This window comes from Mirounga angustirostris, unplaced genomic scaffold (assembly GCF_029215605.1).
Source record: "Mirounga angustirostris isolate CCGP_5_RB_7025 unplaced genomic scaffold, mMirAng1.0.hap1 SCAF_5, whole genome shotgun sequence".
Taxonomy (NCBI): domain Eukaryota; kingdom Metazoa; phylum Chordata; class Mammalia; order Carnivora; family Phocidae; genus Mirounga; species Mirounga angustirostris.
This window is the reverse complement of record NW_026991713.1, coordinates 128,591,360-128,662,604: the sequence shown is the minus strand read 5'-3', so window position 1 is coordinate 128,662,604 and position 71,245 is coordinate 128,591,360. Positions and strand designations below refer to the sequence as shown.

General features: G+C 45.5%; 1 protein-coding gene and 1 long non-coding RNA gene across 4 annotated transcripts; one reads left to right on the top strand and one right to left on the bottom strand.

The window, feature by feature from the left end:
* Positions 1–18,427: 18,427 nt before the first annotated feature.
* On the top strand, positions 18,428–65,921 carry PROSER2 (proline and serine rich 2). 3 transcript variants are annotated; one of them, XM_064592078.1, is made up of 4 exons: positions 18,428–18,770; positions 39,563–39,781; positions 60,389–60,629; positions 62,297–65,921. In XM_064592078.1, the coding sequence occupies exons 2-4, from the start codon at positions 39,644–39,646 to the stop codon at positions 63,307–63,309; spliced, it is 1,392 nt and encodes a 463-aa protein (XP_064448148.1). In that variant the 5' UTR covers positions 18,428–18,770; positions 39,563–39,643; the 3' UTR covers positions 63,310–65,921. The 3 variants fall into 3 exon arrangements, with proteins under 3 accessions (XP_064448148.1, XP_064448149.1, XP_045730389.1); XM_064592079.1 differs by having other exon boundaries at positions 18,428–18,794; XM_045874433.3 differs by lacking the exon at positions 18,428–18,770 and adding an exon at positions 19,241–19,391.
* Positions 43,497–67,297, bottom strand: LOC135364503 (uncharacterized). The gene is made up of 3 exons (XR_010411713.1): positions 66,583–67,297; positions 50,345–50,499; positions 43,497–44,864 (listed from the first exon to the last, which is right to left on the bottom strand). It is a non-coding gene; the product is annotated as an uncharacterized LOC135364503 (long non-coding RNA).
* Positions 67,298–71,245: the final 3,948 nt, after the last annotated feature.

Sequence of the window (71,245 nt, the reverse complement as noted above, 5' to 3'; positions counted from 1 at the left end):
ACTCCTACCTCAGGACCTTTGCACATACTGTTCCCCCTGCCTGGAGAGCTCTTCCCAAATCCTTCAATATCTGCAAAGCTCACCTCCTCACCTTCCTTCACATCTCTGCTCAAATGTCATCTCATCAGAGATGCCTTCCCCGCCATGCTGCCTAAAATGACAGCACATTTTTGTCTCTCGCTTAACCTTCTTTACTTTTTTTCCTGGCACATATCATTACCTACTATTACTATATATCCTTTGTTTAAGAAAAAATTTTTTTGTGAGTGGGAATTTTTGTCTTGTTTCCCCACTATATCTCTAGGACCAAGAATGTGTCTGGCATATCATAGACATTCAATAAATATTTTTTGAATGAATGTTATTGGTTATTCTGCCTAAATGGGTGTATAATGGTAATAACTATTTTCTTTTTTTATAATGAAATATCATACATACAAAAGTGCATATAGTGCCTATGTACAATTTATTTTATTTTATTTATTTATATTTTTAAGTAGGCTCACGCCCCACATGGAGCCCAATGCAGGGCTCAAACTCACGACCCTAAGATTAAGACCTGAGCTGAGATCAAGAGTCAGATGCCTGACCAACTGAGCCACCCAGGCACCCCTGCATATGTACAATTTAAAGAATAAGTGGATACCCATGTATTACCAGGAAGTATGTCAACAGTATCTTCTGAAGTATCAAAATAGATTTTATACCAAGTCCAAGTCCAAAATTGTTTCATATTATGAATCCATTAGGACTCTCTTTGATGTAAGTATCAGAAAAGCTAACTCAAACTCGCTTAGACAATAAGGAGATCTGTCATTTAAAGTCTCACCAAAAAAAGAAAGAAAGAGAAAAGAAATATCCAGAGGTAGGGGGAGCTTGGGGCAATGGTTAATCCAGTGCTTAGAAGATGTCACCACAGTATTGTTTCAATCCTTCTCTTCATCCTGCCTTCGTTGGTATCAACCTCATCCTAAAGCTAACTCACTAATGGTGACAAGATGACTGTGGATAGATCCAGGCTATATGGTTTATTCCATGTCCAAGAAAGAGCAGGTATTTTTATCAAGATATCATAAGCTAGAGATGCTGAGAGCACTCTGACTGGACCTTCTTGAGTCCATTGCTCACCTCTGGACCAACCACATGCCTAGGGGAATGCAATGTACTGATTGGCTTAGCTGGTCTTAAGGGCTCCAGCCTTGGAGGCCCTAGTAGAAATCAGGAGCTCCTGGAAAGGCAGTAATGCAAGCTGGGATGGTATTCACGAATATCCACTGTACCACTATTCACCAAAGACCTCCTGACACCTGGAGCTCAGAGTCAATTTTGTCTAGTTGTAGACATATTCTAACAAGCTTGGTGTCTGCTCTCCCAGGCCACAGCAAGTGGGAGGGACTCGAGGTACATAGATGGACAAAAATAGGCAACGGAACCAAGTAGACACAAGATTCCAAAAAGTATGATCATTTAGCCACAAGGGGAAACACACACACACACACACATGCACACACACAGTGGCTCATTGATGACAGAACTGATTTACACCTACAACAGTAATATGATGACCCTATATCCAGTGGACAATGACTAAGAAGAAAAAAGGATGTTTAATGGATTTGGAAGAGATTTTATCAAAACAAGAACTATTACAAAGAGAACACTCAGAGAGATACATTTTAGTTCTCCCAAATGAAGCCAACTAAATGAACTGCTGTTAGCTATAATTATCAAAAATTATAGTGAGATGAGAGCCGTCCTTTCCACGGGTTTCGGGAATTTCTACCTATTCCAGACCTGTTATTAAAAGAAAATCATAACAATTTAATGAGCAAAATGAATGGTTGGTTTTTGTTTTGTCTTGTTTTTTCATAAAAAGCAAGAAACAGTCCTTTTCACACTCAAAACTTTAAAGGAGGTAACTTAAGCTTCAGGTCACTATCTTTCCCACTTCTAGTAAAAAGTATGTTGGAGCTAAGTACTTATCCAACAGTTACTGAGGACCTGAATTTATTGTAGCTCGAATGTCCCTGACACATTTTGAGCAAAGAGGCAGTAGGTTAGCATGGCTCATGGGTTTGCACATGGAGAAATCAAGACACAAACTAATGAAATAACTCACTTCTGGGGCTCTCTGTGTCCACTTCATGGCAGAACTTCCAATGCCGGCCCAACTCTTAGTTATGCTGGGTTGCTGATTTTGTTTTAAGGTACTAAAAATAAAAGAGACAGGAATTGGGACATCTGGGTGGCTCAGTCAGTTAAGCGTCCGACTCTTGATTTTGGCTCAGATCATGATCTCAGGGTCATGAGATTGAGCCCTATTGGGCTCCGCAATGGGTGTAAAGCCTGCTTAAGATTCTCTCTCTCTCTCTCTCCCTCTCTAAAAAAAGAGAGAGAGAGAGAGATGAATCAAGATGTGAGACTAACAAGGAGACAGGACTCTGTGGGGACTCCATATGGGGGATGTTGTTCCATTTGAAATCCAGTGTGGCCTCCCACAGTCCATAATCTTCTTTTTTTCTTTGAATATTGTACTTCTTCACTGAGGCAACCTTAATTAAGAGTAGAAATAGCAGGCTGTTCCCCAAGTGATACAATCTGAGCGCCACTTAGGAAGGGCCTTTACTCTAAATTCTCCACCACCACTGTGATGTTCCACCAGTAGAGATCACTGGCGTTGGGGTGGGGGTTGGGGACAGGGTATGGTTCCACCTTCAGGGGTCCCCGAATAAATGGTATATATTCCTGAGAGCCATGATAAGACCTTGGGCAGGGAGAAACAAGCTGGGCTGTAAGAAAGAGAAGGGTGTGTAGAACCCAAGTAGAGAAAGCAGAGACTGGTTTGTTATTTCTACCCTCATCCAGCCTTACTTACAATTACCCGTCATTCCCCACCCTTCTGAGTCTTTCTCCCTAATCTGGAACGCTCCACTTAAGCTGTCACTCCAGAGCAATCCTTCAGTCTCTGATCCTTCCCTCCCTTTCCGGGGTCTTGTTCCTGCTCCCATGACAGCACGCCTCGTCAGCCCTGTGTGGGTCTGCCTGGGGACCACAACAAAGTCCCCCACACTGGGAAGCTGAAATCACGAGCATTTATTCTCTCACTGTTCTGGAGGCTGCAAGTCTGAGATCAAGGTGCAGCTGGCATTGGTTTCTTCTGATGCTGCTCTCCTCGGCTCTCCTCGGCCACTTTCACCCTGTGTCTCTCCACGTGGTGTCTCTGTGTCTGGGTCCTGATCTCTTCTAGTAAGGACAGCAGTGACAATGGATTAGGGTCCATCCTAATGACCTCATTTTTTTTTAAAGATTTTATTAATTTATTTGACAGAGTGAGAGAGAGAGCATAAGCAAGCAGAGTGCTCCCCCACAGAGCAAGGAGCTGGATGTGGGACTCGAACCCAGGACCCTGGGATCATGACCTGAGGCGAAGGCAGACGCTTAAGCGACTGAGCCACCCAAGCGCCCCCCTAATGACCTCTTTTTAAATTAATTACCCCGCTAAAGGCCATCTCCAAATTCAGGCACATTCTGAGGTACTGGGGACAAGAGCTTCACACAGGAATTTGGGGGAATGCAAATCAGCCCACAACGATACCTGACTTCAAAGAGTCCCCTCAAAATCCCTCAGCTCCTTGCCTGAAACACTGCCCCCGAATCCGTTTCAAATTTATCATAACAGGTTTCTTTGAAGCAGGATTTTCTAGTCTGACGCCCCTCCCCCACCCCCCACTGAAAACATTAGGCAGGACACGGTGTGTTTAAATTTAGAGGCCAACCCCAAAGGCAACTTGTGGGTCTGTCCGTCTGTTTGTTTTGTCAGAATTACAACTGGGTTCTGTGTGTACACCGGATTGCCCCCACGGGACAACTCTGTCTGGACCTGGCCTCATTGCTGATAGGCACACTAGGATTTCTGAGAAGCCGTAGACCCAGGCGGGGAGCTGCCTCCCACCAGCACCAGCCAAACCAGGGCAGCTAGCTGGAAACGAAAGCATTCCAGAATTAAGGGGAAAAACTGCACCACTGCTGAAAGAAAAACAAAGGCTCTTGTTTCCTCCCCAGCTTGCATCCTGGGGATTACAGGGGTCTCAAACTGGCAGCATCACAGCCCAGATCTTTGATCGAGCCTGTCCCTCCGGCTCTGGTTCAGGTTTCATCACCTGGGTTGCATACCTTTCCAAAAGAATGGCCTTTCGTCAGGTTTGCCCTGAGTGGCCGAGCACAGACCAGAGGTATCTGCGGAATGGCATCAGTCTGAGGCTCCCTTTCTCAGCTATGTGACTACACCCTGATTCGGATAAACAGCCTCTCATTGCCCCCCTCACCCCACCCCAGGCCTCAGCCCTCCACCCTGGCCACTGGGCTGGGTTCAGAGTCCAGACCTCCTGTTTAAACTGGAGCAGTCCCACACAACGACCCTGAGTCAGGGCCTCACACAACAGTTCCCAGGCAGCCTCCAGACTTCACACAACCTTAACTAACCCAAGAAAGAAGCCTTCCCTGTGAAAGAAAGGAGTAAAATCTCTTTTCTGGAAACCCTGAAAAGTAGGCAAGAGGCTCTTCTATTGGAGCTGGAGGAAGTGTGACTCCGCAGTGGCCCGCCTCCCCGAGCCTGGTGCCATCCTGGGATCTGGGCCCCTGCTGAGCACTGGTGGATCTCAACGGGGACTCGTCATCCGGACCCCGAAGCCTGTCCCTCAGTCGTGACTGCTCTGGAGACTGTGACCTTTCCCGCACTCGGCGCCCGGGGTTTGGGGATTTATCTGCTCTAAGAATACCGGCTGGGCACCTGGCTTGCAGCCAGTCACCCACTGGTCATATTGCATTCTCTGAGGGTGCTAAGGCTCTGGCCCATTCCGAGCTCCTGGGGGCCCTTTTAAGGTGGCAATACACATCAATGACTCAGAATCCAGCGCAACTTGCTAGACTCTCCCCTTGTGTCCTTTCCTCCGGCGCCCATCAGACTTGCTTGCTGCCTCTGATTCCAATCACCATCCTGCTCCCTTGCCCACCAGCCTTCTGCCCCCAGTGCTTGGCCCCCTAGCCTCTTCCTTACCCGCTTCCACTTGGTTTCACCTCTTCCAAATCAGTTTCATTTTTGAAACTTGAGCTTCAACCTGAATTCATTCCTTGTGGCAGGTGCGAAGGGGAATGAATGTTCGGCCCTGGCTACAGAGAGCTGGGAGATCCGTGGGGGTGCTCAGAAACAGCCCCCCCACCGGGCAGAACATCCCAGGCACTATGAGAAGAGAAAGAAGGAGAAAGGAGGAGGTCGAGCTGTTTTGGGGGGACAGTCAGGAAATCTCCACGGAGGAGGCGGCACTTAAGCTGAGGTCTTGAATAGGCCAGGATTGGGGCAATCCCTACAAAGCGGGGAAGCGGGGGCAGCACAGAAAGCGAGAGATTTGAGGGAAGAGGGGATTTGGGGGTCCGACAGAGGAATGTCGCGCTGACGAGGCTGGCTGAACCCGGTGAGCCAGTGAGTGTGTGAGTAGAACCCACGATGACGAGTATTTACCAGGCAGCAATAACACCTCACCTTAGGCTTCCTTCCAACTCGACTGCTTATCAACAACAAAGGAACTGAGTCATTCTTACAACTGCAAGATCCCCAAGTTCTTTTATGTCAAGCTTCTGGGTCCTGTTCCATTCACGAAAACCAAAAAAAATAGAATTCAGTGGCCTCCTATTCATCCCGAGGCTCCCACGAGAAAAGTTAGAAGCTAACTTGTGCCAAGTTAGCAAAGCTCGGGGACAGGGGTGGGTGGCCTTCCTGCCCTTCTCCTGCCCCTCTGAAAGCCGAGGGACCTCGGGCCTTCCCACCTCAACCTCTTTCCTCATCGTTCTGACTCCGAGGTGAAGTGGGTCATCACTTCACAGTCTTGAAGCAGGTGCCAAGAAGGCTCTTGCCCCAGAGGACAGTTTCTGCTGCTCCTGCAAGGCGAGCCCTGGAGACGTGGAAAGCCCTGGAGGTGGCCCACAGCGCTGTCAGGGGATAGCGATCAGACCCCAGGAGGGTGGTCACCCGCAGGCTGGTGCTGAAATGTCACACGGCCTTGGCACACGCCGATCCTCCTGTTTCAGTTGCTAGATACTTTTTCACTGACTTAAACATACCCAGCTGATGCCACCCTACGGGTATCTCTTCGCTGGGCAAGAGGACAAAGGCTATGCATTTTTAATATACATTTAAATGTCCTTTCTTCCAGCCCCAATCTTTGGGGCTTTTATGGCTTATTATCTGAAATCTATTTTGCCAAAAATCATAGCGTTTCATCTTACTGCCTTGTTTTAGTAACACATTGCCTTTATAGAAACTCTGTCCGGCAGCATCCCTGAATTGGAAAAGGGTTTTTTGTTTGTTTGTTTTTTTGAAGAAGGCTACAGACTGGGGATCAGGAACCATGTCCTTCTCCTGGTTCTCTTGGAGCTTCAGTTTCTCTGTCATCTAGTTAATGAATTAGTGTCTGAAAAACATTTTAAGACTGAATCATGAAAACCACTATAGGTCCAGAGCTATAAAAGTAGCTCATCTTAAGCAATAAAAGTATTCTTGTGTGTAACCCAGATTATCTTTTTTTTTTTTTTTTTTTAAGAATTTACTTATTGGGCACCTGGGTGGCTCAGATGGTTAAGCGTCTGCCTTCGGCTCAGGTCATGATCCCAGGGTCCTGGGATCGAATCCCACATCGGGCTCCCTGCTCCTTGGGAGCCTGCTTCTCCCTCTGCCTCTCTCTCTCTCTCTCTGTCTCTCATGAATAAATAAATAAAATCTTAAAAAAAAAGAATTTACTTATTTATCAGAGAGAGAGAGAGAGAGAGGGCACATGAGCGGGAGAGGGGCAGAGGGAGAGAGAGAGTGGAAGCAGACTCCCTGCCGAGCACAGAGCCCGACATGAGACTCAATCCCAGGACCCTGACATCATGACCTGAGCCAGAACTAAGAGTGGGAGTCTTAACTGACTGAACCACACAGGCGCCCCTATAACCTGGATATTCTTAATGCACCAAAGGCCCTCATGACTTAAAGATACCTTTTTTTTTAGAGGAGGGAAGGACAGACGGAGAGGAAGAGAGAGAATCCTAAGCAGGCTTCCCACTGAGCAAAGAGCTGGACATGGGGCTCAGTCTCACGACCCTGAGATCATGATCTGAGCCGAAATCAAGAGTAGGATGCTTAATGGACTGAGCCACCCAGGCACCCCTAAAGAAACCTTTTAGTAAATGCACTTATGAAATGAAAAATTAGGGCACCTGGGTGGCTCAGTTGGTTAAGCGACTGCCTTCGGCTCAGGTCATGATCCTGGAGTCCCGGGATCGAGTCCCGCATCGGGCTCCCTGCTCAGCAGGGAGTCTGCTTCTCCCTCTGACCCTCCCCCCCTCTCATGTGCTCTCTCTCTCTCTCAAATAAATAAATAAAATCTTTTAAAAAAAAAGAAATAAAAAAAAAGAAATGAAAAATTATTTGGTCCTCTTAGAAATGTTTCAAACATTTCTTAACGCAATTTTTTTTAACAGAGTAGAAGTTAAAATGGCTTATTCCTTATCATGTCATCACACTTATTAAATTAGATGACTCCTTCCTTACTAGTATACCCTATTTAGCTCTGGAGTCAGACCTGAATTGCTTAAACTATTCAATTTATGAATCTAACCAGGCCTGTTCCTCTTCGGAGCTCATAAGCGCTTCTTCCCAGGAGAGGAAGGGGAAGAGAAAGTCAATGAAAATTAAATGACTTAATTTTGCTCTTTCTAGTTAACTTGGGAAATGAGCTGATGAAAGACAAAACTCAAATCTATTGTGGAGTTGTGTGTACAGGAGGGTCCCCTTATCCATAGGAACATGTTCCAAGACCCCCCAGTGGATGCCTGAAATCAGGGGTAGTACCAAACCTTATATATACTATGTTTTTTCCGTTTTCCTCCTTTGTCCTCTTGCCCATAACTATGATAGAGTTTAATTTATAAATTAGGCAGGTAAGAGATTAACAACAATAACTAACAATTAAATGGAACAATTACAATGACATGCTGTAAAAAAAGTTCTGTTAATGTGATGCCCCTCTCTCCCGCAAAATATCTTCTTGTGCTGTATTCACCCTTCTTCTTGTGATGGAGCGAGATGATAAAATGCCTCCGTGATGCGATGAAGTAGGTGAATGATGTAGGCATTGTGACAAAGCAAGAAGCTACTAGAGACCTTCTGACCATAGGTCAGAAGGAGGATCATCTGCTTTTGGACCACCTTGAATGCGCATAAAGGAGAGGGGAGAACTGCTATATATCTATTAGCCCTTCGATCCTCAAAATGTTGCTTGGAAATGGTCATATTTAAATACCCCATTGAGAACAATTATTCTGCCACCATAATACATGTTTTGCAAGGATGGTCCATCTATTCTTCCTGGGAGAGCCAGAGACAGAAGCGAATGCTGTTCTCTAGACAGATCTTCTCCTCATCACCTGCACTCTCTTTTTGTCACACCTGCCAGTCTGGCAAAGGGCTTCCATGTAAAACCGAAGCAACATGTGAAGATGGGCAAGATGATGAAGTCTATGCAACATGAATCCTGTAGCATTATCTCTTTGCAGCTTCTGGGGTTTTGTTTGAATGCAGGGCTTCAGTCTGTCCTGGGAAGACATGCTTTCCATATGTTAGCTTTACTCATGGAATTATTCTGCTTTAGATTTACTTGATATGTGGAAGTAAAGAATCTTTTCTTTTTATATATATATTTTTAAGATTTTATTTATTTATTTATTTGACAGAGAGAGAGAGACAGTGAGAGAGGGAACACAGCAGAGGGAGTGGGAGAGGGAGAAGCAGGCTTCCCGCAGAGTAGGGAGCCTGATGCGGGGCTCGATCCCAGGACCCTGGGATCACGACCCGAGCTGAAGGCAGACGCTTAACGACTGAGCCACCCAGGCGCCCCGCAAAGAATCTTTTCATAATTATGTAATGGTACTTTGTATGTGGCATTGAGCAATTCTTTATGGAATCCTTAAAGAAAATGCTGAATCTTTCCATCAAAATCTTAGTGGATTTTTATGCAGTTCTCACCCTTTCCTTAGCTGGGAAATGTGGCTTCTGTTTTTTGTTGTCCCTCTTAGTACCTCCTCAGCTGACTCCACTCAGATGAATATTGAATAAGGTAAGATTTCCCAATTTCTAATGCTTATTACTATTCCTTAAACTCTCATAAAGGTCACACTTTTCCCCAATACTAATTTGAAACCTTGAAAATAGTCAACAGCAGGAGCACAAATCCCTCAACTGGATTTATAGAGAGAAAATACATCCACCAGGACCACTCTTCCTTTTGGGAAGAACTCACGAAGGCAGCTCCCATGAAAAGCAGAGTGCAACAGAATTCTCACTGGGACACTTACTACGTGAGGGAGTTTGAGTAAGCCACCGAACCCTGTTGAGCCTCAGGTTCCTTATCTGTAAAATGGGAAGACTGATACCTTCTAAGACTGTTATGAGAATTAAATGTGTGTGAATGAGTTTTGTAAACTATGAAATGTGATATTAAGATATACAGCATCATTATTACTTATGCCACTGGAATGTGAGAAAGAGGGTCTTCAGGACTTTTAAAGAGCTTCAGAAAGAAGATTAGGTCCGAGAGAGAAGATTAGGAGCCCAAGAAGGAAGCTAAAAGGTCAGCTAGAACAACACACACAGCTGGTCCCATGCATGCTCTAGCCTCTATGAAGAACAGGCACCTGACGCCACAGGGCGACATCCTGTTTGTGAACATTATATAATCCAAGAATCTCCATTTCTTTTTTTTTTAAAGATTTTATTTATTTATTCATGAGAGACAGAGAGAGAGAGGCAGAGGGAGAAGCAGGCTCCCAAGAAGCAGAGAGCCCAATGCGGGACTCGATCCCAGGACCCTGGGATCATGACCTGAGCCGAAGGCAGATGCTTAACCATCTGAGCCACCCAGGCGCCCGAATCTCCATTTCTTAAGGTCACTGTTTTACTTAATATCAAAATTAATGACTTAGGTTGCCATAATGGCAGAGTCTAGGATACCTTCCTCTATTTCTCTAAACATATTAGGTGGCATGGGGCTTTGCTTTCTTATCCACATCTCTGCTGTCCTCTGACTCCAAACCATTACACCCGGCTCCATTTTACTTCTCTTTGCTTTCCTGAAAATCATGAGCTATGACCCTTTTCATTCCCCCAAAGAACCACTGGTGTTAGGAGGTTTGGGGGTAGCAGAGGGAATGCCACGCAATTAGCAAACATGTCAAACTTCACTGTCCCACATTGCTCTCCCAAAGTCCCATCGTTCCCACATACAGAACGTTCTATGTCTGTGTCTCTCCACAGGCCCTGGTCTTCCATCATGTCATTAGCCAGCTCTCCCTGCTTCCCACCCCTCTTGACCCTTCCATTTCCTCCTTTAGGATCCTGATTTCCTTGAGATGCCAGTGAATTACTCCTTTTTTCATATCATGCAGAATGATTTAGCTGTGTGTGTGTGTGCGTCTATACTTCTCCCATCTCAAGCAGTCTAAGGAGGGAGGTTGGCCTTTCACAACCAAGATAGGGTGTTGGATGGTGAATGAATTTAATGAATGAGATGCCTGGCACACAGTTTAAAACAAGGTTCCCAACTGAAACCAGGGTAGACACTCAGCTTGTTAAGTGGAACAAATAATGCCCAGAGAGGGAGGTTTTTCAGGTCATCGCTATAGAAGTAATATGTGAGGTCAGGCTGATGAATGTCTTTGCCCAAGGAAGGCAGTGTGGACTCTGCTGAAGACTCAACTTTGGGAAAAATACTTCGATTTAAGGGATGATTCCAACTGTCAGAGATTGAAAGCCAGGGTGGGAACCAAGAGAACACAGCTTAAGAATAGTTGTGGGATTAGAACGCAGATGGTAAAGGTTTAAGAAATGAATGGGACATGAAATGATGAAGGCCACACATATGTGTATCCTGTTACATTCTTATGTGAATCATTTTCAAAGTTAGTACATATTTTTAAAAAAAGCCAAGGGGCGCCTGGGTGGCTCAGTCGTTAAGTGTCTGCCTTTGGCTCAGGTCATGATCCCGGGGTCCTGGGATCAAGCCCAGCATCGGGCTCCCTGCACTGCAGGAAGCCTGCTTCTCCCTCTCCCACTCCCCCTGCTTGTGTTCCCTCTCTTGCTGTGTCTCTGTCTGTCAACTAAATAAAGTAATTAATTAATTTAAAAAAAAAATAAAAAAATTTTTAAAAGCCAAGGGGGAGAAGATATTTTTCACCTATTTCTTTGTTCCTATGACTGGTTTATTCAGGAGTCTCAACGTGTTGGGGCATAAGCATGAATCAATTTTATTGCTGTCAGTATCTGCCCCCAGCTGTTCTCTGTGAAATTCCCATTTCCCACAGACCAGCAGTACATCAGGGATCAGACTGGCTGGTTTAATAACCTCCCTAACAGTTTCGTTATTAAACCAGTCTCATTTTTGTTTTTAACATTCAGTTCTAATTATTACAAACAACAACAAACATAAAACAACAAGGGCTGGTGACGATGTGAAGAAACTGGAACTCTCAAACACACGGCTGGTGGGAATGGACCATGGCACAGCCCCTGTGGAAAGCAATATGGCGGTTCCTCAAAACGTCAAACATGGAATCACCGACCGTATGAGTCAGCAATTCCACTTCTGGGTAAATACACAAAACCAATCAAAGCAGATGCTTGAACAGAGATTTGTGCACCCGTGATCACTGCAGCCTTATTCACAATAGCCCAAAGGTGGAAGCAACACAAGTGTCTATAGACAGAAGAACAAATAAACAAAATGTGGTCTGTCCATACAATGGAATATTATTCAACCTTAAGAAGGAAGGAATTTTTAATATATGTTTCAACATGAATGAACTTGAAAATATTACGCTAAGCAAAAGAAGCCAGACAAAAAAGACAAATGTTGTATGATTCCATATATCTGAAGTACCTAGACCAGGCAAATTTATAGAGACAGAAAGAATGGTGGTTGCCAGAGGCTGGGAGAGGGCAGAATAGGGAGTTAGTGTATAATGGGGACAAAGTTTCAGCTTGGGAAGATGAAAAAGTCCTGGAGATAGATAGTGGTGATGGTTGTACAACACTGGGAATGTACTTAATGCCGATAAATTGTACTTTTAACAATGACTGAAGTGATACATTTAAAAATAAAATGATACATTTTATGTTATGTATATTTTACCACAATAAAAAAATTTAGTCCTAGGCACTTAAAAACTTCCATCTCAAACTCAGTTGCCTGGCTCATTGGCCCCCTGGCAGGCAGCTTACCCCGTTGTCTGCCTCTCAGATTATTTCTGCGTTCCTTCAGGTAGAGCCCCAGAAACTGAAAGGTCCCCTTCCATACAGTTTGAGGGTCTTGGAGATCTGGGGTAGGTGGAGCTGCCCCATCTTACTTTCAGGCTTACTGTGCTTCCCAGTCCTTCAAACCCCGGTACAGTGACCACTCCTGTGAAATATCCTGCCTGGAAGCAGGCACAAGCCTTCCAAGTGTGTGTCCAAATCTCAGCGGGAAAGAGATCCTGTGCCATGCTCCTCAAATGCTTGCTATGACCTCACCCCACTCAGCTCCTTGTGGCCTGAGGGTAATGTGGGGTCTACACCTTAGCAAGAGTCCATATCCCCATCTTGCTGAACTCCAATCTTTTTTTTTTTTTGAGAGAGAGAGAGTGAGAATCTTAAGCAGGCTCCATGCTCAGTATGGAGCCCGACGGAGGGCTCAGTCTCACGACCCTGATATCATAACCTGAGCTGAAACCAGAAGTTAGACGCTTTACCGACTGAGCCACGCAGGCGCCCCTTGAACTCCAATCTTAATGAGTGATTGTCTTAGGACTCTCCCCCATGCTTGGCTGTGGGAATTAGAGGAACCCCTTCTCCTTTGTACTAGGGAGAATTCTAAGATGCCTCCCCAAGACTCCAGCTTCCTGGTGTCCCATCCTTGTATAATCCTCTCCCCTTAAGGATCAGTGGAACCCGTGAACATGATGGAAAGTCACCTCTGTGATTACGTTACATTATGTGGCAAAAGGGATTCTACAGATGTGAGGTCCCTAATTAGTTGACCTGGAGATAATTAGAAGAGAGATTACCTTGGGTGGATACAAAAGGAATATATCTCCCCTCCCCTCCCCGACAGAGGGCAGAGAACAACCTCCCACCATGAATACTAACTGCACCCCCACAAAGCTTAGGATCCTCAAGCCTCTTCTTAGTTTGGAAGTGGGGGTGTTGGTGGTGGGGCCAGTTTGGATTTGTTGACTGTCAGTAAATCCTGAGGAGATAATTCCTGGTTAGTTCCTGGGGATGTCTTCAATTTGGAATGCACGAGGTGGTGAGTATTGTTACCCCTCAGTGGCAATTTGAGGACAACAGGAAACACATCCCACATTTTATTACTCACGGTGAATGGTAGCGTGTGGTGCGATTTCCCTTTTCTTTTCCTGTTGTGATTCTCCATAGGAAGAATTTTTGTTTTTTGTGTTTTTTTTAGTCCTATTTAAAAATCTGGAAATTAAAATAAAATATTTTAAGCTTATCAAAGAGTGACCGGTAAGGTTTCCCCCATCCTCCCCCATCCTCCCTCCACCAATACTGCAACTTGGAAATGCAATAGGGACACAGTGCCTGAGAGCCTGAAAACGCCCAGGTCTGTAAAGCTGGTGGCCAGACCAGGACTCCGCAGCCCCACTAAGTGGTCACATATCCTGCTGGGTGATTCCTTCAGCTTCACCCTGACTGCAACACGAGGAAAGAGCTCTCTCACAATTCAGGGAATTCACATCCTCAAGTTCAGGGTCAGATCAAGGAGGAAGTTCTACGTGAGTCACAGTGGAATTGTATTTAAAAAAGTCAGCCCTCAAACTTAGAAATCTGGTACAATGAAATATTTGACCTGAAATGGGCTTACGAAAGTTCAACGTAGCTGACAGGGAACAAAATCTACCTGCACAGTACTCCACCCACCATACTCATCTGTCTTTTCAAAGGTGGTACCTGCTCTGTCTGGGACACAAACTGGACTGAGTCTCGCTAAGTCCTGCTCTTACCTGACCCTCACCTGAGGCTGGTGTTGGCCCGTATTCAAATCTACTGACACCAAAAGGACTTAGGAGGAAGCGGATAGTTAGTGAAGGTTTGGTGGGAAGAGGGTGAGGGTTACCAGACAGCCTGCACTGGAAACCTCCTAAGACTCTCCTTGAAAAGTCCTTCCCTCAGCAGCTGCCCTACCCCCGGTCTCCTCAGACTCAAGCCATTTCCAAACCCTGTCGGCTTTGCGTCCTCCACCTGTAAACTGAAAACGAGCTGGGCCCAGATCAGCAGCAGCAAAACAAGCTGTCCTCAGTCAAATTTTAACCACCAATTATGCCTCAGGCTTATCTCTGGGGGGAAATGTAGTTCAGCTCAAAAAAATTGTTTTTATTTACAGAATCACCTGTGGATTAACAGACTGTTAGTGATTAACCATTTTATCACCTGAGTCTTGTCTGTGTCTCTCCAAGCCCCCCTAGACTATAAATTCCTTGTAGGCAGGGGGTTTATCTATGCTGTTCACTGTTGTATCTCCTAGGCCTTACCACTGTGCGCTTGCCACAGAAGAGACTGCAAAGAATTTTCAGATGAAGGATGAATGGGCGCCATACATCCTCTTTCCCTGCTCGGACCTCATTCACAGGCAGGTCCTAATGCTTGCCTGAGCAGCACTGTTGTTCACCAGGGATCTTCTGGAGACTTGCTTGTCTTTCAGAATGCTTACCATTAAATCGTAGGAATAACTTGTTTACTGTTTTCTTCCATAATTGTTTCTTCCACATGTTTCTCCTTCAAAATACTGCCCTGGAATACAGACATCATCTATTTGCTTTCGGGAAGTATGAAACCATTTCCACTACATTTTTTTCTAGCCTTCCTCTAAATGTGTCACCCAAAAGACCTCCGGGTCATAAATTTTCATCTGCAGAAGTAGAATAATTATTTCTTATTTTTTAAATTATTTTTTTAATTGAGAAACTTCACTAGGAAATCATTCTTGAAGTGCATCAATGTTTTTCTTTTCCTCCTATTGTCTATCAACTATTTATTGAATGTTTGACAGAAGCCAGGCTCAATGCTATGCACATTGGCATTTACTGTCTCATAAAGAAATATAATATTTACTAGTTTTTGTTGATGTATAAAGTAATATAGAGTCACAACAGAAAATTTGGAACATATACAATACCAAAAAAAAAAAAAATCGCATAATCAGAGCCAGAAACACTAATTGCCATCAATTCGACAGGTTTCCTTGTAATTTTTCCATACATACATGCATTTTCCATGTATGTGGAAATATATTTCCATGAAATAATAATTTATATACAATTTTGTAATGTTCCTTTTACCCCCCCAACCATATATTTAGATATTTTCTTAAGACCACTAAAAATTCCTCATTTCAAAAAGCTGCATGATAGTTTATTTCTCCCTAATTTTGGATGTTTTGGTTGTTTCTAATTTTCTGACATTTTAAAAAGGAGATAGTATATATCTTCATGCACAAATCTTTGTGCTTGTTTCTATTTCTTTTTTTTTTAAAGATTTTATTTATTTATTTGACAGAGAGAGACACAGCGAGAGAGGGAACACAAGCAGGGGGAGGGGGAGAGGGAGAAGCAGGCTTCCCGCGGAGCAGGGAGCCCGATGCAGGGCTCGATCCCAGGACCCTGAGATCATGACCTGAGCCGTCAGACGCTTAACGACTGAGCCACCCAGGCGCCCCGTGCTTGTTTCTATTTCTATAGAATCCTCAGATACGGAATTACAGGATCAAAGTTTATAAGCATTTTTAAAGCTGGGAAATATTTTTATAAAATTGCTTTCCAGTAAAGTTTTGTCAATTTATGCTCCCACTGATAGTATATAAAATTTCCCATTTCATTGCATTCCTGTCAGTATTGAATATTAGAATTTAAGAAAATATTCTCTAATAGGTATATTAGGCATTATTTTAAATTTTTACTTTTTCAATTACTAGGTAGTTCAAACACTTTAAAATATAACACACAGGGAAAGAGCTAATTACTAACCATTTTTTTGAGGTAATTTTCCCATTGAGTTATCAAAGTTTTCTTATCAACTATGGGTGTTTTTGTATTGAGGATAAAATTAACTGTCAGATTTGTTATGCACAGTTCTATAGAATCTTTTTTTCTTTTCAAATTTTGTTCACAATATTTCTAGTTGTCAGGATTTAAAATTTTTATGTAATCGAGTCTAATGGTCTTTTCATCTATGATTTTTCCATTTCTTTTCTTCCCTCATCTTGATGTACCATAAATATTTCCTTAAATTTTCTCCTAGTTTTAAAAATCTTTAATGTATCTGAAATTTGTTTTAGCACATAATGAAAGGTAAGAGCTTTACATCGAGTATTTTTTTCAAATTACTAGTTTTCTCAAGCCTATTGAGAATACGCCCCCTTTTCATTTATTTTAGATTACTCTCATCACATCTTAAAGTCTACATTATGTCAATACTATCTTTTTCTGGATTATCGATTCCATTCTATTATCTCTATCACTCAATATCTGTTACTATTCTATCGTGATACTTTTAAATTATTATAGTCTTGTACTATGTTTCAATTGAAAACAGTGCAATTTGTCATATTTTTCTCCATTTTCACAATTTTCTTAACTCTTCTCATCTGCCATTTTTTCAGATAAACGTTAAAATAATTTTTAGTTTCCCAGGGTAGATGTTAGTAGCCTCATTGTACAGATGAGGAACTGAGTCTGAAAAAGGATAAACAGCTCAAAATCGCACATCTGAGTGGGAGAGACATAAAATAAAATCATTTCTTTTGACATCTCTTTCAGCTCTACAATGTTATAATTTTTAGTAAAGGAAACATGAAAATTACTAACCCTTCTTCTTTCCTATGTGCCTCCTCTAGTGGCCAAAACAGATATTGCAGTTTCTCGAGCCAATGATCTACAGTAATTATTTTTATAAAACATACACCTACTTTTAGCTTAAAATTTTTTAGTTTATTTTTAATTTACACAAAGTTCATGATATTGTCTGATATTTGGGGGTCATGTATTTCCAGGATTTTCTTAACAAAGAGCAGCCTCGGAAGACATTGATTAAAAACTCAAGTGAATATAAAGTAAAATTTTGTAAATTCCATGGGTTTTAAAGGAATAAAATGGCAGATACAAAGACCCTCCAGATGTTTCTTTGTTCCTTTTTTCTCCCTTGATGTCATGTAAGTACTTTCATGAATAACTATTTTTCAGTTACCCCTCTAAGCCATTTCTTGTTTTCTTACTTTCCGTCCTGTTGTTCTAGTCCCTTTGTGTTATTCGGTGGCACAAAGGTCTCTCGACAGGGGTGCAGTGGGGACTGGAAGCCAGCCTGTGTTCAGGTAGTCACTGTGGGGCCCTGGCTAGGTCCGCACCAGCCCAGAGGAAGGTCCACCTGTTTGTAATTCCCACAAAGCTCTGGGGTGTGCTAGGCAGGGGCTGCCTCATGGCCCCACAGCCACCCGGTTGAAACCTGTCTCACTTATTTCCCTCGTCATTCTGTCTCTTCTTTTGGTGGTGGTGGTGGTGTTCGGGATTTTTTTGATTTTTTTTTTTTTTGCCTTTTCTCCTTCTTCCTTCCCAATCCCACCATCCTTCAATTTCTTCCTTCTTATCTCTTCTTCACCTGTAAGAAAAGATACTGAGTAAAATTTAATTTTTACACAAAAGATAATGTGTAAATCAGAAATTTTAAGTAAACTTTAAAGATTAAGCCAAACATATGTTTATACATCATGAAAACCCAACCAAGCAAATAGCACAATAATAAAAAGAAAAAAAAATTCTGGGAAGCACTTGACAAAATGTCTTTTTCTTTATCTGAAATCCTTGTCTATTTTACCTCTCACCAGCAGGTGTTTAATAGTCTCTGACTTTTAGTAAGCCCTTTCATGCTAAATGAATTAGTATTTAACACAATATGGGACACAATTTGGGAAAAAAAAAAACCATAAACAGCAGAAAGCTTAGGCCCATTCTTCATCAGGGATTAAGGACTGACAATATTGATTCTCTCCTGGATTTGGTTCAGAAAGAGGGGGGTAATAGCACTTGCCTAGTTAACTAGCATGTTGGGTAGATTAAAGTGCTTTGTAAACATTAATTAAAGATGCAGGGAGTTAGATGAGGCCAGTGTGTTATTAGTGAAAAAAGGTCTCTCTCCTTTAATCAGGTGTGTCTTCCTGGGGAGGGCAAAGAAATGAGCTAAGGACTAAGGTATTGGGGCTCAGCCCTGAGCGCCGCCCGTGACTCAGCCCTGCCGTGCCGCCAACCACTTCCTTCCTCAGTTTTCTGTACAATGGGGATACACCACACACAGCATTTTGGAATATAGGTTTTGTAGTGTCTGCCAGCGGAGTCCCCAACAAGCCCTGCAATTACTAAAGCCCCGTAACTCCTGCTTTCTGCCTCCCTCCGGAGCTGTGCCGCCCGGTGGAAACACTGGTCCCATTAGCTCCCAACAGCTTGAGGAGAACCTTCCACAACCAGCTGTCAACCTCGGTCGGTATTTCCGCGGCGACGGAGAGAAGGAGAAAAGAGCACCCAGCAATGGGGTCAGAAGCTCCGGGAGGAGGCTCGGCGCCTCTGAACCACAGTTTTCCCTCGGTGTAAAACGGGGCCCAGAATCAGAGGCTTGTTCTAAGGGTTACGTGAAATAATGGGTACGTTCGTTGTCTTTTCCGAAGGTAATAAAAATTCTATACTTGGGAGTTACTACCACGAAATAGAACATAAGCTCTCAAAGCTGACGACGGAGCAGCGGGGGAAACAGGTCTCCTTCGGAGCTCCAGACGCAGACCCCTGCTGCTCTTCGCGGCGGGTGTAACTCGGGGAGGTCCCCAATTCAGACCGCGCGCGGAGACCGAGGACCCCGCCGCCCCTCGAGAGGCGGCCTCCGGGCAGCAGCGGCGTGCGCGGGCGCCTGTCCCTTTAAATGCCCAGCCCGCGCGCTGTGTGTTTGGGGGGCGCGGGGAGCGCGCGGCAGGGCGGTGCCGCGCGCAGAAGCGGGCGCGCGGCGTGTGGGGCGGAGGGTGGGGGCGGAGCGCGCGGCGGCGGTGCGAGCGCCGGGCAGGCGTGGGAGCGCGCGGCGGGGAGCGCGCGGCGGGGAGCGCGCGGCGGGGAGCGCGCGGCGGGGAGCGCGCGGCGGGGAGCGCGCGGCGGGGCGGCCTGGGACTGTCGGTGAGAGGCGCGCGCGCTGGCTGACGGGCGCGCAGGCGGCGGGAGGGCTCTGGGTCCCAGTCCGGGTGGGCACCTGCGGTCCCCCGCGCGGGGGCTCCTTCCAGGTGAGTTTGGACTTTGCGATCCCCGGCTGGGTCAGGGCGGCGGGCGGGCGCCCCGGCAGCCGGTGCCTTCGCCAGGCACGTCGGTGAGCGGGGCGGCGTTTGGAGTCTGTAGAGGGAGGCTTGGGCTCGGGTGGGTTTCGGATAGACAGGGGTGACCCGCTTTTCTGGTGGCCCGGCTGTCTGCACTTCCCACGCTTCCCTGCCGGCGCCCCGGTTGCGTGGATCTCTTCTTGCGCGCTACTCTCCTCCACATCGCTTGCCCAGCCTCCTGGAAGTTGGGAAAGACGCATAATCCGAGGGACCGTCGTCGACCCGGTGGCCCCATCTACGGGGAAAGCAGTGCCTCCTTTGGGATTGCAGGGGTTCGTGTGCGCCCCAGGTCGGAGGAGGTGCGGAGAACGCGGCGCTTTTCGGCTCCGAGGTTGTCCTGTTGGGGGGCGCGAGGTGGTCCGAGGCACGTGTTTAACTTGGGGCGCAGAGCGGTTACGGGTTGACCCTCACACCCTTCCGCGGTCCCCACGGCCCCTCCCCGGAGTCGTTGGAGACTCGTAGCCGGACTCGCCGCCGCGGCCCTCGAACTCCCGGGAGCTCTGCCCCTCGCGTTGTGGACAGGAGGTGGGAGCCTCTCATATTGACAGGAGGTAGCCAAAGCCACCTGTGAAACTTGGGTGCAAAGTGACCACTAGATTTGGGTCCCCACCCCCGCTCTTCCAACCCCCGATCGCCAGCAGGTAGCTGAATCAAGTGGGAATGCGTAGGATCCGCAGTGAATCGGGCCGGGAGGGATTTAAAAAAGAAGAAAACGGGACCCGATGTGATGCAGTTTAACAAAAGGCAATACAATAAACTCCAGTATTTCTCCAAGGCTTTGAAAGTTTCCCAGTATTGTTTTACGGAGTCTAAATTTAAGCATCTAATTTTTTTTTTTTTTTTTTTTTAAACCGCAGGAACTAACCTCAGAAAATTCTTAACTCTTTGCCAGGCAGGATAGTTGATACAGAGCAGAAAACTTACAGTGAGTAAAGAAAAGGAGTGTTTTTTTGTGCCTTACCCCCACCCCGGCCACCCTCCCAAACAGTAAAACAAACGTTCAGGTCTGTTGCAGGGAGACTGTAGGAAGAAAAGTTCCTTCTGGCTCCAATTTTAATGGAGAACTTTTTTTTAAAATCTGTATTTTTGAAAGAAACAGAAATACCAAGCCAGGTGTAAGTGTAAACTTGAGAAAGATGCTCACAGGAGAAATGTTTATTAAAGATGCTTTTCTACTTTATTTTTTTTTTAAAGCACTGCATACATAGGGCTCGAGCATGTACTAAAAAGTTAGCCCTCAGAGTTCCACGCCTGAATGTTACAGATTGTTTTTCTAGGTGGAGGAGGTATTTTCGTTGGTGAGGCCAATGTGGAAATACAAACAAATGCCCTGTTTACTTGGGATTGGGTGGGAAGGACGGAAGTTGTCTAAAATCTCTCTTGCCAAACTTGACAGTGTATGTATGGAATCCTGTATATTTTCTTGCCCAGACCAGTAATAGTCACTTTTAACGACTGGATAGGTTCTTTGGTAACAGCATTTCAGATGAGCTTTTCTTTGAAAATTTTGGATGCTGATACTCTAAAAGCAACACATTTTCTCCATTACTAAAAATCAGGAAGCCAAAAATTAGAGTAACATTGGCTAGTAGTAATTTAGAGAAGGCTGGAAAGATGAGAGGTGCTTTTAAGGAGATTTGAGTGTGTCAGGCACGATGACGTCTTTAAGTGTGGGCACCGAGTGCTCTTTAATTCATTCAGCGATATTTGAAGACTGACCACCTACACTGTGCTGAGTACTGAGTTCGTCTTTGGGCACACAAGCATATCTAGGTAACAGCCATATGGCCCAAACTGATTAAAATCAGATCAAGTAAGCCTTCATCAGGAGCTGAAGATACACCTGGCCCCGGTTCCAAAGTTCTCAGACACCTAAGGAGTCTATAGTTGGCATCCTGCGTTGATTCTAAAGATCATCTCAAATAACTAACTGCATGAGGTGTAGTGGAGCCTTGAAGCCTGAAGGGAGAGAGGTGAAAGGTTTGGGTGGAGCAGAGCTAAGAGCAGGGGAGCCTCTGGAACAAAAGTTCAAGGGCATCTTATCTACATGTTTGTGGGACAGCCGCCAGGGACACGGAGGCCATTCGGGGGTAGGTGCCAGGGAATCCTAGGAGCATCCCAGAACTTGAGCTCTCTGCTTTGCCGAAGGGCAGCATTGCGTTTCAGTTTCCATTGGTGGGAGTGCTGCTTCATAGCTGCCTGTGTGCTCTAGGGAAGGATGTGTCCTGCCACCCTGGCTCTGACACACGGCAGCACGTCCGTCCCTCTTGAATCTTTGAGTGCGTCTGCTGGCCATTGCAGAGAAGCCTCTGTCCACACTGACACAGCAGGCTCAGTATCGTGGTATCACTGGTAGTAGCCTCCGTCTGTGGAAAGCCACAGTGATGCCCTTGTCCCCCTTCTAGGCTCACAGCATTAATACTGAAACCTATTTTAAGAAAGTAGGTGCTGGGTTTATAATCCATGCAGTCAAGCTTGGTGGCAAAGGAATGTGTAGGGCAGAACATTCCACCTTGTTGGAGAGAGACGCGATAGTGCTTTATGAATGCAGATCTTCAGACTGGATATTTCCAAAGATCCTAGCACTGCAAAGACTTGAATCTCCTTATTTTTTTAAAATTGTAGTTAAATATATATAACATCAAATTTATCATTTTAAAGTGTACAAATCAGTAGCATTAAGTACATTCACATTCTATGTGCTTGAGAGTGTTTTCTTTAATTTTTTTTCTGTAGAGGTCTGCAGATATCCATTAAATGAAACGTATTAATTGAATTCTTCCTCACTAACTTTGTGCCTACTTAACATGTCAATAATTGAGAGAGGTACAGATCGTCCCCCACTTAATGATTTTTAGACTTTACAATGGTGCGAAAGTGGTATGCATTTAGTAGAAACCGTACTTGGGATTTTGAAGTTGGATCTTGTCCCGGGCTAGCGACGTGCGGTCAGTCCTCTCTCGGATGCTGGGCGGTGAGCCGCAGATCCCAGGCAGCCAGCAATCACGAGGGCGGACGACCCATCCCGACAACCATTCTGCACCCATCACTGTTCTGTTCTTCAGGTGTAGCATTCAGTACATTACATGGGATAATCAACACTTTATTATCAAATAGTTTTTGTATTAGAGGATTTTGCCCAACTGTAGGCTAATATGAGTGTTCTGAGTACATTTAAAGTAGGCTAGGCTAAGCTATGATGATCAATAGGTTATGTGTATGAAATGCACTTTCAACCTAATATGGATTTATCGGGATATAACCCTATCATAAGTCAAGGAAGATCTGTACATTGAAAGATAACACTGAAATGGGGGATTTGTCACTATCTCCCTGTATTTTGAGCTAGAAAATATTCTGAGACTTTGTGCATACAACTTTATATGTGAAAATCTAACAATGTGCATCTGTAAGTTTATATTGGTAGATACACAGTGTCTAATAGGAATTGAGCTTTTATTATTACATAGTTACTTTCATCACTAATGAGGATTTTTGCCTTAAAATCTATTGTGCCTGATGTAATATAGCCAGAAGTGACCCTCTCATTGTTGCTGTTGTGAATATTGGCTTGATGTTATCTTTTCCCATCATTATTTTCTTTTAAATGTCTTTCTTGAGGTATAGTCAGTAAACTGCACATATTTAAAGTTTAAAAAGGGAAAAAAGTACATTCACAATGTTGTGCAACCATCACCATTATCTAATTCCAGAACTTTTTCATCACCCTGAAGGGTTTCCCATTCCCATTAAGGAGTCACTCCCCATTTCTCCCACTCTAGCCTCTGGCAACCACTAGTCTGCTTTCTTTCTCTATGGATTTCCCTGTTCTGGATATTTCCATGTAAATGGAATCATATAGCATGTGGTCCTTTGTGGCTGGCTTCTTTCACTTAGCAATGCTTTCAAGATTCATCCATGTGAGAGCATGCATCAGTACTTCATCCCTTTTTTATTATTTATTTATTTTTAAAGATTTTATTTATTTGAGACAGAAAGAGAGAGCGAGAGAGTGCACAAACAGGGGGGAGGGGCAGAGGCAGAGGGAGAAGCAGACTCCCCACTGAGCAGAGAGCCTGACCCAGGAAACACTTGTTTTAAATGTTTTGGGGTCTGTACCTAAGAGGGGAATTCCTGAGTAATATGGTAATGCTGTGTGTAACCTGTCAAGGAATCACCAGACCATTTCCCCAGCAGCTGCACCATTTTACAGTCTCACCAGCGATGTATGAGGGTTCCGGTTTCTCCACATCCCGCCAACACTTGTTTGTGTGTGCGTGTGTTGAAATTACCATCCTGGTGGGCATGAAGTAGTGTCTCACTGTGGTTTTGATTTGCGTTTCCCTAATGACTAATAGTGTTGAACATCTTTTCATGTGCTTGTTAGCCACTTAGAGGCCTTCTTTGGAGAAATAACGATTCAAGGACTTGATTCTCTTTTGTATTTGCTTTTATATTGCCAAAATCTTGCATGTGCGTAAGTGTAATTTTTATAGGGCTTGGTTTGTCTATTATATTCCTTCTCAAACCTTCATTCTGTTGTTTTGGGGGTTTTCCCCCTGCTTTCTTTTTCAAGCTTCTGCTGTTCCTCCTAGGAGACTGTCTGAAGAGTGCTTTGAAATATTTCATATTCTGCCTAATTTAGTTATTGTTCCAAAGGCCTGGGTTGGTTCCTTTGTTCATTCAGCAGTATTTGTAGACTGGCTGCTGGCGTTGTATTGTGCACTGAGCTAGTCACTGGGTATACAAACATACCAGTCCTCATATGCTTCTCTTTTGGATGTCTGCAGATACGTTTTATTTTTCTTAATTAACAGATTAGTAGAGCCTGGCATAGGGAAAAAGAGCAGCACTCAACTCGAGGTGGTGAGGGAGTCCGTCTCACATTCTGTAGGGTTCACCACCTCCTGTTTCTGGAACTTGGGCTCCTGGTCTGTGAAATTTGGGGTAGGAATAAATGACTTCTCCAGCCCCGAAGACCTTGAAACCGATGATTATAAGTTAAGGATTCATGACAGTTTTCTTTTGCACACCTAATTCTGTAAGTGTACTGAAAATAGTTTATGTTGCCCAGTTTACTTAAAGGAACTCTCTTGTGTGGAAAAAAAATAATGCTTGTGTTCCTTTCCACTAGACGACACAGGTGAATTTGGTCGATTGCTTTCTTCCAAAATGGTGCACTTGGTATTTTTCTGTAAAGATTCAGAGGGTTTGAAGAGGTTTAGTGAGCATTTAAGTTCCTACCATGGTAGGCACAAATGGGAATGTGGACATGGATAAGGGGTGGACCTTGCCTTTGAGAAATTCATGATCTAATAAAGGAGATAGGATAAATGTCCAAAGGAGTCAATAGCAGCGACCCTCTGCTCTCTTTTGGGAGCAGAGGACAGAGATATTCTTTCCTTCAGGGCATCAGAACACCTCTTGGAGAATGTGACATTGAAGCTGGGCCAACAAGGGGATGATACTGGAAAATCAGAGTGGTGGAATGGTGGCTTTGATTATAATGCTGAGGAGGTTAGCCTTGTATCTGGGGGCATTAACCATGAAAGACAGCAGGTCTTATCTTCCGGCTTTACTGTGGAGTCAACTTTTGTATACCCAGGGAGTAACTTGACATTGAACAGGATGTTCAGGGTTGAGGAATGGAGGATAGAAATATGAGATAAGATGGTACAAACAGGGGGTTGGCACTGAAAATGTCAAATCTTGAATAGATGTTTTGGTGCAAGAAGAGTTTAAAAAAGCATTATTCCTGAGTGGAGAACTAAGAGTGGAGAACTCTTTCTGACTTGCCAAATTGACTTAGGGCTTCGGACCTCAGTTTCCTCACCTGGTAAACTGCCCTCCACACACACTAGATAACCAATGACTTTGGTGACTGAGGTCCTGCTAATGCAGGCAACTTCACTTTATGAATCAGATGTCTTTACAGTGTATCTGAGGTACATATGTTGTGTAGTAGACTTTTTTCCCTGCAGACTCCTATTGTGATTTTATTGATTTTTTTTTTTAATTTTATTTTTTCAGGGGGGCGGGGGGAGGGACAGAAGGAGAGAGAGAATCTCTGGCAGACTCCATGCCTGACTCTCAATCTCAGGACCCTAAGATCATGACCTGACCTGAAATCAAGAGTTGATTGCTTAACAGACTGAGCCTCCCAGACGCCCCTCCCATTGTGATTTTAGAGGTGTCTTCTGAGGAAAAACATTTTTTTTAAAGATTTTATTTATTCGTTTGACAGAGAGAGAGAAAGCACAAGCAGGCGGAGTAGCAGACAGAAGCTGAGAGAGAAGCAGGCTCCCCGCTGAGCGAGGAGCCTGACGTGGGACTCGATCACAGGACCCTGGGATCATGACTTGAGCCAAAGGCAGACGCTTAACCGACCGAGCCACCCAGGCATCCCAGGAAAAACACTTTTGTATCGACATGTAGTAAATCATACTTAAGCCACAATTTCATTTTAGGGAATATACTTTTTTTTTTGCCATGACTAGTTATCAATTCTATTCCAAGAACATTAGGTTAACCATATAAAATTACCAATATTCAGCTACTTTCGGCCTATGCATATGGCAACTTCATAGGATTCAATCTAATAACTGTGGCCCAGGTCTTAGACCCTTCCCTTTTCAACCGTTTTAAGAATGTAGTCAGTGAACTGGAAAATTCACAGAAAAACACAGTGTATTTAAATATTGTGTTTCTTAGCTAATTCCCATTTTTTCAGGATGAAAGTTCTTACAGACGGTGTTCCCAGAAGGTGTCTAGGAAGAGTCTGGAGAGAAGAAGAGAGCCTTTGTAAATACATCCACAGCAGCAGGGCTAGCAAAGAAGTCTTGGAAGATGAGGTTAAAGGTCCAATGCAGTGGGTTGACCCAGCGGGATGTCTTGCGTGAGCTTTGCTCCCCGCCTGGCTTGGATTTAAATCTATTCAACTTGAGATAAGATATGTCAATCAGATCTCTACTTCCAATCTAACCAGGTGTTATAAATACCAATACTAGATGAACATACTCTACCTTGGCTTTATTTTTGTTGTGAGGATGAAAGAAACATTTAGCTAAGAATTTTGAGCTTCTCAGAAAGAAACAGTATTATACAATAATAAGGCATAATTATTAGTTCTAAGTAAAAAGTATGACATTTTATTTCACCCTTGTAGCATGTAGTGGGTGCTCTGGTAATATTTGCTGAATAAATTCAGAGAAAGCACACAAACTTATTTAACAAAAGTAAAAGTTAAATGGGGATTTTCTTCTTTAAAAAAAAAAATTTCCTTAAGAATCCAGAAATATGCAATAGGCATATAGAATGTCAATTTTTTTGATTAGCTAAGAATTAAATTTGAAGTGTCCATCTTTGTATACATTTGTATACAAATGAAATTTGTAATTCATCAGGTAGAACTAGACTTTGCTCTTGTCGATGTTTTTTTGTTTGCTTCCTTGTGTTGCAAGGGTCATTCCTTTTTGTTATAAGGAACTCATCTGAAATCTAGTCAAGGTTGTTTTCAGGTGAGGTTTCACTTCAGGAAAATCTAATTTCCACATCTTCTGTTCAGTGATAGGAAACGGATAACAGGAGGCATCTTCCCTTAGGGCCTGTTAACCCATCCTAGCTAGGTGAGGCCTCAACCCTGAACTTGTTTGCTTCAGTGTAGACACATTAATTACTCTCAGGTGCTGCCAGGCCCTCAGTAAATTACCACCTCCTATAAACAGCTGCAACTATTCACAGTTGAGACAGTCTGAAATCTTGCTTTTCAACATCGTTCAGAAAGAGCTTTTCAAAAGAAAAAAGGTCTAAATGAAAGCATGATAATTGTTCCGGAGAAGTAGAATTACTAGCCTTTAAAATGTGTAATTGTATTTAATACACTTGAGTGCCAGTTAGAGTTTAAGGTCCTAAATTCTTACAGCAGACATTTCAGTACTAAGGGAAAAAACCCAACTCAGAGAAAAAGCAAAAAATCACGTGTAAGGAATTGTAAACTGTTGGCTGCATTAACATTTTAAAATTTCAGGGGCGCCTGGGTGGCTCAATCGTTAAGCGTCTGCCTTCAGCTCAGGTCCTGATACCCAGGGTCCTGGGATCGAGTCCCGCATCGGGCTCCCTGCTCAGTAGGAAGTCTGCTTCTCCCTCTCCCTCTGCTCCTCCCCCTGCTCATGCTTTCTCTCTCTCTCTCTCTCTCTCTAAAATAAATAAATAAAATATTTTTTAAAAAAATTTTTAATTCCAGAACAAAACTAAATCTAACTCCTAGCACCAACCAACTTCTATCTGAGGAGGACTTTCCTCTGATCTTCAGGGCTGGGATCCAGTCGGAGTTTGCCAGTTGGCTCAGTCAATATTTTTTGGAAGCGTTCTTCTCTTTCCAAGGTTTTTGTTTTCTTGACACTGAAAAAGAGCTCGTGCTAAAGAATAGTAACTACATATTTATTTTACTTCAGCTGTTTATTTGTTAGAGGCTTATTTTTTAAGTTAATCTTGGGTATGGGTTACACACAGTTGTACCCATGGCTGCATTTATACTGATATTATTACATGTTAGTGTTGGAAAGCATACTGGTTTGGTGCGTCTGATGTATTTATTGGCACTGACTTTTTAACAGATCATTATTAGTGAAGCTAAGTGAAGCATCTCCTCTATGACTGTATTTAAAGTTACTTCCCTTGTATTCCCAGTTTGCCCTTGATTGAAATAGGTTGAATGAGAGTAATTTCATCTAAATCTGACTGCTTTGGTCTATCAGTATGATGGAGGGATAAAGGATGGTCGCCCCAATGAAGTTACCATGTTTGAAAGGACTCCTAAGTGTTGAAGCCTTTTGTTTAGATCGAAGGTCTGTTTTAAGGATACTCTAATTTAAATAATAATAGTAAGATGATTTTAAAATATGAATGTTGTGAAGTACTGAATAGTAAGTCTCTATTTTGTGACAAATGTTTTCCAAAGTCCTGTGGCTCTATTAAAAAATGAAAGAGAGCTCTTTGCCCAAAGGGAGCTTTCTGTCTAATTGAAGAAAAAAGGATTCTGTGCAGAGTGAAACCTGGAGTGATCGTTTACATCAGAGTGACGAAGATGCTGTGATGTCATCAACAAGGGGTGAAATAGACACAGTAGGTAGGCAAGGAGCCAGAGGAGAGGTCAGCGATGAGCAGCGTCAGGAAGCAAGGTTTGAGAAGGTTTGGTGGAGTTTCTGAGCGAAGCTTTGGAGGCGAGCAACATGAGAGGCTGTCAAAACCTGGCTCACGATGGAGCAGAACATTAAGCAGACGAGGCTGGATAAGAGGGTTTCTATTGTGGAAAACAGGGTGGAAGAGATACATGTAGGCAGGGTTCTAGAGACACTTCAATGCTCTGTGTTCTTACAGATAGGACCCTTGGCAGGACAGGCCAGGGAGACAGGGACTGTGCCCGAGCTGCCAGGCCTGTGATAGCAGCAGTCATCCAGGATTTTTTTTTAATTTTTAAAATATTTTATTTATTTGAGAGAGACAGAGTGAGAGAGAGCACAAGCAGGGAAAGCGGCAGGGCAGAGGCAGAGGAAGAAGCAGACTCCCTGCCGAGCAGGGAGCCCCATGCGGGGCTCCATCCCAGGACCACCAGATCGCGACCGGAGCTGAAGGCAGTCGCCCAACTGACTGAGCCACCCAGATGCTCTAGTCATCCAGGATTTTAGAAAGGTTCTTTCTGTCCTTGCGGTTCACCAGTGGATGCTGCACTGAGCATTGGTTTTATTTTTAGTAAGGTTTTTGAGAGTAGAAAACTCGGAAGACAACGTGCAGGACCACCAGCTACACTTCGCTCTCTCCCAGATCCGTGGTGCGCGTGACATCACGGGGTGTGAAGTGCGAGCGGGATCCCGGAGCTGTTCTCCTAACTATCACGTGTGCTGGGACACCTGCCGTGAAATCATTTTTTACGGACTTCAGTTTGGTAAATTATTTTTAGGGGAGAAACGAAGTGGTGCGTTTAGTCTAAGAATTTTGTTAAAGCCCTAATTAAGTTGAATGACAGAAAAGAGAGTATCAGCATTCCGTTTCCTTCTCACGTATGGATTGGGTTAATACAAAACAATGGAAGGGGCGCCCGGCTGGCTCAGTCGGTGGAACATGGGACTCTTGATCTTGGGGTTGTGAGTTTGAGCCCCACGTGGGGGGTAGAGGTGGCTTAAAAATAAAATCTTAAAGAAAATTGTCGGTACCATTCATAGCTCCATCTTCTAGTTAATTTCTTGTTATAAATAACTCATTTTTCACACACACTCTTGACATAAAAATAGGAATTAAGACAGTAGGACTCCTGCTTTTTTGGTCGAGGAAATCAAGGCAAAGTGCCTGTCACATTCGTTGGTGTTCACATGAATGAATGTTGTCAGGAGCTACTAGAATTAAGGCTAACAATGGCTATTTTGTGTTTACTGCTAATTTCATCTAGGAGTGTGTACATTCCAGTAAAAATGGCTGTTCTCTTTATTTTCACCCACTGCTTAACCATATGAAAAAGCCCATTCATGATAATGAGCTGTGGTGACTCAGAAACCATTCCCACTGTGAAACGGCTTCGTTTTTAATGTTCTTGAAGGTAAAAAAAAAAACACACAAAAAAACAAAAAACCAAGAACCCATACCTTTGAACGCGGCTTGGCTGTTAAATCATCATATGGGGATTTCTCAGGCTATAGCTTTAAAGATCATTCCTTTCCTAGGATTGTTTTTCTATGTTTGGGAACAAGTCTTCACAGAATTCCTGTGCACGGAAGCAGGAGAGACTCAGGATCCTGCCCCAGTTACTCATGGGTGCGCACGCCGACCCTCCTGCACCGCCTGACGTGGGAAAGGGGCCGTTTCTAAGATGATTTCTACCACTTTCCCAGCTCGGCTCTGCTTCTGCTGACTGGATCTTAACACTGTCGGTTAACGGCGGTATCTAGACAAAATGTGAGGGTCTATAAACCACAGGTCCAGGGGTTCAGAATCCTTGGACCCAACCTGGATCTTTCTTAAAGAGTTTACCTTGGCAAGGAGCGGGAGCAGTTCTCTTTTTAAAGTGTTCTATAGGCACGCTAAGCAAAAATTAGTTCCACATCACTCGGTTAAGGTGGATAATTTTTCCATTTATGTTCAGAACGATCAAAGGCAATAATCACCCTTGTGATTTTGTTTAGCCTGTCTGTAGGGCATCTAAGCCATGTAAGGTATGATTCCCTTCCCCCCGACCTAGTAGGTACAAAGGTACAACAACTATTCGTAGTTGAAGGTGAAGGAACTTAATATATTTGTTCTAGCTTAAATTCTTCAGCAAACTGGGTCAGATCAATTTTCCCTGGTTAATTTCAGGCTAAACCGCCATCCAAGAAAAGTTTATCTTTGTGGTTTCTCCTTCCCTTGAAAGCGCTTCCCCCCGGCATTGCCCTGGGGTTTCTAGATTACATATGTCTTCTACTCTTCCCTCATTAAGTCCGAACTCCATCTGTCTGGCATCATCTCCTTCAATGCTGGACCTTACAGACACTTCCCAGGTGATAAAATGATCTGGTAAATCGTTACTCTTCAAACCTCTAGGCCATCTTCCTTTTCTGTTTCTCCGGCAGTGGGAGGTAGGTGCATGAAGGAAACCAGAAGGTATTGCCCAGCAGATGGGGCCATGTTGTACCTGCCCATCCCTGCCACTGGCTTGTGTTCTGGGTATGGATATAAAACACAGTGTTGTGTGTGTGTTGTATTGATATAAATGGAATTGTGCTAACAACCTGATTATAACTTTTCACTCAAAACATCTTAGGACCTATCAATGCCATTGTCCAATTGATTGCTTCGGACTGAGGCATGGTGTTCCATAGTAAAAGCGTTTACCCGGTTTTGATTTATTCTGGGAGTTCCTAGTGGGCGATGAATCTAGATTCCCACCAGCTCTACTCTGCTGCAAGCGAAGTTCCCCTGGATTCCTGGAGAATTCCCACGGAGTAGACTGAGCAGTGGGATTTTTGGATCGCGGGGCATAGTTTCACAAATTAAACACTGCCCTATTGCTCCATGGAGAGCTTGGATGAATTTCACACTCCCAACAGTGAGTGGTACATGAAGGTTCCTGTTTCCCCACATTCCTGCTGGTGTTGGTTATTTTTCAGTTGTCTAATTTTTGCCAATCCAGTAGGTATAGGCTGATGTCTTACAGTAGTTCTAGGTTTGTATTTCTTTTGTTTCCCAGTCTCACATACCTCTTAGTCACTTGGGTTTCCTCTCTGTGAACTGCTTAATCATATTCCTTGTATATGGTTTTTTTCTGATAAGTTTCCTGTCTTGTTCCTGTTGTTTTACAAGAATTTTTTGTATATTCTAGCGATCAGTTCCTTTTAGGAGACCTTGAATGTTTTCAGCTGGCCTGCCTCTTTTCTGTTAATGTGGCCTACAGTGCCTTCCATTTTTATGTAGATTCACTGCAATTTTCACCTTAGGATTTGTGGTTTTTTGAGTCCTACTGAACAGAAATATCAATGGAGCAGAATAGGAAATTCAGAAATAGAACCTGCCACATAAACATTTAGCATAAAATAACATTTGGTACTTCAAAACAGTGGAGAAGATGAGTTTTTCAATACTTGGCATTTGAGTAACTGCATAGCCCTTTTGGCTTGGGGGTGGGGAAATAGATCTCTCCTTCACACTTTGCACTAAGATAAATTCAAGTTAGATCAGATATTTAAATATGAAAAGTGAAACCATAAAAATGCTAAGTAGAAAATATGGGAAGTATTTCATTTATATCCTTAGAATAAGGAAAGGCCGTTTTTTGGGTTTTTTTTTTTTTTTGACTCTGAGATCAAGACCTGAGCTGAGACCAAGCACCAGACACTTAACCGACTCAGCCACACAGGTGCCCCAGGAAAGGCCTTTCTAAGTTTACAAAACCCATAAGGTATAAACCAAAAGATTGATGAAGCCAACTATTTAAAAATAAAAAATTCTTGGGGCGCCTGGGTGGCTCAGTCGTTAAGCGTCTGCCTTTGGCTCAGGACACGATCCCAGGATCCTGGGATCGAGACTCACATCGGGCTCCCTGTTCGGCGGGGAGTCTGTTTCTCCCTCTCCCACTCCCCCTGCTTGTGTTCCCTCTCTCACTGTGTCTCTCTGTCAAATAAATAAATAAAAATCTTAAAAATAAATAAAAAATTCTCCAAGTCAGTGTACAAATTAAGAAAACATTTTTGCAATTTATACCAAACAATTTATGGGCTTTCTAGTCTGTCCCACGGGTGTATTTGCTGATCTAGTGACAGTACCTGTGTCTGAATTACTATTACTTTATAATGACTCTGGAAGCTTGATGAAGCCAGTTCCTCCAGATTCTTTAGGAGTTTCCTGGTTGTTCTTAGCTCTTTGCTCTTCCCAGTGCATTTTTTCTCCTTTTTTTAAACCCCTAATAAGTTTAAAAACCAGCCTACTGGATTTCTCCGAAAACAACCCTATTGTGATTTCAATTGCTCTGTTGGCTGCATTGTCCAACAGAATTTTCTAGGATGATGGAAAACTTCCACTAATTAATGCTTAAAATATGGCCAGTGCAGCTGAGGAACTGTATCTTTTAATTTAATTTTAATTAGTTTAAATTTAAGTAACCACACATGGCTAGAGTTTATTGGGCAACCCACATCTATTGCTTCAGAGCAATTCAATTTTAGGAGACTATCTCCTCTTAATGATATTGACTCTTATAGTCCTGAATATGGTATCTCTTTATTGACTTTCAATAGCATTTTATTATTTTTTCCGAAAAAGTTTGCACATTTTTTGTGCAAATCTAAGTAATATAATACATATAATACATTTATGCATATATGTGTTATGCTTTTATTTTTTTATTTTATGCTATTTAAAATGGTTTTTTTTTAGTTACTGCTTGTGGCTGGCATATAGAAAATGATGTTTTGTATATTGATTTATATCCAGTGACTTTGTAGAAAACACTAGTTGATTCTAGTAATTTGTGAGATTTTTGGTGTTTTTCTACAATGACCATAATTATCTATAAATACTGACATTTTTGTTTCTTCCTTTTCAATCCTTACACATTTTTTTCTTGTCTTATATGTGGGGTAGGACTTAAATACAATATAGTATAGAGGACAGCAGGGGTGGTAATGGGAATGGTTTTAATGTTTTGTCACTAAGTGTGATGTTTGCTATAATTTTTTATGGATATCTTTTATTGGATTAAAAGAAGTTCTCCCCTCATACTTTGTGAAGTTTATAAAAAATTGTGCCTAATATTAAATTCATCCAGTGCTTCAGATATTAAATCTTCTGTTGACTCTATCCACTTGTGTTTTTAAATTGCTATTAACTTTTTTTTAAAGTTCAATTTGGTTCTTTTTCAAATTACCCTGGTCATTTTTTATGATGAGAAATTTTCCTTCTGCGAGGAAAAGAGTTGTTAGAGGTATTTTTCATACAGCATTCAGCATCTGAAACCATCTCAATAGACCAGCCAGGCTATCTTATCCACCAGACTCTGGAAATGAGGGTTTCTTCAAGGGGCTGTTACCTTCTCTTTTCCCCTTAGCTAATCAGTAGGCTTCTCCTACTCTTACAAACAAAACAAAATAGGTAAACAAAACCAGTGACTCAAAATACCTTTCTCCAACCCAGTTGTCCCTGTAGCTACTGCCTTTTTTTTTTTTTTTTTGTCTTTCCCGTCACATCTCAAGGTTTTTTTTGTAAGTTTTTATTTTATTTCATTTTTTTTTTTTAAATAGGCTCCATGCCCAGTGTGGAGCCCAACATGGGGCTTGAACTCAGGACCCTAAGATCAAGACCTGAGCTGAGATCAAGAATCAGCCACTTAACTGAGCCACCCAGGGCCCCTTAAGTTTTTATTTTAATTCCAGATAGTTAACGTAGTTATATGAGTTTCAGGTGTACAATTCGGTGATTCAACACTTCCATATATCATCTGGTACTCATCACAACAAGTGCCCTCCTTCATCCCCATCACCTCGTTCACCCATCTCCCCCAGACAGCACACCCCCAATGACTCGATGCACACCCCACTTCTCCTGTCCATGCCTTGGCCCACTCTGGGGGGCTTTGGATCATCTCTCTCCTGCTTGCTCTTTATAAGGTTAGTGAGTTCAGTGGGCAGTTTTTAGTCCTTACTCTGTTGCACCTTTTGGCAGCCAGGGTCCCCCTCTCTTCTGTTCTTGAAATACACTCCTGCCCTGCCTGTTAGTCATGAAAATTTCATAGTCCTTTCTATCTCTCACGTTTTTCTCTTCCAACTTTAGGGCCACAGTAGTTTCCAAGTCTTTATCATTTCTTATGTGAACTGGTAAAATAACTTGATAACTGCTTTGATTGCCCCCGAAATAGATTATTTATTGGATGGTGAGTATGTGCAGCATTTGAAAGACAGAAAAGATCATTTGGTGAAAGCGTCATCTCCACCCTTGCCTCCTGGCCATCCCTTTCTCCCTCCCTGCAGACAGCCAGATAGATACTATCTATCCTTCCAGAGAGTGTCTCTGCACACAAGAGCATAAACATATATATTTTCTCATTGATTTCCCTATTCAAGTGGAAGTATACGCAAGACTGTTCTTTCCTTTGCTCTTTCCACACACAAAATGTGTCCTGGAAACCACTCAGCTGCCCCATTTTTTTTCCCCAAAGATTTTATTTATTTATCTGAAAGAGAGAGAGAAGCAGATTCCCTACTGAGCAGGGAGCCCGACAGATGTGGAGCTCGAACCCAGGACCCTGAGATCATGACCTGAGCCGAAGGCAGACGCTTAACCGACTGAGCCACCTGGGCGCCCCTGCCCCATTTCTTTTTTTTTAAACAGTGTGTGGTGCTCAGTTATCATCATTACTTTATTCTCTCTGTTTGGAATGCCCATCACTGTGTGTTTAACTGACAGTCTCCTATATCTTAAACATCTCTTAGGGCTTGGCCCAGTTGTCACAGTTCTGTGAAGTCTCTGCACCCTGCAGGGGGTATTGGCACCCCTTGCTCTGTGCCTCCATGTTCCCCGAAATGGCGCTGAGCATAGCCTACACTTCCGTCTTCCGCTGGAGTTGGTGCCGTATGGCAGAATTATTTGTTACTTTTATTTTATTTTATTTTATTTTAGATTTTATTTATTTGAGAGAGAGAGACAGAGATAGCGAGATAGAGAGCACAAGTGGGGAGGAGAGGGAGAAGCGGGCTCCCCACAGAGCAGGGAGCCCGATGCGGGACTCGATCCCAGAACCCTGGGATCATGACCCGAGCCGAAGGCAGATGCTCAACTGACTGAGCCACCCAGGCGCCCTATTTGTTACTTTTAAAAAATACACATGCTGTGCTCGATTCGGCAGCACATATAATAAAAAATACACATGCTCAGGCTTTATCCCCGTACACGCATTCAGTAGGCCTGATACCCTATTGAATTAAACCAGTGCCTACATCGAGTTCCTCTGTGAAAGAAGTGATTCTTACTCATGGGTTATTGCCTGGTACCTGGAGTCTGCTCAGTGTGAGGTAGGAAGACAGCAAATATCTGGAGAATATGCTGGGGCTAGAAGGCAAGATAGGCCTCAAATTGAAGCATGTATTGATTGGTAGGAACTGAGACGGAGTGGGGTGATGGTGAAGGAGGGTTCATGCTTGATGCATCTAGGTCATTCTAGATCTTTCTGGAATGTAGGGGAAGATGAAGGAAAGGAGCTGCCTTCCTCGGTTGGCTGCAGTGCACTCACCTGAGGGGGTTCACTTGCCTAACTCCCACAGCCCCACCAGACCCACCGAGCCCTGCAGCCCGGATAGCTACTGTCTTTCCTACCTGCCATGCTTGGCAGATGTAGATTTACTAAGACTGTAGATCAGTTGTGGCCTTGTCCTCATTCTCTCTGCTCAATTGATAAACTAGACCTTTCCAAACAAGGATGTTACTAGTAAATAATGAGAAATAAACACAGGAAGTACAAGAAAATAAACAGAAAGTGAGCACTGTTGGGGCACCTGGGTGGCTCAGTCAGTTAAGCGTCTGACTCTTGATTTCAGCTCAGGTCATGATCTCAGGGTCCTGACATTGAGCCCCACATTGGGTTCTGCTCTGATCACGGGACCTGCTTGAGATTCTCTCTCTCTCTCCCTCTGCTCCTCCCCCTGCTTGCTCTCTCTCTCTCTCTCTCTCTCTTGCAAAATAAATAAATAAATAAATAAAATTTTAAAAATTAAAGAATAAAAAAAGAAAGTGAGCACCGTGGCTCAAATTTCTGCACCTGTGGTGTCGGACTTGCTGGGGCTTCTCAGCGAGACTGGTTCTGCTCCTCTGGTGGAAGTCAGCTTCTTCACCTACGGGCCTGTCTTAGTCTCACTTGTTATAAACTATACTGTAAACCCAAAGAGTGAACCCATGGTTGGACAAGGAGACTAAATATTTTAGGATGGTAATGACCATCCCGGACTCATAGGACTGGGGGAGTCACTCCTGTCAAACCTGTCTGCCCTATTCCCTTTCCAGGGCGGACCAGAGAAGAAGGCTGCTTCCTTGCCCTTCCTCTTCAGAAAAGTTTGCTCTCTCCGTGGACCACCATGGAATTCTGTATTTTTAGTTCCCAGGGAACTAGGACTAGGGAGCCCCTCATTCTTGATGTCTTAAGAGATCACAGAAGAATGGCACCTCGAACCTGTGAAGGATATCAGACCAAGGTTTTCACTTTCTCCCCGACAACCTCTGCCTTCTGGAGAATTCTAGTTCGCTTCCTCGTATTCTTTCAAGATAGTAATTTGTAAAAGTCTAAATGTTACAGTTTTATGGTGTCAGAATAGCTTTTAAAATTGTAGTAACACAAGTAAAAGGTGTGTTCTCGAATGATGTGGGAGGTTACCGCCCTCCGGCCATACCGCAGGCACCCCTCAGAGTGCTGTTCTTACTGCACAGACTTGTTGCAAAATTCCAGACCCTTTGCCACAGACAAGGCATGTCCACTGGGTTCCTTCCTCGTGTGAGGCTAATGAGCATCTCACTTCCCCATCTTTCACCTCCTTGTTGTGTGGGGGGAAGACTTACTGCCCCGCATCACCCTCCTTTCCCTGGAGCAGTGACTTACTGAGTTCAGGAATGAATTAGAGTCCATGGGTCTTCTCTGCGTCTCCTGCCCACCTCATCCAGGCCCCAGCTACTCGCTGTCCCAGGGATGGGGCATATTATTGGCTACGTAGATGGTTTAGATACAGTCTATGCATTGTTTAGGCTTGCTTACTATTAAATTTTAAAACCTTTAACATTTTGCGGGGGGTGCCTGAGTGGCTCAGTTGGTTAAGCAACCAACTCTTGATTTCGGCTCAGGTCGTGATCCCACGGTCCTGGGGTCGAGGCCCACTCAGCAAGGAGTCTGCTTATCTCCCTCTCCCTCTCCCTCCGTTTGTGTGCACACTCTCTCTCTCTCAAATAAAGAAATATTAAAAAAAAAAAAAACTTTAACATTTTCTTTTTTTTTTTTTTTTAAAGATTTTATTTATTTATTTATTTGAGACAGAGCGAATGAGAGAGACAGCACATGAGAGGGGGGAGGGTCAGAGGCAGAAGCAGGCTCCCTGCCGAGCAGGGAGCCCGATGCGGGACTCGATCCAGGGACTCCAGGATCATGACCTGAGCCGAAGGCAGTCACTTAACCAACTGAGCCACCCAGGCGCCCACTTTAACATTTTCTTAAGCCTTTTTTTTAACCATTTGGAATAATGGCAACTTCCAAAAAGCATATATATGCTCAGAATCTTCTGTTCCCTAGTCTTGCTCTTAAATTGCCAGTTAACTGGGGCTGATTCACCTGAAAAATGAAGAGAAACCAGGCGAGGAATAGTTTCCTGTTTAAGCTATTCTCACACCTTCAGGATTTCCCTAAGAAGATCTCACGGTAATTTTAGAAGTTTTAAATGACAAAGTCCACCCAGAAGTGTTCCGTACTGATTGGGTTTTCTCCACAGATGGTCATGTTTGTATTAAAAATTAATACACACACACAGTTGTGCCCCTGGTTATCTGAGCTCACATGCCCCTCAGTATTCTTAAAGGTGCTCAGAAAGCCACCTGGCAGTATTTTCAGTTTAGGAATGAATGACGTGGGCTTGTATCTCTCCACTTGCCCTAAGCCTCCACAAGAGGCTTATTCCCTTATTCCCTATTAATCTTGTTTGGTCTTCTAGAAGGTTTTGTTGAATTCCATTGTCCATTGTTCAGAGACTGAGCTGAATTTCCTGCTAAAAGAGTCAGAGTATGAAACCAAGGGGCTGGTAGGGGAAATTTTGCTGTCTTTGTTCCTGAAAGTAAAAATATGAACTTCCTTGTAGTAGTAACTTATGGTACCTTAATATCTTCTGTAGAAATTGCAAGAGCATCTCAGCCTCCAGAGAACCTAGAATCTCAGATGTCAAGCAGACTCATTCGCTAAATTTACCAGCTCTTGTCCCTTCACTCAACTCTGAACTGCAGTGAAGCTGGAAAAGGAGCCATAATTTTGTGGTGTCTGAGATAGAAGAGACTAGAATCAATAAAGAACACAGGGAAAACCTGAATCCACGTGGGAAAGAGCAGGAGAGTACAGGTCCTCGGTGCAAAGGAGGGAGCCAGACCATTATCCTATCAGGTTTTCAGCAACAAAGTAATTGTTAGTCTGCTCATCTTTTCCTTAAAAATGATTCACATCGGGCACCTGGGTGGCTCAGTTGGTTAAGCCACTGCCTTCGGCTCAGGTCATGATCCTGGAGTCCCCGGATCGAGTCCCGCATCGGGCTCCCTGCTCGGCGGGGAGTCTGCTTCTCCCTCTGACCCTCCCCCCTCTCATATGCTCTCTCTCTCTCTCATTCTCTCTCTCATAAATAAATAAAATCTTTAAAAAAATGATTCACATCTTCATGATGGAAAGGGATATAAAGGAGAAATGAAAATGAACAAACACGTTGACTTAGGGGCTCCTAATTCCGTCTTGATGGTCGAGGCTGCAAATTGAGATGACTCTGACCCAGGCCGAGCCTTCCGTTTTAGGGGATAAGGCATTAACCCTGTCCCCCTGTGCTTGGTTTCTCCAGAGGCAGTTGCTCCTTGAGAATGGGACCCTGGCCCCTTCCCCACCTCCTGTGACCGGGCCAGCAGCCACCGTGTCTCCGGGAATGCCTGTGAACCGCCAGCAGTCAGACTCGTCGGAGATGGACTCAGATGTGTCCCCCAGCTGCGGGCTCAGTGACCTGAGCAGAGGGGGCAGCTTGGACAGCCGAAGCAGCAGCTCCCGCTCTAGGAGTTTGACTTTGGTGAGTGACTGTTTTCTTTAAAGCTCCAGCTGCCTGGTTTTGTGCCAACCGCCTCCCCTTTGAGGAATATCTTACCCTCCTGGGTTCACGAGCTCGACGTCTCCGCATACTTACTTTGTGAAGTGGCATTTCATTTGTAATCATCTTAAGATTTGCACGGATGCAGAGTGTTCCGCTCAGCAGTGAAGCACCTCTCACGCTGTGGCTGGTAACCCGGCTGCTGAGACCCCGAGAGGACTGTGCCCAAAGGCCGAAACCCGCCCAGCAAGGGCCCGCTGCCTTTCAGCTCAAAGGGCTGAAAGGAGGGGCACCTGGGTGGCTCAGTCGATTTGAGCATCAGACTCTTGGTTTCGACTCAGGTCAAGATCTCAGGGTCATGAGATCGAGCCCAGCATCAGGCTCCATGCTCAGTGCAGAGTCTGCCCCAGATTCTCTTTCCCCTTCCCTCTGCCCCTCCCCCCTGCCCATGCTCTCTCTCTTTCTAAATAAGTAAATAAATCATTTTGGTTTTTTTATAAAAGGGGTTGAGGGGCACCGGGGTGGCTCAGTCGGTTAAGCGTCTGCCTTCAGCTCAGGTCATGATCTCAGGGTCCTGGGATTGAGCCCCGGGGTCGAGCTCCCTGCTCAGCGAGGAGCCTGCTTCTCCCTCTCCTCCCCGATTTCTCTCTTGTATCTCTGTCTCTCTCTCAAATAAATAAATAAAAATATTTTTAAAAAGCTGGGGGGGGTGTTGAAAGGAGAGAAGCATCTCACAGGCAAAAACAAATTCACTTTGAAACAGATTTTTACCTCCTTTGCAAATATAAGTGCTTTTGTATCTCTTTCTCTCAGCATCCAGGCCCTTATACAGCATCAAAAAGCTTTGGCAACATTTACAAAAAGGGTCTTTAGCTTTAAAGGTGATCCTTCTGCACCCCTTACCCGTCAAGATACTCATCTTTCAGGAGAGAGACGCTTTATATTCGCAGAGGGAAGGACAGGAGGGAGATAGCATTAGAACCACTGAGAACGGTCTCCGTTGTTCATCTCAGTCCCTTGGAATGGGGGCAGAATTTCCTTCAGACATACTGAATCCTAAAATTAACCCCAATTGTGCTGAATATAAGACAAGTATATATGGCATAGAGAGCAGTTAATAGTAATGATAGAGCTTTGTAGACTCCTACTTTGCATCTTTTCTTTCTTTTTTTTTTTTTTTTAAGATTTTTATTTATTTGACAGAGAGAGAGAGTTAGTGAGAGCAGAAACAAGCAGGGGGAGTGGGAGAGGGAGAAGCAGGCCTCCCGCTGAGCAGAGAGCCTGATGCGGGGCTTGATCCCAGGACCCTGGGATCATGACCTGAGCCGAAGGCAGACGCTTAACGGCTGAGCCACCCAGGCGCCCTATTTTTTTTAAGATTTTATTTATTTGACAGAGAGAGACACAGTGAGAGAGGAGCACAGGCAGGGGGAGTGGAGGGGTGGAGAGGCAGGCTTCCCGCCGAGCGGGGAGCCCGATGCGGGGCTCGATCCCAGGACCCTGGGATCATGACCTGAGCCGAAGGCAGATGCTTAACGGCTGAGCCACCCAGGCGCCCCTTTGCATCTTTTCTTAAATCATCATGGTAATATGAAATAAATACTATCTTACTTGATTCGCCAAGAGAAACATATATTACAAATTACTCCCTGAATATCTGGGAATGTAAAAATCCTTAATAATGGGGAATTTGGGCCTGCTTTTTAAATTTAAGTATATACAAAGGACATATTAAAAGACTATGTAGAAAAGACCGATGAGCTTGCCAGCAATTAGCAGAGTATGTGCTCCAGAGTATGAGTTAGGAAGCAGCCCACTCGATGTAGGCGGTGTTTCTAAAACTTGGGGTGGTGACTTAGGTCCTGTAGTCAACGAGACCACCCGTGCCAGGGGTGATGGAATACAACGGAGAGTGTTCTCAGGCACCGCGCTATCTAAGGAAATGGGCGTAGCATGTGAGCAGTCAGGGTATTTGAATTATTTTCTTGTTGAACTGGAGGCAAGTCTCTTAGCCTGCTTCGCAGCATGGCCCCTATTGATGCAGGATAAAATAACCCCTTCTCGGGGCGCCTGGGTGGCTCAGTCGTTAAGCGTCTGCCTTCGGCTCAGGTCATGATCCCAGGGTCCTGGGATCGAGCCCCGCATCGGGCTCCCTGCTCGGCGGGAAGCCTGCTTCTCCCTCTCCCACTCCCCCTGCTTGTGTTCCCTCTCTCACTGTGTCTCTCTCCATCAAATAAATAAATAAATAAAATCTTAAAAAAAAAAATCCTTTCGGGTGCCTGGGTGGCTCAGTTGGTTAAGCGGCTGCCTTCGGCTCAGGTCATGATCCCAGGGTCCTGGGATCGAGCCCCACATCGGGCTCCCTGCTCAGTGGGAAGCCTGCTTCTCCCTCTCCCACTACCCCTGCTTGTGTTCCTGCTCTCGCTATATCTCTCTGTCAAATTAATAAATAAAATCTTAATAAATAAATAAATAAATAACTCCTTCTCTCTGTCTTCCGCTGGGAGAGACCACAATCCCAAGCATGCCAAGTGGCTTTGAGGTGGGGGAAGGAAATTTGCTGTTTTTGAATGTCTGTTCTAGTCACATAGGGTCCATTCTTCATTCCAGCCAGTTAATGCCTACTTCCACCAAATCTCAAGTGTGGCTCAAACTCCACGCTCCAGAGACAAATAGGACTTGACGGATCTCTACGAATTTGTCCAGTGAGGAGCAGAATCCACTGTGCTCCCCACCACCTTCTGTCTCTTTGGTGTGTGTGATTTATACATTTGCTCGATCCCTTGTTCTGGGAGTCAGGGACACTGCAGAGGCGCTGACATTCTAGTGACTGTGGCCCAGCATGACACGAGGGGCTATTGCAGATGTGCTCCCCAGGTGGCAGATTCTGAGATGATGCAGGTTAGGATGACAGAGTGCAAGGGGCTTCTTAGGGGTGCTCCTGGGATCAGCACCTGGAAGGAAGAGGAAGCAGCAGGGGTCGGGGAGAAGCTCTTCCCCAGGAAGCTGGGAGCTGGGACGGTCCTTCAGTTGTCCCACATCGGGTTGAGCTTGGAGCCTTAGTACCCACTTGGTGATCAGCCACTGGATGCAGGACACCCCTGGAAGGATGTGTGACCTTGACAAGAGGATTTCTTTCAGCTCAAGACAATCCCCGAAGAGGACTAACAGCTTCGGGCCACCTCCCAGCAACACTGCCAAAAGGTGGGGGAACAGGTCCTTCACCAGCCGGTGATCTGGAGGGGGTGCATCATACTGACCATCACGAAGGTTTAGGGGAAATGGAAAAGGAGGCTTGTAGAGGGGATCACAGCCACCAGAATATCCACAAGGTATCTTTCCTGGAAGAAGTAAGTCTGTAAAGTGAACTCGGGGAGTTTACAAGACGCTGCCATAGAAAATAGAATTTTGCATAGAATGTATGTCTAGGCAGATGGGACATTAATGTCTGTCATCTGGCAGATATGGAGAATATGCATCATGTCGACGCTTTGTCGGATGTCATACACAAGAATTCATCTCCAGGGACAAAAGCTCTTGTTTGAAGGGAGGTCTATTAAGTATCAGTTCCAGAGTCAGAAAGAGAAGTGACTTATTTTAAAACTTTTAATCAAAGGGGTGCCTGGGTGGCTCAGTCGGTTAAGTGGCCACCTTCTGCTCAGGTCATGATCTCAGAGTCCTGGGATCGAGTCCCGAGTTGGGCTCCCTGCTCGGCGGGGAGTCTGCTTCTCTCTCTCCCTCTGCCCCTCCCTCTGCTCGTGCTCCCTCTCAAATAAATAAATACAATCTTAAAAAGACCTTTTTATCATGGACATTTTTTAATAATATATTGGAAATATTAGGTTCAAAGGTGGGAGAGACTACAAATCTCTTACATTTATAAATATCAGAAGGTCAAGGTGGGTAGAGTGAGAACAACATTAACTGCCTTTGGGGAAGGATTTCTGAGCCGTCAGTATTGGTCTGCATAGGTTTTGCGGTAGGGCTGAATAGGTATCAGCAGAACATTCCCCGATATACTTATGATTTCTCTCAAATCCAAAAAAAACCCCACCTTATGCATGTTTAAAGTTCCTTTCTTTTTTACTAACCAGTCTGTATCCTAAAAATCAGCTCAGAATAGTAACAAACACAGCGTATTAGTGACAGGCTCGAGTTCACATTCAAATTCGTCTCCTTTGGAACCTGGGAAGGGTTAGTCAGTCACTGTGTTCCTTAGTTACTTTCTTCCTGAGTTACAAACGGGGGTGATGGGAAAATAATTCTTTCCCCAGGGTGACTGGAAGGACGTGCCGGCCAGCACGCAGTCCAGGCTTACTGACAACAGCCTCTTGGCGAGTGCCCTCTGAGCTTCCAGGTTGCGTGTGATTCCGCTTTAGCCCGCCCCAGCTTCTTGTTGGATCCGTGCTCTCCGGGTCGTATCTCTGACTCGTCAGTAGTCTTCTGAGTTTTTCCTTTGACCACTAATGATGAGACGGAAAGGGAGAGCGCCCCCCCGACCCCCCGCCCAGCATCTCACACCCTTCCTAATTCTCGCAGTCTCCCTCCGGGGCATCACTTTGGGGTGAACGTCCAGAACACCTATCCTCCTCTGGTTCTTTCCTCTCCGGTACCGTCCCACAGTGGGACTGCAATGTGTCTGACTCTTCTCTGTGCCCTGGAGCGCCGAGCATTGTACCCAGTGCAGCATAACTGTGGCAAAGTCATTGCAGATTCGACTTTCAGGAAGTGTACGATGAACGTATATTCTCAGGATGCGTGTGTGGATGTGTGTGACCCCGTAATCCTGCCACGTACCCCACTTGGCTCCCTGTTTCTCTCGCTGTCTATAGGAGGACACGTCGCTGTCCTGTTCCAGCACCTTCTGCGCAGACCTCTGCTTGTTTTCAAGCATTTTCCTTTCTGGAAGATCATTGAGCCAACTTGAACTGCCTCCCGTGTCATCTGGCAGTTGTGTATTCTCCTTAGAGAGGAGCGGCACATTGAGAAAATTTGGCATTTTGATTAGGACTTGACTTTCATGAAGCACTGTCTTGGCAGCCGGCCCCTTTCACCAGTGAACTAGCTACACCATTAAAAAAAAAAATTGTGTGTGAACTTTCAGGGAGTCTAAATGTGGAGAGGAGCTCTATATGTTTTGATTCCGAGTCATCAGGTCTTTTTATGACTCATCTTTTCGGAACGAGATTCAACCCTAGTAGTTTGCCACTCATTGCCCTGTCACCCCCGACCTCGTGGAAGACTAGTCAGGGACCGTTCTTTTAGGCCTCTGCATTGTTTGGTGTTCTATCTAAAGGCTCTTTAGATAAGAGATAACCTACTTAGGGAGACATTTCTTTTAAGCCAGGGTTATTTTTACAAGAAGATAAAACATGAATGCCTGATTTAAATGAGAATATCCTACTAAAGTTTTCCAACACTAGTTGAAGGGTTGCCTGGGGTATAACAGATGTTTACGCTATGAAAACTTTTCTCCCGAGCCAGTGCTAGTAGCTAAAAATGAAAATAGCTGCTTCCAGTAGGCTTGTTCTGGCTGCCCACATGGCCCCCATGATGACCGGGACCATTCCAAGAGGGCAAAGGATGCAGTCTTTTTCACCGAGAGGCTGGTTGTATTTGTATATGTACTTTGTTTTTCTTGTAAGGAAGTCTGCCTCTGAACACTTTAATGAAAGGCAGAGCTAGAACGAGAACAGATTGGCCAAATCACGAAATGCTTGAGTAAGAGGATATATTTTGAACGTGTTTTTTTTTTTTCCCTTTGGAACTTAAGAAGAATGGCTGCAATGCAAAACAAGGCAGCACATCTTGGCCAAGTTGGGAGGGTGGTTTTGGAACTTACCGCCTTCGTCGGTGATAATGGATTCAGGAGAAAAGTTTCTAGAAGAATTTGGAGACATTCATAAATGATAGCTGTCTAAGGGGACGAAAGAAGCTTTGGGTGTAGGGGTCCCTATATTCTTAACCCCTGCAGGCTGGGATCTGGAGCACGCATCTCACAAAATGCCCAGGGACGCACAGCTGCCTCCTGCCCACATGCTTGGGTGCTGTTTCTGCAGGTGGCCCTGCAGCCTGCAGGCCTCCTGGGGCTTCCTCTAGAAGAGAATTTGACTGCCTGCTTGAAAAGAGTGGGAAACTATTTTTTTTTTAAGATTTTATTTATTTGAGAGAGAGAATGAGAGAGAGAGAGAGAGAGAGAGCACACATGAGAGGGGGGAGGGTCAGAGGGAGAAGCAGACTCCCTGACGAGCAGGGAGCCCGATGCGGGACTCGATCCTGGGACTCCAGGATCGTGACCTGAGCTGAAGGCAGTCGCTTAACCGACTGAGCCACCCAGTACCCACGGCTCTGAAGGGACTTGGTAATGCACACGCTTCTTTGAGGGCAGATTAGAAGCACCCCGAATCCCCAGGCATACCTCCTGTTCATTTTTATCTCTAACTTGGTCCAAAGCAATGATCCAGATTCATTACCGAGAGTTTGGAGATCTACTCTTCAGTGAACTGTCCTGCAACCCTCCCTTCTCCCCAAGCTAACAAACGTCATAGCCCTGCAGCCACATAACAAGCCTGTGATCAGACAGCAGTTGCCGGCTCCTGATTACCCCCTTCCTTCTCCAAAGCCTTTGATTGCCTTTTGGCCTCACTCATTTGTCATGGAATAAGAAGGTAGAGCAAGCAGTGGTGAACACTGAGTGGCTAGGTTAGGTGAAGTCCCGGTCATACACAGCAAACGGACACAGAAGGGGCTGGGTGATTCCATGGAGAGGAAACAGAACCGAGGATGGAAAAGAGAAGCAGGGGCACCTGGGTGGTTTTTCCTTTGACCACTAATGATGAGACGGAAAGGGAGAGCGCCCCCCCCACCCCCCGCCCAGCATCTCACACCCTTCCTGTGAAGGGGGGGGGGGGGGTCTCTGCTCAGCGGGGAGCCTGCTTCTCCCTCCGCCCTTCCCCCTGCTCATGTGCACTCTCTCTCAAATAAGTAAATAAAATCTTAAAAAAAGGAAGGAAAGAAAGAAAGAAAGAAGAAAAGAAAGGAGAAGCAGACTGGTCACCAGTGATCCCTGTCTTCCTTTCCATTTCCTTACCCTCCCTAAGCCCACAACTTGCTGGTCAAAGCAGCCATTTTATGACAGAGCTCAAATAGCTTTTAAAGAAGTTGGATTCAGTAAACCCTTAATAAACGCCTGCTACACACCAGAACTGGTAGATGACGAGTACAACGCGGTGTTCCTCTTTCCAGAGCTCGCAATTCGGCGGCACGCGTGAAGCTCTGGGTCAGCGCAATGGGCTCACAGGGGTCTGGGAGGGCGCTGGACGGCAGGCGCACAAGGCGGCTCCGTCTTAGGCCTTCTTCACATTACCGCCAGGGGACGGAAGTTGCAGGCAGCCCCAGAGCCCAGTGGTGATCCTTCGAAGCCATGATTCTTTTTTTTTTTTTTTTTAAGATTTTATTTATTTGACACAGAGAGAGACACAGCGAGAGAGGGAACACAAGCAGGGGGAGTGGGAGAGGGAGAAGCAGGCTTCCCGTTGAGCAGGGAGCCCAATGCGGGGCTCGATCCCAGGACCCTGGGATCATGACCTGAGCCAAAGGCAGATGCTTAACGACTGAGCCACCCAGGCGTCCCTGGAGCCATGATTCTTTAGATCTGTCATCAAAACTGGGCGCACATCTCGTCCCTCACTGTTTGTGTTGCTTTCCGGCCAGAAGTACAGGGTTCAGTTAGCCCTGGTGAAAACTCACCGCAGTGACCGGTTAGAGAGAACCATAATGAAGCCCCTACCCGGGTCTGTGGGGAGCGCCATGGGCGCTTATGGAGTGCCAAGGTCAGCACAGCCCGGAGAGGCCTGTCAGGAACTGCATGGAGGCCCATGGTGACATGCTTCTCTGGGCCCCTGTTCGGCTTCAGCTGCGGGGCTGAGGGCATCTCTCATCAGCTTAGGTCAGTGAAGCCTTGCTCAAGTGTCTGGAAGGTCATTTTGGTGTGTGGAAAAAGCCAATGTGAGGGGTGCCTGGGTGGCTCGGTGGGTTAAGCGTCTGCCTTTGGCTCAGGTCATGATCTCAGGGTCCTGGGATTCCAGTCCCGTGGGGAATCCTTGCTCAGCGGGGAGCCTGCTTCTCCCTCTATTCCCCCCACCCCACCTTGTGCTCTCTCTCTCTCTCTCACTCTCTCTCTGACAAATAAATAAAATCTTTAAAAAAAAAAAAAAAAGCAAATATGAACATCAAATCACACTCTACCAAAACAAATACTCTAGGCTCCCCACCTAAGAGACTGGCAGTTGAGAGATCTTGGTTCATCTCAAGAATATTTTTAGCCATCATAATCTTGTTTATGATTTTTTTTTTTTTTTGGTCTGGAATAGAGATGAATTCTACAAGTTCTTTTTTCTCTCTCACAAGGAGTTGCCACATTGTCTTAATCTGCAGTTAAGCCAAATTTCTTTGTTTTTTAAATTTTATTTAAGAGAGAGAGAGAGCACTTGGGCGCACAAGCAGGGGGAGGAACAGAGGGAGAGAGACAAGCAGACCTCCTGCTGAGCATAGAGCCTGACGTGGGGCTCAATCCCACAACCCTGAGATCATGACCTGAACCAAAACCAAGATTTAGTCACTCAACGGACTGAGCCACCCAGGCACCCCAAGCCCAATTTCTTTGTTTAAATGAAAAACAAAACAAGGGGTGCCACATTGGGCTCCATGCTGAGCATGGAACCTGCTTGAGATTCTCCCTCTCCCTCTGCCCCTCTCCCCACCCCTACCTGCATTCTCTTTCTCTCTAAAATAATAAACAAATCTAAAAAAAAATAAAACAAAAGAAAAAAGCTTCAGAACTTAATTCAGCATTTTTTTTTAGGTAGCTGTTTAGTATGAGTGTTCTGGGCTTCCTCCATTTTTCGTGTAGCCAAATGTTTTTTTCCTCTCTATATTTTCTCTTGAAATGAAACTCCTGTCCCAAATCTGTACTCCCGTAGGCATATCTAGGACTGTTGACTTTCAGAACTGTTGGTAACATTTGCTATAAAAGTCTGTCATCCAGGGGTGCCTGAATGGCTCAGTGGGTGGAGCACCGACTCTTGATTTGGGCTCAGGTCATGGTCTCGGGGTCGTGAGTTCAAGCCCCATGTCGAGCTCCAAGCTCAACACAGAGTCTGCTTGAGATTTTCTCTCTTCCTCTCCCTCTGCCCCTCCCCCTGCTCATGCTCTCTTTCTCTCTCAAATAAATAAATAAAATCTTTTTAAAAATTTAAAAATAAAATCTTAAAAGTCTGTCATCCAGCTTATCTGGTTGTTCCTCTCAGAGCTCCACTGGGACTAGGTAGACATTTCTTCTGTCATCTTCATGTAGGAGTGGACAGACATCCGCAAGACCAGGACTTTGTCCTCCTCATGGGACACATGTATAGCATCCAGTACAATTACTTTAGTAGACTTAGCGTTTTGAATTTTCTGGTTTGAATATAATAGAAATTATTTCTTCACAATTATAATGTACATATTAGGGTAGAAATATATGTACTCTCATTCTTTTTTTTTTTTTAAAGATTTTATTTATTTATTTGTCAGAGAGACAGAACACAAGCAGGGGGAGAGGCAGGCAGAGGGAGAAGCAGGCTCCCCACCAAGCAGGGAGCCCTATGTGGGACTCGATCCCAGGACCCTGGGATCATGACCTGAGCCAAAGGCAGCTGCTTAACCGACTGAGCTACCCAGGCATCCCAGTACTCTCACATTCTTAAACAAAATGGTGTTTCCCTTGGAGACTTACAGACATTACCTGAAGTCAGCATGCGGGGTAGAATGGGGGGGGAGGTATGGTTTTCTAGAGAGTTCTTATAGATCTGGAGATTGATAGCCCAAATTGGTACATTAAAAACACCACTCATAGAAAGGGAATTTAAGGGGCGCCTGGGTAGCTCAGTCGTTGGCGTCTGGCTTCGGCTTGGGTCGTGATCCTGGGGTCCTGGGATTGAGCACCGCATTAGGCTCCCTGCTCAGCAGGGGGCCGGCTTCTCCCTCCCCCACCCCCCCTGCTTGTGTTCCTTCTCTCGCTTTGTCTCTCTCTGTCAAATAAATAAATAAAATCTTTTTTTTTTTAAAAGGGAATTTAAAAAAATTTTTTGGCTGTCAGCCTATTTCCTTCCAAATACTAACACAATTCTTCAATTCCCTTCTTCATTTCCTATCTACTTAGTTCTTTGGGACTAAGTTAGCAAATGCCGCTTCCAAAAGGCCCATCGGCAAAGCAGGGACCACCGCTGCCAGGGCTCCCTCCCTCCTCCACGGGGGCCACGAGGCCCCTGCCTTCCTTGTTGTTGTTTTCACTCTCTGACCGCTCTATTGAGGTATCATGCACATACCAGACAGTTCACCCGTTTAAAGTATGCCCGTTGGTGGTTTCTAGTAGATTCCCAGAGTTTGGCAACCATCATCACAATCACATTTAGAACATATTCTCCACCCCCAGAGAAACCCCTGCACCCAGTAGCAGTCATTCCCTATTTCCCCCAACTCCCTCAGCGCTGAGCAAACACTCACCTACTTTCTGGCTCTATCGACTTGCCTATTCTCAGTCTCCTGCTTTTCATGCTCTGCCTCTTCACCAAGGCCCGTGCCTTCCTCTTGCCTTCCTCTTGCCTTCCTCTTGTCTTCCTCTTGTCTGAGGAGGCTGCAGCACCAGCATCTCCGGGGAACTGGAGGAGTAGGTAGGAACCCTCTCGCACAAGGGCACGCACCCCTTTTCTGGCCCTGAATACCCTGCTCCCTTGCCCTTGGCACTGCGGCTTTTCTTGGTTTCTGCCTTCATTCCTCTCCCAGGTGTAGGCAGAGGGGGGTTCATGTGGAGGGCAGCTTCTTGTTTGGGGAATTAGGCAGCAGACGGAGCCCACAGCTCTTTTTGGCTCTGCCCCTTAGGTCAGCACTCCAGGCCAGGCAGAGCACAGACCCAGTGCGTGTAGATACACGCCAGCCTCACGGCCTGTATGTGCTCCGGCCTCTAACTCCAGGGAGAGACCTCAGATGGGTTGGGGCTGCAAGAATCTGAGTCTTCCAGGACCCAGGCCTCTGATCTTGAATAAGTATGTGATTAGAAACAGAAATGAATCTGATAAAACAAAAAAGCAAGAACAGACTAGTCGTAGTCTTGGCCACTCTACTGAGTAGTCATATGACCCTGGGGGTCATTTCACTGGCCCTGAGCCCAGCGTTCACATCTTCCAGTGATGGAGCGGGGCTGACTGATCTGTGTGTTGTGTCTTTCAGCCTATGGGTCCTACAGCCTGCCCAAGAACACAGAATGGTTGTGTAGGAGCTGCCCTTTCTAAGCCCATTTTCCAAATGCCATCTTACGTTGGGATTTCTTGCTCAGAGGTTGGATTAGATCTGTGGGGCTTATATACACTGTTCATAGTTTCTGCCCCTCACTCAGTGTGGGAAGTTGGCATGTGTCTTAAGCTGAAGGTGTGTTGCAGGCCAGTTGCCCATTTAATTCTGCTGTCTGTACACCTAACCAAAATAGATTATCTAAAAATCTTGTGCATAGCCCTATTGAAACACTGAGTTGGGGAAGGCAAAGTAAGAGGAAGAGGGAAGAGAGCATTAATTTATTTCCTTAGACATTTTGTTTGGTTATGGTTGTTATCATCATCACGTCTCCTAACAACATCCGTGATGGTTGTAATTATTAACTACAGGGACCTTTGTTATGCTAAGAGCCCTAATGATTTTTAGACTTGCAAGTTTTTTTCCATTGAATCACTGAGCTAAACTACTCTGCATGGATAGGAGAAACATTTGAAATGTCTTCGGGTGAGTCTGGGAAAGCAGGAGAGTTAGGAGCGTGTGTGCTGAACGGATGGGGGGCAGGCTGGTCTAGCAAGAATAAGGTGTGTAGAGAACAGATGAGGCAGGAATGCCCTACACCATCCATGGTGACCCTCCAGATGATCCCACCAGTCTTCAAGAAACTAGAAAAATCACAATATGAATGGTGTCGCTGGATTTCGTATGAAGCTTTCCTGTTCTGGTTGCCAGAGGGACAAAGCAGACAGACGTGTGAAGAGGCAGCTGACATTTTGGTCCCATGACAAGACCGCCTGTAAGCTCTGGGGTGGTCTGGGGGAGGGGGCATCGGCTATATGAGGCTCCTTTTTAAATGTGAAGTCTAGTAGAGCTGGAAAGCTGGATGATGAACAACTGTAGTTGAGAATTTAAATGAGGAGCTGATTCTACATTTTAAATCTCTCTGAAATCCCACCTCCTTCTCTCTCTTCCCATCACCCCTGCTCTGGTTTAGGTGACCTTGAAGTCTCATCCAGATTGCTCCCCACATTCGATATTTCCTACATGATAGGCAACATGATCTCTCAAACACAGATTTACCTACCCCGTGTCCCTTTGTGTTTGACTCTCACCCACTTCTTTCAGATTATTGGCAGATATCATTTCCTCGCCCAAGTGTTCCAGATCAGACCCCTTCCCCAAAAGTGTGGATTGACACCCATTTCCTTAATACCCTGTGGTCACTTCATTGGAGCCATTTCCAGACTCTGAAGTAACTACTTCTTTTCTTACCTAAAGCCCTCATTAGATGGTCAAGTAGACAGCAAGAACATTATTTACACTGTTATATTTACATTGCCTGATGCTTAGTAGATGCTCAAATATTTGAATGTCTGATTCAATAGATGCTATGGAGTCGGCTGGAGGGGTGGTGACATTGGAGGTGTGGTGACCACGAAGGATAGGTCAGATGTGGCCATGCAGAGACAGGCACTGCTGACATGAAAAGGCACAGGAGATGGCAGGTGGTTTGATGTGATTAGAGCATAGAGCAAGAGTTGGAAGACCACAGCCTGTAGGTCAACTCTGGCCCCCCATCTGATTTTGTAAATAAAGATTTATTGTAACAAAGCTAGGCTTGTTCATTAACACACTGTCTATAACTTTCACACTACATGGACAGAGTTGAGTAGTTGTCACCATAAAGCTTGCAAAGCCCAAAATATTTACTCCCTGCCCTTACAGAAAAAGTAACCACCCCTGGAATAGAGTATAAAGGGGAGAGTAGTAGGAGATGAAATTTGAAAAGTAGGTAGGGCCAGATACTGGAATTCTCAGAATAAAGTGTAAATTCCTTAGTCACATGTTCTGTAGATGATGGTACTGGGTTTTTTATTTTTATTTTTTTAAAAGATTTTATTTATTTGTCAGAGACAGAGAGAGAGCACAAGCAGAGGGAGTGGCAAAGGGATAAGCAGGCTCCCCGCTGAGCAAGGAGCCTAATGTGGGACTCGATCCCAGAACCCTGGGATCATGACCTGAGCCAAAGGCAGATGCCTAACTGACTGAGCCACCCAGGCATCCCTGTACTGGGTTTTTAAAAACCCATTTCTCTTTCCCTTGGTCCAGCACTCAATAGAAAGTACTCAGTCAGGAACACTTTATGTCCATTTTCCCTCATGGTACCCTGCCCCTCTTCTAATGCCCCTGACACTGACCTTGTTCTTAGAATATTGAAGCTCTCAGGGACTATCCACTGCTAGGTATGCAGACTGATCGAATTACACAGACCTAGTTAATATGAACCTGCTCTAATTTCAGCTGGAGAAAAAGTATTCTTAAATTTAGTCTTTCCTCTCCCCCACCCCCCACCCCCACAAAAATCTCAGGAAAGGTGGACCGAAAAGATAAGCTAGGAACTAAAATTAAAATCTTAGGGCATATTGTTTCAAAGTTGACATTTTAAAAAGAAGGGTATACAAAACCTGATCACAAAGAAAGGAAAACGACAAGCCAATCGATCTTGTGAATACAGATGCAGAAATTCCAAACAAAATATTAGCAAATCAAATTCAGCGATTATAAAAAAGATAACATCACGACCAGATTGGATTTGTTCCAAGGATGCAAGGTTGGTTTCATGTTTGAAAATCAATCATTGTAATTCAGTTCATTAACAGAAGAAAAGAGAAGTATATAATCATGCCTCCTCAGCCTTCTCAGCCAGATCGTTCTTTCTGTGGGGAGCTGTCCCGTGTGCTGTAGGCTATAGATCGCTCCACCCGCTAAATGCCGGTGACACCCACCCAGTTGCGACAACCAAAAGTGACTCCAGACATTGCCAAATGCCCTGTGAAGAGCAACGTCACCCCCAGCTGAGGATCACTCTAATACATAAAGAAAATGATTTGACAAAATTCAAATCCCATTCATTATGTTAAAACCAACATACTCAGCTACTCAGCAAACTAGGAATAGAAGAAAATTTTCTTAATCTGATAAAAATAATTTTTTAAAAAAAATCTACAACAGGGGCGCCTGACTGGTTCAGTTGATGGAGTGTGGGACTCTTGATCTCAGGGTTGTGAGTTCGAGCCCCAGTTTGGGGGTAGACTTTACTTAAAAATAAATAAACAATAAAACTTTAAAAAAAAAACCCTGTGGCAAACATTATACTTGATGGAGAAATATTGAAAGCTTTCTCTCTGATACTGGGACCAAGACAAAGATGCCGTTTCTATTCAGCTGACTTGAGAACCCAGCCGGTACGATAAGGCAAATGACAAAAATGAATGGGTCACAAAAGGAATGGAAAGGAGGAAATATAAATCTCTCATTTACAGACACCACTGTGTATGTAGAAAATTGAAAACAATCTACAAATAAACTGTCCGGATCACACAGCAAATTGGTTGAATTTACTTATTACAAGATCAGTGTACTTTATATTTCTGTATACCAGCAGCAATTAGAAAAATTTTAGAGTGACACCATTTAGGGGTGCCTGCTGATTCAGTTGATGGAGCATGCAACTCTTGATCTCTGGGTCGTGAGTTTGAGCCCCACGTTGGGTGTAGAGTTTACTTAAAAAAAACAACTAAAAATTTAAAAAAAATTTTTTTAAAGTGACAACATTTATATTAGCTTCAAAAAACATCAAATACTGGGGCGCCTGGGTGGCTCAGTCGTTAAGCGACTGCCTTCAGCTCAGGTCATGATCTCAGGGTCCTGGGATTGAGCCCCGCATCGGGCTCCTTGCTCGGCCGGGAGCCTGCTTCTCCCTCTCCCACTCCCCCTGCTTGTGTTCCCTCTCTAGCTGTGTCTCTCTCTGTCAGATAAATAAATAAAATCTTAAAAAAAAACCCAAAACCATCAAATACCTAAGAAGACATATAATGACAACTGCATAAAATCTCAGACTTGACACTCTAAGACATTCTTGAGGAAAGTTGAAGAACCAAATCAATGCCTATCTAACGTTAGTGCATCAGTATTTCCCAGAGTGTATGTTAATGCACAGACCTGAGGCCCTTAATGCTTTTGATTCAGCAGATCTGAGGTAGGGCCCAAGAATTTGTAGTCCTAGGTGCTGTGCCGAGGTTCTGCAGTTGCTGGTGAAAGGACCACAGCTCGAGAGCCACTAATCTAAGTAAGTAAGGGTGTATACTATATTCGAGGATTCAAAAAACACTGGAAAATTCAGTTCTCCTCAGTCTGAGGAACTTCTGTTAGTTCCAAAGTCCCAGCAGAGGGTGTGTGTGTATCTGGGTGTATGGAAACTGACAAGCTGAATCTAAAATTTACATGGAAATAAAAAGGGCCAAAAGAGCTAGTGCAGACTTAGAGAAGAATGGCAAAACTGGAAGGCTTTAAACTGCCAGATAGCAACACTTATAATAATTAAAACAGTGTTTAAGGGGTACCTGGGTGGCTCAGTCGGTGGCACGTCTGCCTTCAGCTCAGGTCATGATCTCGGGGTCCTGGGATCGAGCCCCACATCGGGCTCCCTGCTCAGCAGGGAGTCTGTTTCTCCCTTTCTCTCTGGCCCTGAACCCAACCCCACCCCTGTTCGTGCTCTCTCTCACTCGCTGTCTCTCTCTCTCAAATAAATAAATGAAATCTTTAAAAAAATAGAACTGTTTAATTGGTATACAAATAGACAAGTAGACAGATAAGAGAATTCATAAACAGACCCAACACATCCAAGGGGACCTGTAGGGGAGAAAGGACGGTCTTTCCAAGGCATGGTGCTGGAACAATTGGGTATCACTTTAGAAAACAAAGACTCTTGACCTCACACCATACACAGAAGTTCATTCCAGATGAATTGTAGCACTGAATAGCAGAAGCCTATCCGACCAGAATGCCTATCCACCGTTACTGCCGTGAATAGCAGCGAATAGCCAGTGAATAGCAGAAGATATTTGCAATAAGTATATCCAACAAATGGTGTCTATCTAGTACGTGTAGTACTCTATTTTTTATTTTTTATTTTTTTTAAAGATTTTATTTATTTATTTGAGAAAGAGAGAGAGAGAGAAACAGCATGAGAGGGGAGAGGGTCAGAGGGAGAAGCAGGCTCCCCGCCAAGCCAGGAGCCCGATGTGGGACTCGATCCCAGGACTCCGGGACCATGACCTGAGCCGAAGGCAGCCGCTTAACCAACTGAGCCACCCAGGCGCCCAGTACTATATTTTTTAAAAGACAACTTGATAGAAAGAGGAACAGGCAGCACTTTGTAAGAGGATCTCCAAATAGCCAGCTAAGTATTATGAAAAAAAAAAAGTGCAACACTGTTTTCTTGGGAGTGGATGGAAAATCACAATGGGACGCTGGTGCGTGCCTGCCACGGAAGGAGAGCCAGCAGGCCTGCGGGCAGGAGCGCGCTTGGGACAAGTACTCGGGAGAGCTGTTTGTCGTGTCTACCAAAGCAGACACTCCTGTGACCCCGCAGTGGTATGTGGCTTTATATCTGGCGGGTGTGTGTAGCTGCTTCTCCCTGGCCGTGCTCCGCTCTGTCTGCTGACCCAGCCCATGCCATTCCGTCTGTCTGCCCACCGAACCCGGCTGTGGGCAGTCACCTTGCCCGGAGTCCTCCTGCCTTCAGGATTAAACTAATATAGCCAAGCCGGCTTGAGAAATTTGCATGTATTCTCGGGTTAATCATACCAAAAACAAAGGAATGCCTTAAACCTCTCTAAATTTGTAAAGCCTGCAGGCTCTCTGATGGACCTGGGAGTCAGGTGCTTTGGGTGGATGGGTGGGCATTTGTGTAACCTCTCAGATCCCAATGTGAAAAGCATTCTCCTGCACCACCTGGGTCAACAATTTTTTTCTTTTTTTTTTTTCATTTTATTTTAAGTAGGCTCCACGCTGAGCGTGGAACCCAACGTGGGGCTTGAACTCACGACCCTGAGATCAAGACCTGAGCTGAGATCAAGAGTCAGATGCTTAACCGATGAAGCCACACCCAGGTGCCACCCACCCACCTCATGCCCCCGCTGGGGTCAGCTGTTAATCATGTTTGCTTCCACCACTTTTTTTGTTGTTTTATCAAAGTTTGCACTCATAGAGGGTCAAGTAGTTTCACAGGGTTATGAAAAGCACCCTCCTCCCATTTCCTACTCACTAGAAGACATGACTTTTTTCTTTAAGATTTTATTTGAGAGAGAGGGAGCAAGCAAGAGAGAGAGAGAGAGCACGAGCGTGGGGGGTACAGAGGGAGAGGGAGAAGCAGACTCCCCATGGAGCAGGGAGCCCGACGCAGGACTCGATCCCAGGACCCCGGGATCATGACCTGAGCCCAAAGCAGACACTTAACCAACTGAGCCACCCAGGTGCCCCTAGAGGACATAGTTTTTAACTCACCCCGTTTCTTTGTTATTTGACTTCACACCCTCCCACTGCCACTATCGACATTTTACTATATATCTTTATCCTTTCGGTATTTCTTGTGTGGGGGTAAATATTAAGTATGCATATATTTAAGTCAAATTGAGAAAGCTCCATTTTTCCATATGCATTTTTTCCACTTAGCTTTATATTCTTTTGAAAACACTGTTTATTATTCTATCTGTGAAGGTGCCTTGATTTGTTTAACCACACCCTTATTGTTGGACATTTTCAGTGATTTCTTGTTTTGTTTGTTTTCTTGCTACTATGAATGCGAATATAATTCATATGTCTGTGTGTGTATGTGTGCTTATTACTATAGGCAAATAGATTCATAGATATATGCCTTTTCTCATAACTTTAGTTTTCTGTGGTTAATAACTGTACAGGTTTTATTTGCTTGCTTCGCATTCTTCACCCCCTGGAGTGCTCTGCACTGGACTGGTTGTTCACTGCACCGTTGACATCCTGGGGATGTCACCAGCGTCCTGGGATTCCCTTTGGCTTTCTCTCATTCTCTCCTGGTCCCCAGCTCCCATGTCTTTGTTTACTCCTTTGTCTGGGGGAGCAACCCCACTCCCCCACCACCCTGCAGAAGCTTCGTGAGAAAGGCATACGTGGGAGATCCATTGTGTAGACCTCACCTGTCTTAAAAGCATCTTTATTTTACTACCGCCTTAATTTGGTTAGGCATAAAATTCTAGTTCTCAATTCACTCAGAATTTTGAAGGAATCATGACGTTGTTTTCTGGCTTCTGATATCCCTGCCGGGAAGTCTGTTGCTGTTTCGATTCTTGGTCTTTTGTTTTGTGACCTGATGTTCACTCTGGAAAGATTTTGGGATCTTGGTCTTCAGCATCCTGAGATTTCAGTGATGTGCCCTGACATAGGTCTGTTTCATTCTTGTTCATTATGTTGTTCTAATGGGGACTTTTGTATCTGGAAACTCAGAGCCTTCAGTTGAGGGTCCTCTCCTTGAATTCCTTTACTTGTTTATTCTGATACTCTCTTCCCCTCTACTTTTCTGATTTATTTTTCTGGGTCTCTCATTATCAGATGTTGGCCTCCCATACTTACTCTCTAATTTTCTTGTCTTCCCTGTTTTGTTTTGTTTTTTAAATTGTCTATTTACTCATTTCTCTACTTTATCTTGTAGGCTTTGATTTCATTTTTCAGTTCTGCTGTCCTAGTGTTAATTTCTAAGAGCTGTTTTTGGTCCTCTGGGTTTTTGTTTTAAGAGCATTCTATTCTTGATGGATTCAGTATCTCCTCATCTCTCTGAGGACATTAATAGTCCTCTTTTAGAAATTATCAATTCTGCATAGTTTGTTTTTGTAAGTTGCTTTCTTTTCCTTTTTGTTTGTTCGGGTATGTCTTTCATGGTAAAGGGTTTTCTCAGCTGCTCAGTTTCTGCGTGTGCACAATTTAAGAGAGGACGTTGAGAAGCTGATTAGAAATTCTATGTGGGGGTTTGGTGACTGTACTCTTCGTCTGAAGGGGGAATCTTGCTGAGCTGCTTCATTGGGGAACCCATAGGGTCGGCCCCTTTGGGCCCTTGGACATTCAGATGCCCCAGGGAAGACTTCTGGGTTTCTGTCCACAGGGCATCTGTTTGGCTTCATTTACTCCTCATTTCCATCACGATCCTTCATGATCAGCTCTCTTCAAATCCCTCTTTTACCTTCTTTAAGAAAAAACATCTAGTTTTCTGCCGGGGTGACCTCATTCCTGCTGAACCAATTCTGCTCTTTCCACCGTCCTCTTGGCCTCCCCTCCCAAAACTGCTCTGCACCCCCAGTGCCTGAGCGGGGGGCGGGGGGATTCCGCTGTCCTCAGAAGGGTGGTTACTGGCATCTGCGGCTGCCGGCTGAAACCCAGCTTCCCTGGGTCTTTGGAGTCGGTTTCACCTGTCCTGCTACTGCCTAACTTCCCACATTCCGTGGCTGATGTCTCCTTTCCCATTATTTTTGTCTTTGTGATTTGTGCCTTTAAAACAATAAATCCCAGGGCGCCAGGGTGGCTCAGTCGGTTAAGCATCTGCCTTCGGCTCAGGTCACGATCCCGGGGTCCTGGGATTGAGTCCTGCATTGGGCTCCCTGCTCAGCAGGGAGTCTGCTTCTCCTCTTCCTCTCCCCCCTGCTCGTGATCTCTCTCTCACGCTCTCAAATAAATAAAATCTTAAAAAAAAATAATGTTTTAGGGGCGCCTGCATGGCTCAGTCGTTAAGAGTCTGCCTTCGGCTCAGGTCGAGATCCCAGGGTCCTGGGATCGAGCCCCGCATTGGGCTCCCTGCTTAGCGGGAAGCCTGCTTCTCCCTCTCTCACTCCCCCTGCTTGTGTTCCCTCTCTCGCTGTTTCTCTCTTTGTCAAAAAATAAAAAAATAAAATCTTTAAAAAAAAAAAAAAGCTATGTACTAATCAAATATCCTTCCAATTTAATAAATAAATAAATAAAAATAAATCCCGTTGTTTTAGTGAGGTTTCCAGAGGAAGAGGACATAAATATGTGCATTCACATCACTATCTTCAACCAGAGATGTCCCCCACTGCTATTATGGGAAGACGTCTGAGAGCAGTCAGTTGAGAACAGTGTTCCAAGGAGGTTTGAAGAAGAATTATTTTTTTGGTCATTGACTCACCAGGAACCATTAGGCTAGAGCTGTTAATAGGTTCTAAGACCCTGTATTTGCTGTAGCTTCTTGGCAATGTTCTTTTTCATGCAGGTACAATGGGGGACATGTTTGTCCATGGGGCCCCCTGAATGGCAACTTTCCCCAACCGGAACTCTGAGAGTCACGTGGATTCTACCCGGGGCTCTGCACAGATCCCGACTTTGTCTTATTTTTTCTCTTCAGCAAGATGACTGTTTGTTTTATCCCTTCTATTCCCAATCCCTGCACCTGTTGTATAGGATGATGAGAGCCTGAAGTACCTGACCCATGAGGAAAAGGATGTCATCCTGTTTTTTGAAGAGACCATTGATTCCCTGGAAGACGACTTTGAAGAGCAAGTCCTGTGTGATGGCCACTCTCTGGGGTCTCTGGGAGAGTGTGCTTCCGGTCAGTCCGAGCCAGGAGAGGTCATTGATTTAGTGCAGCCAGCACCGGAGGCAGGGGAACCGGAGTGCCTCCCGGCTGGGACGGAAGCAGCAGGTGAGGAGCGAAGCCCAATCCCCAGGCCTCTGGCTTGGTTCATTAGTGTCTTCGAGGACACTGTGGTCTTCCCCTGTGTGCAGCCAGTATGGATGCTGTGCGGCCTCATCAGGTTTTTGCAGGGTAGAAGTATGCTCTTGGTAGTTTGAGTGTCCAACCAAGTGGATGCTTCATAGCATATTAGGAGACAGCCCATGAAGGGAAATTCCAAAAGGGCCAAAATAAAGAATGAGACTAGCTGACCACACGAATCAATTCGTGTATGTATTAAAAGAAAAAGAAAATTGGAAATGACTTCCAGGTGTTAAGAATTCATTTTACGAAAAAAACAGACAAGGTACTTCTATTTTAGCCCTTGGGTTTGATCTCAGATTTTGAACAATCTTATACCCCTGTTTCTCTAGTATGACTTTTCAAAGTGGGAGTATTTGGACTGAAAAGTCCGCTGGTTCAGGAAAACCGGAAAAGAGCAGACAAGAGTTTGGCTCGGCATGTAATAGGTTGTAGGTTTGTAGGTTTGCTTGATTCAGGGCAGCCTCAAAGGAGAGGCATGCTTTTTGTCTTTTGAATCCTGTGAGACCAGACAGGATGGACGAGGTGGGATTGTCTGGCACTGTTTTTCCTGATTGGAAGAGATACTGGAAATAAATTTGGGCAAGGGGATGAGGATTGGAAGGATGAGGGAGAAACAGAAGGGAAAGGATTTTGGCTCTTACTACAAAACACTGCCTTTTGTCACAAGCCTCTAGAAATATATTTTCTTTCGTGTGTGTGTGTGTGTGTGTGTGTGTTATGTGTGTGTGCAAGGCCGTGTGTTACATCAAATTTCATAGACCAGGGTTCTCGACTCCAGGTGTGGAGTTTCGTGTGCAGCCACGTCAGCAAAGGAGAGACTGAATAAGAATTTCCCATTTTTATCACACTTCTTTGAACAGTAGTTCCTACAGCTAACTTGAACCTGCTGATCCTTTAAAAATGCCAGATCGTATACTTGGCCAAGGGAAACACTTAGCGAGGGAAAGCCGCCCTGCCCATCCGTCTCTTACGTGACATTTTCACAACAGTTGCAAGTGCCTGCTTTGGCAGGCATTGTGTGAGATTCCAAGAATAGGGACAAATAAGATACGGCTTGCAGTTCTGCAGCAAGAGACAGGTGCGTGCATGTAGGCGCGGACAGCGTTGGGTGACCTGCGATCCGTATCTGGTAAGGATATTGCAAAGGCTCAGAGGCTGATGTATTGACTTCTGCCCGGGGCTGTCTGACACATCCAGCTAGGCTTCATCTAGAAACACCTGATGCGGGGGTGCTCCCCAACCTTCCCGCCTCCATTTCCCTTGGCAGCACCCCGTCCTAAGGCAGGTTGTTATTCCCTCCTGGTATGCGCGTCCTTAGAAGCCTGAATGCCCAGTGTGCATCCCAGGGGCTGAGCCTTCAGACCGGAGTCTTCCGTGGTCACCGGCTGATGCCTTCTTATCACGTGATGGTGAGACTCACCTAGAATGTTCTCCTTCACTGGGCCAGGGAGTTTAGCTGACGGGATGCTGACATTGCTGCTGACGTTGGCTTTATGTCCCTTGGAGGCCATCATAAATTCAGTGAGAAGGAAATAGGATGCATTTATTTTTACCTAAGGTGGGAGTTGATGAGGATTCTGCCTCCTTTTCAGGGGCTGGCCCTGTCGGGAAGGAAGACATTCCTGTCTTTGAAGGCAGGAACCCAGAAGTCGGGGGTCCCTCCTCGCCAGACTCCGCAGGCCCACAGACCCCTCCTGTGCCACCCTTTCAGCCTGTGGCCGCAGCGGCAGCGCCCCCCAGGAAAGAGCTGCCTGCCCCCATGCCCCCCGCAGAGCACCCCAAACTGCCCCGCTCCGTTCCCACCCCACTGGTAATTGCTCAGAAAATGTCTGAGAAGTTGGCAGGAAATGAAGCGCTTTCACCCACGTCCCCCTCCAAGGAGGGCAAGCCTGGGGACTGGAGGACACTGCCTTCGGGGGCCCCTCGGAACGGGGACCCCTTCCTGGGGCACAGACACACGGCCCAGCCCGCACCCAAGATCCACCGCTTCCCGAGCAACATCAGCGTGACCAACAGCGCGGGAAAGGAGTTCAACAAGACCATCTCCAAAGCAGCCGTCAGCGTGCAGGAGCGGAAGGCCCGGGTCTTGGCCAACATCAATGGCGTCTCTTTCCTGGCCTCCGGGGAAGCGGAATACCGGGCCCCCAGGGCTGATGTCACCGAGCAGGGGACGCACGGCCAGAGCAAGCCCCACCCCATCCACGAAACCGTGTCCACGCGGGCCGGCAGCCATGCCAGCACTCAGCAGCAGTCCAGAGGCGTGCAGACAGAACAGTGCCTGCCGTTGCCCAACGGCTTCCAGAGCATCCACGACGTCCTAAAGAGTGAGCCCAGTGCCTTCGTCGTCTCCACGGGAAAAACTGTCACCTTCCGTCCAGACCCGGTGCTTGCTGGCAAACTTGCCCGCCAGAATGCCAGCAGGAGCTTTTACGAGCACCGGCAGCCGGACTGTGGCCAGGATGCCAGGAAGCGGTCGGGTTCGCTGCCCAGGGCTGTTGGGTTCAGGCCCCAGGGCATCACCGTCCAGTTCTCCGGCCGCGGGTCCACGGAGGAGGCCCGCCGGGAGGCCCTGCGCAAGCTCGGACTTCTGAAGGAGAACTTGTGATGGAGGATGGGGTGGGGGGGCTGGAGAGGCACAATGGCCAGGCTTGTGAGGCCTAACATGGATGTGGCCGCCCAAGGAGCAGTGGCCACGGTTCCGGGGAGGACGACAGATGACAGGTGCCAGGACTCCACGGGCCGGGCGGAGGGAGTGGGGATAGGAAGTGCCACCCAACTGCGCTGCCACATCTGAGCAGGGCGATCCTTCTGGGAGAGTCCGGCCCTGTATCTTGTCTTCCTTTTTCTAGGAGCTCAGAGAAGAACCCTGAAAACCCTAAATGCCATATGCCCTTTTTTTGGATTTAGAAGGAGGGGGATTGGGTCTGATTTGTTATTCTCCCGTCTCTCATCTAGACTCTTACCCCAAGGACGTGTGACACCCAAGCCAGGTTAGATCTCTTACATTCAGTTATCCATGAAAGGGATTTTCTCTTCCTTTTCTCTGTTTCCTAAAACAGAAATGCCTGTTCAATTTTCATAACATCTCAAAGCATCTCCTTTGGTTTTTCTGTTTGTTTTTCAGGGGTAAAGTTTGGTGTGTTAACCCTAGATGTGTCTTTGTTTCTGGATATGATTTGGTTTGCCCATTTGTGTGTTTTGTTTTTTTTTTTTAATTGAAAATTGAACCCTTCAGAGTATGATTTACTGTAATTTTGCATTACGGGAGTGGAATTGAAAGGTTGGATTTGGAAAAGGTAATTTTCAGGAAGCAAGTCCCATCAGACTGCGGGGGCTTTGTCACTGGGAGATATGTGGGTGAGCATGAATGGTGTATATACCTGTACATGATGTGTGTTTACAGAAATGTGTTCACACGCACATACATGCGTGAGTCCACATCTGCAAACTTCTTAAGACCCTTTCAAGTGACTACAGGATGCAAGCCCTTCCCTCTCTCTTGACGGATGCAACCATCGCAGCTGCGACGGGACACAGAGATCGGAACCTCTAAGGGCACATCTCCATTGTCTCCACAATCACCCATGTGTCGCTCTGTACCCAACGAAGGTAATATTCCAAGTAGGCTTCCAGAGAAGCAAGACAGTTCCTTCTGATTTCAATTTATCACCCAATTCTAGTTGTGCATGTTGCAAGGTAGCCAGTAAACAGAAGGAAATGAAAACATTCTTGAGATCCCTCATGTTCTGTGAGTAAGATCGCAGGATTAGCTTTAAAGGGGAAAAAACCCCCAGCAAACTAGGTTCCATAGTCTGAGAAGAACTGCTTTTCTCCCAGACTGTGTGTGTCACATGCTGAGTTGTAGCCACAAGCATTATTATTAAAACTATTTAAGGCTGGAGTCTTAAGCCTCTAAAAATAGACTGGGAAGGGCTCCAGTTGCAAGTCATGCCCTTCTGTTATTATATCTCAGCCAATGTCACAGACTCGGTTTCCTCCTGTTGAGTATTATTTAAATTAAAATTTTTAAATGCGCCGTAAAGCACATCTTTCATAGTATTCACTTTGCCTTGTAAGTTCCATAAAATGATGGTCATTTTTTCCCTTAGAACTATGGTATTTAGTGTCTCATCCAGCCCGTGTCTTCCTGAAATAATCTTATAGATTCTCGATGGTCTTAATTTAATAGGTGCTTTGATTTTACAGGTTTTTAAAATAGTTTTTATTGTGCTCCTGTTTGTATTGGATTTTGTTTGAAGAATTCTTGAGGGCTGTATTACCTTTCACAAAGTGAGATGCCATACACAGTGTTTAAAAATAGAGGGTCTTGATATGGCTAACATTTTAAATATCCTTTAAATATGAGAATTATCTCTATCCTATGACTTCACTGTGATTAAGGTCAACGTGACTATATTTGTTCTCACAATGTCGTTTTTGAAAAATAAATTTAGAGATTTATCTTAAGTATAAACAGCTTTGTTTTTGCATTTTATACTTGGCGCTCAGTTATTTTCTTTTAAATGGTTACATCCTTCTCTTGTATTTATTCATAATTATACTGGCTATTACTCTGGCCATTTCTTGTGCCCAAAACCCTAGTAATTAAAGCCATGTGTTTTTTACGAGGTTCAAATGATACCTGTTAATGCAGTAACCTGTATATGTATCATGTTAACAAAAACATCTAGTTTGGGCACGCCTGGGTGGCTAAGTCGGTGCAGCGTCTGCCTTCAGCTCAAGTCATGATCCCGGGGTCCTGGGATCAAGTCCCACATGGGGCTCCCTGCTCTGTGGGGAGTCTGTTTCTCCCTCTGCCCCTTACGCCGCTTGTGCTTTCTCTCAAATAAATAAAATAAAATATAAAATAAAATAAACATCTAGTTTGCAGAGAGGTATTCGTTCCCCTGCCATAACTACATGATAGGACATTCACAAAGGCTCATCGTCAAGTGATTGTTGACCACATTTCAAAGCAAAACTGTAATGAAAAGAAAAGATGAATTTCAAGTGCCCAGGTTTTTTTTCCTTCTTTTCAAAGTGATACCTGTAAATCACTCCCCATTTTTATGAAACTCTTTATCTTAATGCTCAAAGTCAGGGGAAAAGAATTCTTTGCTTTTAGGAAGGTAGGTACACATGGCCAGTCTCGTCCACACACAGCAATACGTTGCAGATACTACAGTAACAGTCCGCACACGGGGTGTCTTGAGTCTGTCGAGGTGCTTAAGGCGGTGGGTCGGGCCTGAGCCCACTCCTGCTCTTCCCTCCCTGTGTGGCACACACGGACATGGAGGGTACAGGATTCTTCCCACGAAATTCCTTGTTGGGGGGCTCCTAAGGTTGGCTCCCCATTTTCATGAAGAGCTTAGTGGAGTTGATAAAGTGAGGCCTCAGGAGACCCTCAGGATTGGCTTTTTTATTTGTGAAAAATCAGAAAGGCATTCTCTTCGTTAAATTCCCACAGCTCCGGCTCTGAGGCCTTTGACCCTACAGAGGATTTGGTGGTGATGTTTTTGATGTAGGTGATCTAAGGAATCAGTTCTTGATGTTTATTCAAGAGGAATGAAGAAAGAGAAGTAAGATAAATATGAAAACAATACACTCGTACCTGCTGTGCTGGGTCCCTAATGGAGGCGGCAGAATGGGGACATTGTTTCTCTAGGAGGGTTTTTGATTGCCCGGACAAGCTGTAATACACTTTTCTCCCTCGGCTCTCCCTTGAGATATTATATGTTTGTCATCAAATCCTCATGTTCCCTGAAGGCTCTGGAGCTGGTTTGCTGTGTTTTTCCCCTGCTCCGGCCTGTGACCCCCGCTGCCTGCCCCGGGGGAGGGGGGGGGCAGTCGGAAGGGGAGGCGTGTGAGGAATGCTCACCTGTGAAAGGTTCGTGTTGTCACTGAAATGACAAGCCACCAAACAGGTTCTGTTTGTTCTCCTCACAGCAGGGCTTTCTCCGGCTTTCAAGTATGGGAACAAGTTGGCATATCCTCTTCTAATCTACTCGCTGGACAAGCCCTGCTTTCAGATACCTGAGAAGAGAGAAGGCAGGGCGGTAAGCCGCCGCAGCCTGGTAAGATGAGGACTCGAGCTGCATTTGCGAGCAGGGGCGCTGTGTGGCCGGGTGGGGAATGCGGCCCCCTGCCGCCTCGGCTGACCGGTCCAGTCCAACCCCTGTTCCCCGCCGGCCCCTCGCCAGGTTCTCCCTCTTCCCCAAGGGCAGCAGAACTGCTGGCAGGAAAACCATTTGTCCTCCCCAAGAAAAGGCCTGGCCACAGGATAATGACCTAAGCACACTTCCCAGCCCACGCTTTTCAGCATAAAAAGAGTCAACCTTTGGGTGTGATGTTTGCGGTCCTTCTAAATGTCTCTTTTTTTAAAAAAAACAAATAACGAAGCTCTTCCCTCCATATTCCAAATTCCCTAAGGCTTAAGAAATGCCAACCACTGCCATCACCAGCGGGCTCACTCGCTGTCCTGGCTACTGTCCTTCTAAGGAGGCCACAGATGACCCCAGGAGCCAGGCAGAGCTCGCCCCATTGCGATACCATCACTGCACCAACCTGCCAGCCCGGCTCTGTAAAGATCTCCTTCAGGCCCGGAACCTTCTATTCAGCAAAGAGCTAAAGGCAGGGAAACATGGAGGTTTCCAGAAATGACCCAGAAAGCCAAAATGGCAAACATGTGTTCTTTGGAGAACTTAGCTTAGGCTGGGTGGGGGAAAACCACAAATGGCCTTAAGTTAGGGGCAGGGTCCACACACCCCCGCCCCGAAAACTGTGCGATCCTGGGACACCTCCTAGTGTTGCTTTCTGCCTTCTGATTCCCCCACGGGCCCTTCTGCTTTGGGGGCACACCAGGATCCAGAGCAAAGCTGAGGCAGAAGGAATCTCCCCGCCTCCATGGTTGGGTTCGATGTAGGTTTTCCTGATACCCACTGCTTCTTCGAGATCCTTAAAGCCAGCCATTTCCCCAGCTGACCATGTTTCTGAGGTTCAGAGAACATTTCCAAAGGGGAGACATACCCCCATTTTGTGGAGGGGCTCAGGGGTCTACTTTCTGGGCACGGGAGCTCCTAGTGTGGCGGCTTAGGTTCAGCATTCAGGGGTCACCCCCACCCGACACCCCCTGCTTGCAGTCAAGGCGGGAGCTGTGCCGGTCCGGCCCCGGGCCAGAGGGAAGAATTCACATTCAGAAGCAGAGGTTAATGGAACTTAGTCATTGATAAACACGTCACACTTCATAAACCAGCCTCCCAGTATTTGTGGGTGAAACACAGCTGCCAAGGGTAACAACCGAAGTTCTGGAAATAACCTTTAAGGGGTGGGGTGAGTGAACAAGGAATCCATGTGTCAGACAGAGAGGCTCCAGAGCATGAGCGTGCACACGCGCTTCTAGGCGACTGGTGGCTTTCCGTCCGCGGCATTCGCTGAGTGTCGCTGAGTGGTATGAGCCCCTCGAGCGGGGGACATGCAGCGGGAGGCTGGCCCTTGTTACCAGAGATGCATTCCAGTCTCCGTGGTCTTTGTACAATCAATCACATCACTCCTCACGGAACCCACACCCCGACGTTACTGGGATGATAGAAGGTTTTCTCCTGCTTCCAACTGGTCCTCCTGTGGTTACATAGCTTCCCGGTCCATGAGATAGGACAGAATTTATCCTGTCACTTAGACATCCTTTGGTGTCTAAGCATTTTGAAGTTGGAGGGAAATAACCTTTGCCTTGTGAAGACAATTTCAAAGAGGAGGAAAGTGGAAAGTTCAGGAAGGGCTTCCCCAGCCGGGCTTGCTGTGGAGGCTGGGGAGCCTCACCTCCCTGGGGCTTGCTTTCTAAACCCAGCCCGGGGAACCTCCACCAGGCTCTTCCCAACTCACTGTGCATGGGTTTGTAATACTTCTTCTAAGGAATCTTAAAGACCAAAGGAGCTCAATTGAAATGTTAATTGTGGAAAGCACTTGTCCGAAACTAATAATTCGCACAGCTTAGGAGGTGAACCAAGTGGTCCTGAATAGGACCGTGTTCGCCGATTCCTTCAGCAAGTCTTTGTGTCCTTCTGTGGGCCCCATGCTGTGAGTGGTGCTAAATGTCACCACCTGTTCCTCATGATGATCTGCCAGGTTGGGGGTGTGTGACGACCTCTTACAGATGAGAAAACGCAGACTTCTCTTCACAAGGGGTTCCTGTGGGCCAGTGGGTCCATACCCTGGTGGCCTGATGTGCAAACTCCCTGCTTCCCGCACCTTCTGTGAAGCTGCCCACGCCTCGCCAGGCTGCTACCTTCCAGCTGTCCCTTCTCCCGAGTGTGGAAAGGGCTAACCCTCCTCAGTGTCACCGAGAGAGACCACAATCCCGTTTCTCCCCTCCAGAGCCCTTCTTGTCCCCCGCGGAGCCACTTCCTGTAGTGTTCTGTCTGCACCCCCCCCCCCCCACTCGCTAGGGCCTGTCTCCGATTTACAGCTGTGCCTCAGCTTACAGGGAGTGGAGGGCACGGCATGGTTGGGGAACAAAGGGGAGGCAGGTGAGGACTGTAGTCCGCAGTCTGGATTGGTGTAAAGAGCATTCCAGTGGCCTGCACAGAGCTGGAAAGAGGAGAGGGAAGTGGGGTGTGTCCCCCGGGCCTGCGAAGGACCCTTCGGCCGGGGCTGGGGTTGCTTGGACCTGCTGCTGCATGTGACCTCTGCCTCGGGGGATCCAGTTCACAGCAGGTCCTTTGGCTCCATGCCTCCACGTCTTCCTTCAGGACTTGCTTCTGGAATCTGGAATTGCCAGTCATGGTTTCCAACACCCCCGTGTGCAAGACTCCCACGCACACACCGCACACCCAGCCAGCCGAGTTCCCCGGGGACGTTGCCCGGCCTGCTCCTTGGCAGTCCTCTGAAGTTGTGGTTGTTACTGGAAAGGTCGCCAAGCTTCAGTGGAAAGTCCGGGACCCGGCTGCCCCAAGCATCAGGGCTTGAGGCAGGGCAAGGCAAAGCGGAAGCCCATGCCCGGCCTTAGCCTCGCCCTCCGCCGGAGGCCACCCAGCTCCAGTGGGAGCCACTCCGGAGGCTTCTGGGGCTGGACTTGTTCTCCCCATTGTAAGTCTCCAGCCACAGTCCACTCAGGACACAACTGCAGCACAAACTGGTGGTCCTTCCCTGATCGTGTCGGGGATTATTGCAAGTCTGCCAACACTTGTAGGTGGCATTGTTGAAGTTTTGTCTACATTTTATTGGGATGCACCAGCTCTCAGAGACCTGGGCATCTCCTTGCCTTGAAAGGCTCTACGCTTTGTCTAATAGTGAATGTTGCTGGTGTTTATTTTTTTAAACTATTTATAAGATTTTATTTATTTGAGAGAGAGTGAGAGAGCACAAGCAGGGGGAGCAGCAGAGGGAGAGGAAGAAGCAGGCTCCCCACTGAGCAGGGAGCCCCACATGGGACTCAGTCTCAGGACCCTGGGATCATGACCTGAGCCAAAAGCAGATGCTTAACCGACTGAACCACCCAGGCACCCCGTTGCTGGTGTTTAAATTCTATTTTGGTACATTCCTTCCAGGAATAACTTCTTTCAGTGCTAGTTTGGGCCAGATTTAAAAATCACCCAATTTTATCTTTTAAGCCAGCTTTTTTTCTCAGCTGAATCATCCATGTGCACAGCAATTCCAAATGACCACTTGCTATTTCTAGAAATCAGATCCACCTTCAAAGGTAGATTTGGCCCTACGTGCATTCTGCCCAATTCCAGACTCCACACTGAAACCCAACGGGCTTCATGAGGAGCAGAGACCGCAGAAAGAAAAGACTTGAGAGGTGATGAGAACTGCCTCCAGAGGCTTACAAGGCAGTCAGAACAGAGAATCCTGTGCAGCCACAGAGACGACACAGGGCAGATTCCAGCTCCATATAGGAAACTTCCGGGGCTTTGAGCTGAGTGAAACGGAGAGAACTGTTCATGGGAGTGTGAGTCCCATCTCCGTATGCGAGCAGGGACTGTGCAAGCACCCTGGGACAGGAAGGTGACAGGAATTGTACTCAGTGTCACCCCTTCCAAATCTGAGATCTTGTCATGGGTTCATAGAGAGCAGGCTTTGTTGTTACCCTGACCTGAGTTTGAATCCCAGCCCTATGATTGTTGGCTGTGTGACTTAACTTCTCTGAGGCTCACTTTCTTCACCTGAAAAAATAGGGGGTGACCCATACTCACCCCATAAGGTTGTTGTGGGACTGAATGAGATCACATATGCTAAGTTTGGCCTGGCACACACCATCACCATCACTATTATCACCATCCCCACATCATCATCATCACCACCATCACCACCATCATCATCACCATCACCATCATCACCACCATCACCATCACCACCATCATCATCACCATCACCATCATCACCACCATCACCATCACCATCACCACCATCACCACCATCACCATCACCATCACCATCACCACCATCAGCATCACCACCATCATCACCACCATCACCATCACCACTATCATCACCACCATCACCATCACCACCATCATCATCACCATCACCATCACCACCATCAC

Bases quoted from the DNA above. Each gene is read 5' to 3' on its own strand.
- PROSER2 (XM_064592078.1), top strand. From the start codon at position 39,644: ATGCCTGTGAACCGCCAGCAGTCAGACTCGTCGGAGATGGACTCAGAT. The intron at 39,782-60,388 runs GTGAGTGACTGT...CCTGTTGTATAG, and splicing joins GCTCTAGGAGTTTGACTTTG to GATGATGAGAGCCTGAAGTA. The intron at 60,630-62,296 runs GTGAGGAGCGAA...CCTCCTTTTCAG, and splicing joins GGCTGGGACGGAAGCAGCAG to GGGCTGGCCCTGTCGGGAAG.